The sequence below is a fragment of the Labeo rohita genome, chromosome 22 (assembly GCF_022985175.1).
Source record: "Labeo rohita strain BAU-BD-2019 chromosome 22, IGBB_LRoh.1.0, whole genome shotgun sequence".
Lineage (NCBI taxonomy): Eukaryota > Metazoa > Chordata > Actinopteri > Cypriniformes > Cyprinidae > Labeo > Labeo rohita.
The window spans coordinates 28,876,213-28,948,301 of NC_066890.1; the positions used below are offsets into that span (position 1 = coordinate 28,876,213).

A 72,089-nucleotide genomic window follows, 5' to 3' on the forward strand; every position below is an offset into this window, starting at 1 on the left:
CAATATCCTTTTTCATAAGCTGAAATTTAGGGGTTAGGGTTTGGGACAGCCACCTCCCAACTGAAAATACCCAATAAATGATGATTATATGTATATTCTTACTGATATTTTAAATATCATTGTGGGTTTCAATAAATAATAGAAGGATCTTAGTAAACATCTAAGGTTTTAATATTTAAATGCTTTTTAAATCTGTTTTTGGTTGTGGGACAGCACGTTGCACTACTTCTGTAAAATGGTCCATATATGCACAGCTTGTTAAATTTCAAGAAGCCTTCAAATAGATTGGTATAGTGTACACAATTATCTAAAGAAGTTATTTTTGTTAATTAATGGCGAGCATTAATGCATACCTGACCTGACTACTGTAATCAAATAGAAATATAACACACAGCTACTACAAAACCATTCTCTGCTCATTCAAGGCCACATACTTGCATTTACAATATGCAACCTGTGGTTTTGTCTTTTCATGCAATTAAAAATATCCACTTTGTTCTGATTGATTTGAGATCACGGCCATTGCTTGATCGCAAGGTCATGGCCATGGACAGACCCTTTACTGGGCCTCCATCAGCACCTGTGGAACCGCATGCGGTGAGGCTTTCAGAGCGAGATATGTGCGCTCGTTGCGGTTTGACAGGCTTGGGGCAACAGTTAAACTGTAATGGAGCATTGCCAATAGCAACCTGGTCAACCGGTCACAATGGCTCTGCAGGTCTGGCTCTCCTCTCATCTCGCAAACCACTCTGCATCTGAGAGAGGCCACGTGTAAAAATAGATGAGCTTGATAGGACTTGAGACGTGTTATCTCACGCACACACATGTAGATGCAGTCAAACCTCCTACACGGCTTCAGCGCTGCCCACCGAGTTTTGATAGCTTAAACGCAGGGGCCACAGCGAGGGGAATCCTTTGATTTGGGACCCTAAATGGGGGCATGATATGAAATGAGGAAGATTTGGCCACTTGGGGCCTTGATATGGTCTTGCATTAGGTGAATGGATGCTAATTAAGCTGCAGTGTCTTCGGCTGCCACTAGATGGAGCGCTAGTTGAAGGCCATTAAAACAAACAGCAGCATCCGTGTTAGCGATCTAATTTCTACTTTCTATCAGAAAGGAATTAAACATTAGATGTCACAGATGTCCTCACTATAGTCATCTGAGAAATATGTTTTCATTTACACCATGTACAGGCTGACGGGTCGGTCTTCTTCACACCTAATGCTGTTCTCAGACACTTTTAGCGCTAGTAGGCTTCCTGCCTTAAGTTAGATTGTTGTGGCATGTCGCTGATGTGTAAAGTTATATCTGTTTCCATGAAGCAAAAAGGAGAAGTGAAAACGATAGATGACAACAACGACAACAAGATTAATGCATAATAAAACAACATCCTCTCAACTTTTCAGTCGGCTGTGAAGAAAACTTTGCATTTGAAGATGCCTAAATGTCTGATAGGAAATACATGATAACAATAAATAGAATTTCATATATATATAAAACCCCTTTTTTTAGACATCTGACTTGAAGAGTAATAGAAGTTGATGGATATCGTTCTTCTTTTTCTTTTTTTATGACTGTATGACTGTCTGCAAAGCTAATAGTGCATTTCTGCCACCTACTGAGCTGTACTGGGGACCACAGATAATATACACCATTACATACTGTAATATTAATTACATACACAACTATTCATCTTATAAAAATATAGGCTACAGCACCAGTCCATACTTTAGAGATGCATTACACTGCATTTTTTTCGTCATGATTTATGCTTAAATGTTTTGTTGAAGACATAAATTGTAGATACTTCTGAATTTCACTTATGTGTTTATGGGTGTGAGTGGTAGGGTGTATATAGTTATTATATACAGATATATACGTTAAATGTACTATTTGATTTATGACACTCCCCATTGTCTCGTATCTGAGGGGAAAATCTGAGGGAATTCCCTTTGAAATTGTGTTTATGTTTGTTTCTGTTTAGGGAAAGCACCTTTTATAGGTTTTGTTTTCCTTTCTACTCGTACTATTTCAAGCAGGTTGATTGACAGGCGATCTGACCAATCATAACGCCGAATCTGCTGTTTTTGTTCGACAAACAAACCAAAAAGGACAATAGATTAACGTCGGTGGACTTGAACTTGAAAGATAGTGCGTATTGTAAGGTGACTAGATTTTTAAAATGAAAACGGGATATTTCCTGGTTCAGTGGTCGAAATATCAGTGAAATCTCACTTGTGATTATCTACGAATTAAATAACAAGGGCAATATGTATTTGTGTTTTTTTAATTGTTGTGGGTTTCATATAGGCCTATTAATATCATAACTGATAATTACAGTGATGTTTGGGGAACAGACTTACTGTAGTTTTTTATTACAATAGTAAATAGTAACTATTGCAAATAGCAAACATATCAAAACAGTAGTATTACAATATTTTGGCTTTACAATATTATTCTGCATTTAAGGCTCATTTTGACCACAAATGTGCTTTCTGCAAATGTAATTGAGCAAGTGTTTAAAAGTGTTTAATGTGAGTTTGAATATCATATTGCGTGACATTTATAGCCATACTGAAAGCAACAATAGATAATTTACCTCAGATCTTGAAAATAAATTCAAGATGGGAACTCACTCAGTAGGCTTTCCATGACAAAGATGGTATCAGTCACTCAGTATAGTTTTAATAATGCTAAAAATGTTTAAGATTTATTAATTATTATTTATGAAAACGTATAAACTTGACCATTTCGTTGGGAGTGCAGTGCACTTCTGCGCTGTGATATTTTAGTAATTTTGTCACGTCGCGTGTAGATCGGACACGGTGTAATTGATTAGTTTATTCATGGATCGCGGAAGCGGGGGGGGGCCGCCCGGGCTTGGGCCCGGGTAACTTTTGAGGTCTGGTACAAATTATGACATACATAGGCTATAGACGCATATGGATTATTCATTAAAAGTTCGCGACCTCGATTCAAACACACACAATCTTGTTGCTATGATGACTTCGCCATGTCTACAAAACATTTGAAATCGCAATCACATCGGAATATTTAAACCTGCTTTTCCGCAACCGCTGATCCAGAGAGAGCTCTGGTCATGTAAGTTAAGCTTTATGTATAAACAAGCTTCACGATCAGGATACACGGTATTGGCTACATTTCTTTGTTGCAAACATTAAATAATAACTTAAGTATTGGGATAAATGTTCATTATAGCCCAGCACGGGCCTCATATATATGCCCTATAGCCCGGCCCTTGTCAGACAGCTTATCAGAATTCTCGGACCGAGCCCGTCTTCACCCAAAATACCTTATACTACTGTTTCATCTATTGAAATAGATCAGTTTTAATGGCAAAGTGATTATATTTCGTTTCATTCTTTTAAGTTAATTTAGAAAAACATTTGGAGCATTTTTGTTCATTAAATATAGGCTAGGTTTTTGTTTTTTAAAGTAATGACCAAGTGGTCAGCAAAGACTGATCCGACACATTGATCAAACAGGCACAGTCTGTTTGATCAATTTTGCCTTCTCAAATCACGACTTGCCTAAAATAAGATCTATAGATATAGGCCTAAAAGAGTTCAAGTATAAAACAATGTTAGTTTCAACGTTAAACAGATAAATGTGCGCTATTAGACGCATACCCAATCCTTTGTGCGGAGAGTGGAAGCTAAAGCCGAATTGCAGGAAATGGAGGCGCCAGAGCGATTACTTGCATTTTGGGTTTTTTTTTTCAGTGGAAACAATTTAAAATGTTCCGTCATTTTTGCTCGTAAAGGTAAGAGTAATACATCATTCGAACCTGTTAAGGGTCTTTTGTTTGTGTGCACTCACAATATCAACAAAACGTTGCAAATGGTGCTTTTATTAAATAAAGAAAACAAACATGATGCGCTTTCTGTTGCCTCAACAGGAGCGCTTCACAAAAATTAACGGAAACTCAGCGAATACATACCTCACAGACATGATACATATATCTTTAGAAAGCTTGAAATTATTACTTAACGAAACAAAACTAATACTCTTTCACAAAACAAAAAACTCTTTTAATATGTAATCTGTAAAGATGCATTTCTCTAAAGGCGCGTCCAAAGAGGAGATGGTGAGTCAGTATCCGCAACTTAATCCTTGGGACACTGACTCAGAAAACACTGGTTTGTTGATAAATAATTAAAATATCTCATTTCTATTTCCCTGTAATTACGTTTGCCGGAGCTGTGTGTGAAGTTTCAGCCCATTGCGTGCGCTTGAACGCGGATCTTCCAGCTGCGCTGATTTGCTGCTGCTGGCGGAGACACTAAACGCTTCCGGAGTCGGTCTCCAAAGTGAAAGCGAAAGTGAAGTCTCGTGTTGTTTCCACCAGCGCAGAAATTTGTTTTCATCACCATAATTGGTGTATGTATAAAATATAAAAATAAGGATAAGCCTAGAACAGGCCCAAAGCCCAGCCGCGTCTGAACTATGACCTGAAAATTGTCCCGAAGCCCGGACTTATTTATAACATTTATAAAGTTAAATAAAACATTTTTAACTAATAAATATACTGTTAATATTGTTTTTAATATTAAAATGTAGACTAAAATGCAGACCCCCCCCCCCCCCACACACACACCCCCCCTCTTTTGATACGTTCCGCGATCAATAAGTTTATTATTTTGTATATTATTCATATCGGAGCTGTTTCATGAATGTTTGACAGGCCTATTGTGTGCAAAACAATCCCGCAGCTATTTCATACCTTGTTATACAGTGCACACAAACAGCATTACTTTGCTTTAACATGTATATTAGTATGTAACTAAAACCATTAAAGGAGAAGTCCACTTCCAAAACAAAGATTCACATATAATGTACTCACCCCCTTGTTATCCAAGATGTTCATGTATTTCTTTCTTCAGTCGTAAAGAAATTATGTTTTTTTGAGGAAAACATTTCTGCATTTTTCTCCATGTAATGGACTGGTAAGGTGATCCCGATTTTGAATTTTGCATTTGTGATCATTTGAAGCCCCAAAATTCAGTTTAAATGCGGCTTCAAATGATCACAAATGCGGTTGTAAACGATCCCGGCCGAGGAAGAAGGGTCTTATCTAGTGAAATGATTGGTTATTTTCATTAAAAAAAATATACACTATAAATACTTTTTAATCTCAAACGCTTGTCTTGCGTTTCTCTCCATGAACGTGTATTCTGACCACTGATCTATATATAATGACTGGATCGCTCATTGTGTTCTAAACTGCCGTGAAGAAGTGAAGCCACCGTAAGTGTTCGATCCGCCATCTTACTATTCCCTACCGACAGAGAGCACCATTGACTCACAGCTAACCCGCTGACCCAAAATCACCCGATTTTAAGCGTATCAGTCGCACAGGACTATTTTTTATGATATGTGTATGTAAATTAATTTTTAGTCATTGATTCAATTACCCATTCGTAAAGAGAGTCGCTTCATTCCCGAATAAATGATTCAGTGATAAAATCAGCGATTTAACGCCATCTGCTGACAGTTTTAGTTTCATTTTTAACGTTTCGTTTTCATTTCATCTTTTTAGTTATTTAAATCATTTGATATTCCTATATTTAAAATGTTATATTTAACATTTTTGCATTATTAACGTTTATTATTAACATTTATCTCAACATGAATGTTATGTAGGCTGATTTAAACTTTTAAATCATTACCTGCTTCAAAATGATGTTAACGAAATAATTGTTGAAACGTGCATTTAGCCTGTAACGTTACGAATAAAAACACTGTAACAAAACGGCATAAACAATTATTAACTGTACAGGGCAAATTATATGTATACAAAGCATAAATCTTTCAGTTTTCAGAATGAGCATTTTGTCATTTGTAAACCTGGTGAACGTCCGATGTTTATCATGTTCATATGATGTTCGCTGTAATGTATATGAAGTAACTTTTTAATAAGCAGAGGGTTAAACAATAATCGTTGACATGCTTAGGACGTTTGCGTTGTGAGAATGTACAGTGAGACTTAAGATATGAATACGCTTACTTGTTAGGTGATGTTTTCTCATTAAAGTCGTATTATTTCCTATTCATTCAATATAATGTTTGCGAATACTAGGGAATAGCAATATGGCGGCGCAGTGGCTTCACTTCTATGACGTCATGAGCTATCCAGTTCCCTATTATAGATCAGTGATTCTGACTCAAGACAGTTAGGGTATGTCAAAAAAACTCCAATCATATTTTCTCCCTCAACTTTTAAAATCATTTCAAAATCATATCCTACATCGCTGCAGAAGTACAGACCCAGTCTTTGTGAACATGCAAAGAAGATCAAACACCCTTAACAAAAAACAAAAACAGCGATATAGGATGATTTTGAAGTTGAGAGAGAACATGAGATAGGAGTTTTTCAACATACCCTAACTGTCATGAACCGGAACAAAAACAGTCCAAGCAGAGTAAGACAAGACGAGCGTTTTCCATTAAAAAGTATAAACTGTATTATTTTTAGATAAGACCCTTCTTTCCCGGCTGGGATCGTTTACAACCGCATTTGGGATCGTTTGAAGCCGCATTTAAACTGAATTTTAGAAGTTCAAATTCGGGGCACCATAGAAGTCCATTATATAGAGAAAAAAGCTTAAGTGTTTTCCTCAAAATAACATAATTTCTTCACGACTGAAGAAAGAAAGACATGAACATGGATGACAAGGGGGTGAGTAAATTATCTGTAAACTGTTGATCTGGAAGTGGACTTCTCCTTTAACGGCGTCTCTTTTGATAACTGATGATAATAGAGTTCTGCTGTCGTCCAAGCTCTTCATAGTAGCCATATGCTGCCAAGCTTGCAGTGCCCTCTGCTGTTGAAAATAATCACAATCATACGATTGCCAGCTGGCTAAATTGGTCGGGCTTTTACAGCGTATTTGCGGGTTGCTTTGAGCGTGCTGTAAAACGGGGACATTTCCGGGGACAGCTCCAGTTGGGGACAGGACACCAAAAACCGGGATTGTCCCCAGAAACGGGGACCTTGGTCACCCTAGCGTATTGACGTCTTTCCGCCGTTGAAACAAGATACTTTCTGATCTTCATTAATGCTTATTCGTGCTATAACTCGTAAAGAGGAAGAGATGGTCGGTTCAAGTGGTGCTTGAACTGAGGCGCGATCTGTCACGACACAAAACGGTATTGTTTGAACTCCTTACAAAGTTTGAAAGCGGAGACTTCGTTTCATACCATAAGTAACCTGTCAACTTCATTGTGTTGACCCTACATAATTTATTTAAAACTTTAGTTTACCTAAGCTAATTTGTGTTAAACTGCATGAATGGTTTTTGTTAAGGCAAACTGGAGTAGATATGTAGTTCGTAGCATTCTTTGAAAGGAACAGGATTTGGAAAGTAAATTCAGGGATTAGGTGTTCCTTTATGTGTTTTTCAGTAAAAGAAAAGAAATGTTACATGAAGTGACATGACCTGCAGCCAAATATAGTAACCCATACTTGGAATTTTTGCTCTGGATTTAACCCATCCAAGTGCACATACACCATGACCACAGTGGGTGTGTTTAATTAAACCTTTCATTAATTAAAATAAGGGTAACAAAATCGTTTTTAAAATGTGTAATCTACAAAAAACAAATGATGTGAGGTTGCATGAACAAATCACTAAACCTTTGATCTTAGGCCTTCAACCTTAAAGCGCTTAGGCAATGCGTCAATGAAATGAAGGAGGAGTAACAGTCAAAAATTTTTAGTGGGATTTTGGGGAGTTTTGATGGTTCGCTAAGCAAAAAACAGTCCCAATGGTTATAAAAAAGCAACCTGAGTCAGAACTGAAGGCTTCATGATGCAATGCACTTAATTTGACCTTTCATGTGCAATGGGATGAACAAACTATAAAAAAAAAATTATGTTAACCAAAAATACAGTAATTAAATGTGCAAAACAGCTTTTTAATTTGTGAGATCTTGACTTTATCTGAATATATTTTGCCTCTTCCTAATTTTCTACTGTCAAATTTCACAAAGGTTAATAAAAGAGACATGATGGTAACATACTGTATGTGAGAATTATGGATATTTTTAGGTGAGTCTGAGAGTCACTTAAAAAAACTGTTTTCATTCATTCTTAATCACTATTGTATGCTATATTTGTCTATGTTTAACTCTTTTCACAAACAGCATATGATATTCTTTATAAACTGTGGGTCCAAAATATGAATCATACAGTCAAGCATTATATGGAAAATGAAACTTATGAATGTCGTGAGAGTTTTAACCATGATTTGGAACCCTTCAGATATTTTCAGTTGGGAAGTCCAGGTTAAGGGCCGCTTTGAGTCGTTGCGCCACAAATCTTTCCGATGTTTCCATCAGAGCCGTTAATTATGCTGTCGCTTCGAAACTTTTGTAGACCATACTGAGGTGTGAAATTCACTGAATAATATTTATTAAAAAAACATACATATACTGTAAAAATTGTTCCTAATGGGTTGTTGCCATGGTGCAGAGCTTCAGAAATGCTGCCTGACCTTTCTTCCACCTAACCTGTTAACAGTTTCAGCACACAGCAGATGCTTTCTTGTTGTTGTGGTCACACAGGTTTGAGGGTTTAATTTCCTTTAAGGTGATAAAAGGCTTTGCACAGTTAATGTTATACATGTCTGAATGAGAATTATGACAGCTTATGTTTCCTAAAACATTGTTTGGATTCATGAATATTATAGTATAGCATGTCATACTGAAAGCATTTCATGCCAACCACTGTTCTAAAATGAATTTTGCAAACTGTGCCGTTTATTTGAAGACAAAAAAATGACAAAATTTTATTTCAGGATAGCATATAAGCAAATAAAATTATTATTATCTTTTATAAAATTAACGAAAAGTAAAAATGCCTTTTACCTAATTTTTCAGATATTCACAGGCTTACATTAGGCATTGATTAGAAATACAAAGGAAACTTTTAGTCAATAGATTACTTTCTATTCACTGAACCACCATGGCACGGCATGTCACCACACACTAATGGCAAATTAAAACCAAGTTTGTCCTTATGAATCATTTGCGTAGTGACTAGTGGTTAGAGTACGGTTAGTGGGGGTGGGAAAATAAGCTAGTTTGTGCATCATGTGTCTTTCATCCAGTCTGTTCCTTTATTTGCCTAGGTTTATCGAAATTGTGCCACTGCTGAATGTTCTGTTTGTACGTGGGTTTAGAAATCTGGCCTTTGATGTAGTGAGTGGAATTGGAGAGCTTTTATCAGTCACGATCTCAATCAACAGCATTTTCAGTTAAAACAAAAGACAGGCCTATGTCAGTGAACCAACAGTCTTTACTATGTAGTAACATTTGTGGGTAAGAGCATCTCCCTCTGGCCGAATACTATAGGTGATTGATTTAAACTGACTGATCATTCACACAAAATTGAATGTATGTACAAATAAATAATGCCACAGAAATGTATATTTTTCAAGTAAAATATCCAAACAATAACTTGAAATTGAAACATATCTTCTGGAAGTAGGCCTATGTAAGTTTGGTACGAAATTCCACGAAAATAGCAGATTGCTTTACAGCAGAAAATAAATGCATGCATACACTGTAAAGAATAAATAGCCTACTAAGCGATTGAGGTGTTCTGTTGTTGGATGTAATAATGAACATAGCAGTCATCATTTACTCCTGACATCTGAGCTGCTGAAGACGCAGAGGATTAATTTTAATTTTGTTTTTGAAGGAAACGTGCCCGGCGATCTACGTAAATGCGATTTATGTTCACACAAATCATTCGTGATCCAGCTTCACCTACAGCAGAAGTGAGTATGCGTCTTTGTAAATCGCCTTTTCTCATAATGTGCTAGTTAGCAAGTTTCGCAGTTAAATGCAGCTAAAGTAAACAAAACTGTTTGTCACCCACAGAAGAGAGGGGCGGGGTGAGCAGAGCTCATTAGCATTTAAAGGCAAATGCAAAAAAAACATCTTGCTCTGAAAAGGGCGGATTTTGACAAGGTAAAAAGGATGTTTTTTACACAACCACTGAGAAATTATAACTAAAGTATGTTATAGACTTCTCATTAAGACCCTAACGAATCATATCAACTTGTGAAAAATGGCCATCTGATGACCCCTTTAAAAAGATGAGCTCTTTACATCACAGTACAACAAATAACCAGCAATAACAAAACAACAACAAAAAAGTTTAAATAAGGTCAGCAAACAGCAAAACAATAATCCTGTAACAGTAACTGCATAATTTATTCATGCTGCAATGTATGCGGGGAACTCACAAAGCCTTAACATTTCAACAATATGATATTCTTTGTTCAGACAACTGTGTTTCACTAGTTGGGACAACATTTGGGGTAATTTTGTTGGTCTGACATCAGCTTTTATGTAAGAAAATAGCATCTTTTAGTATTTGAGACTCAAAAGGTTTCGTAAAACTGGAAAATATAAAGTTGCATTTTTTTTACAGCGTAAGGCCATAGATATGTATAGGTAGATGTCACATTCGGAAGGGCGTTTTTAAAATTTCAGTACTGACTGGAATCGTGGTTGGTACTTTTGACAGCTTTAATATGTATTAACTCAATATTACAGGTAACTTTTTGATGTTGTGTTAACTAATGTCTTTGTCTCATTGTATTGTTAGTTTAGCAAAATCATTGCTGAAGTCTGTTGCAAATATAGATATTCATACATGCATATAACTACAGTTACAGATGCATAGTCACATTGCTTTTGAGTGTTCATAGACTGTAAAAAAAGATGGACAATGTGTCTTCACTTCCTTCCACAAAAGGAAAGTGAAGCCAAAATGTGCTAGGCTGCTGTCATCTTGCGCCAATGAAGTCATTTGGAGCCCAAGTCTGTGCAGTAGTGATTCATTTGGAGAACGAATCTGTGCAGTAGAGGTCATGAGCTGTAATCGCGGTATTAAAGTCCCATCTAAACTCCCAGTGACACAACACCCAGTTTTTAAAAAGAAAAGGAAAAGACGTGACGTCGTTTTTTTACGCGCTTATTCGCCAAACTCAATATCGAATTTCCGACGAGCTCTCGCCAACAAGCTCCACCTGCAGAATCGACCGAAAAGCAGCTGATGGTGTTCAATTAGAGTCAGTGGTGCAGAACACTCCGAAAACACACCGGTTTATATTTGTCAGTTTACTTATATTTTCTCGTGCTAAGATGAGTAGAAATGCTGCTACATCTGAAAGCTTGTAAAAATACCACATTTAGTAACATGTTTTTACTTCAAACTCACTTTAGGACGTCAGTCGAGTGTTTGCACAAAAAATAAATAAATATGTGGAAAAATGATTGTTTTCAACCCTCTAAAATAACCTGTTTTATGGAGCGTGTCCTTTAAGGCTCGGTAGGAGTTGGACACTATTATCAAAATAAAATGTAATTTCCAGACAAAGCAATATGAAATCATTTACTTACCGTTTGTGTTGCAGCTGCAGTCAGATCTAGAACCGCTTCATCTTTCAACAAATGTTTCTTCCCTGGTGAAAAAACCAGCATATGCTGGTAGGTATGTTTTGATGCTGGGATGCTGGTTAGGTATGTTTTGATGCTGGTTTAAACTGGTCCTTAGCTGGTTTTTGCTGGTTTATGCGGGTCATGTTGCTGGTCAAGGACCAGCATAAACCAGCTAAGGACCAGCTTAAACCAGCACCAAAACATACCTAACCAGCATCCCAGCATCAAAACATACCTACCAGCATGTGCTGGTTTTTTCACCAGGGTTTGTAAACTCTCCATCACACTGTGCCTTGAATACAAACAACATGCTCCAAAATCCGAACAATTCTCAGACATGATCCAGCTTGCCATTTAAAATAAACCATCCACTTGTTCCTTTCGCTGAGATACTTCTGATATCTGTACTAAGACACGAACGGGCTGTTTAAACAAAAATGCACTAGAGCGAATGTTCTTGCACTCCATTTGTCCTATTAATGACAGTGTCTGAAAGCGAACACGCACCTGTATACTGTATCCAGTGAAGACAAGATAACGACAGTGATGGTAATTTCTATTTTCTTTTGTCGCAATGACATTCGCATTCAGCATATTCAAGTGATCAGCCGTTAAGCAACTGAACACCAGTGGGCGAGGCCTGCGGTTGATGAAGATGACTATTTGTCAATGTCTTGCACTGGAGACGGTTTTCATGCAAACGGCTTGTCTGGATGACTTTACCTTGCACCTTGGTTCCAAACGAGCTGTTTTCTGAGGGTTATTACATAAATGTTTTTTTTTTACTTATGATGAGGACATTTTAAGTTATGAAACTTGCAGGATGTATTAAGCAAACAAAACGGGAAATTTGGTTTCTCATTATTAATGTCATGACCTCTTTAATATAAATAAATAAAATAAATGTATCTTATTTTATGGATGTTTGGATATTTTACAGAAAAATACAATGTTATGCAGGTTCATGTTTACTATCTTAGAAAAATGTTTTTAGTATATACTTGAAATGATCATTTCTGTCATTAGAGAAATCTGTGAAGTGATTATTGTCTTATTGTCTCGTGATGACTGTCTAAATGTCTCAACATTATTATTCTTCTTCCAACTGCAGAGACACCAAGTTCTGTCAGGCTGATACTGAGCTGAACCTGAGATCAAACTGGGAAACGTAAGCAGAGACTAATCAAAAATTTTCAGAATTTTAATGTAAAAATTTCCACAGTGCAGATTTCTCTCTGGTACACTTCAGCTTCCTTCGCAGGCTGCTGCTGGTACGTGGGCAATGGTCATACTACCGCATCTGCATCCTTCTGTGCTATTTCCTCTACAAAACCACTGCTTTTGCTCTGGTGCGTGTCTGGTATGGTTTTTACAATGGCTTCAACACTCAGGTAGAGCAACTAGGTCACTTAATCCACTTTACACCCACCAACCCCAACCGCACTGCAAAAATATCTGCCATTACAGTCAAACTGAGATACGTTTGAGATGTACTGTAAGAAAGTCAGATCATTATCAGTAAGTACACCAAGAAATCCAAACGTGATGAGTGAGACCTGATAAGCCATACATAAATTTGTCTTGTAAGATTTTTGAACATAAAAAAATGATTTGGTAAGTTGTAGAGATTCAGTGACATGATGATCTATTCATTCATACATTAAAAAGTGGAGTTTATACACAGAATGATTTATATACACCTATTGTATAAAGAGCATGTTTTTAATTTCTGTTTTTTAGGGGGAATAAAGTCAGAAATGTCAGAGATACAATTGTCCTGATATCATAATAAAGAAAAAAGCCTTAAATAAAAGAACAAAATTATTTAAAATAAAACCTTATTGAGTAGTTTGGCACAATACTGTATTATTGGCATTACCTTTATTATTATTATATTTAAAAAATATTCATCAGTGTTCCCATGGGTCCTTGAAAGGTTTGTGAATCTGAAAAAAAAAAAAAAAAAACAATTTCAAGGCCCTGGAAAGTTTTTGAAAATAGACATACATGGATACAGGCCCTTGAAAGTACTTGAATTTATTTTGTACAAAGAAGATTTCTGGAAAAAAATATTATTCCATATTATTCCCTCCGGTCTGCTAATGTGTTATTTCGCCAACACTTTGTGGCCTGTGTATACTAGTTAGCTTGATTTACGTTATTTACGCACATTTATGCGTTACGTTGTGTGTTGCGTTACATTGCCTTAACGTTTACGCCCGCACAAAACTGCTACGATGGTACCTCAGCGTTTCACAGACACACAGTGAAACATTGCAAAAATAGGCTGTGAGGTTTGAATAAAAGGCTTTTTTGCATAGTTATGTTTGACACATGAAAACTGTAACAGTGTATCTTATAAGATGTAACTTTGCCTACAATGTAACTTTGCTCTCACTTGAAATGTCCCCCCACACTAAGTCCTTGAATTTGAGGGTACTGGATGTTAACCAAGGTGTGGGAACCCTGATTCATGAAAAATTGCCTTATTAAGAACAGTTAATGAAACTAAATCCATAAGTAGTTTAAAATTTACATAATGTTTTATTATTGTCTTTTCCTCTTCTTCTTCTTTTAAACTAAAACACTTTTGACCCTTTTTTAACCATATTTTTTTAAAAGCCTTATTAAAAGAACTAATTAAGTAGTGTAGCATAATGTTTTATTAATATTTCTGTCACTTTTTTTAACAAAACTGCTTCAAGTGATTATTAATATTTGAAAAACACATGCCAGTTTATTACAAGGCAAGCTTAGTTGAAGTTAAATGTTATATGGTGCAACTCACCAAAAATGTTACATTATTTACATTGTAATAATTCGAAATATGAAAGTATTTATAAAATATTCAACATAGATAAAGGTTAAGAAGTAACATGTATTAAAGGAAGTCTGTTTACTTTATGGTTACATATTATGCTTATTAAATTTGTAACTATTCTTGGTATAATTTTTCAAAAGCAAATAAAACCATTACATTTCTACCACAGAACTCAGCACACATGTTTTAAACCTGATATTTATGTCTATGTCATTGACCCTAATAATGGTCAGTAGGTGTTCTTATGTTTGCGTACAAAATCTTCTGACAAAATCTTGTCCTTTTAGTTTTTTTTTCCAGTCTAAATATGAGATATGGTTTACTAGCCTCTACACATTAACATTTAGATCTTCCTCTGTGTCTGTGAATTTCCACTGTCAAAGATACTTGATTCACAAACCCATTTGATTGCATGCATTAGTGAGCATGATCGACAGCCACAGCATTTACATTAGATGACATGCAGCATCTATGCAAAAACTGATTCAAGAAACTCATCCCAGTGTGGAAATTTGGTTTCTGATTTCTCCTGTCTGTTCCAGGTTATTCTGCAAGCTGGACAATACCACGTTTATTGTAGCAATGTAGCATCAATAATTTAGTGTAGTTCTGTCTATCCATACTCACTCATCTGTTTGTTTTCTCACCAAACCTCTTTTCCTTACAATTGTCATTAACTTGATTTCCCTACCTCTGTTCATTATTTTGTATAGTACAGTACCCCTGAGGTTTAGCTGACTGAAACTGTGATCATTTCTGTGAAGGTTGTCACCTCGATAGTTTTCTTACCACGAAGCTTTAGCATGTTGTAGTTTCATTAGCTATTCTCGCATTATTTCTACAAACCATGTGAGTTCATTCACAGTTGCGTTTTGTATAGGTGCTTTTCACCGTTGTTCATTCTATATGGTGAGCTGGTCACGGGAAAGGTTTTAGAAAGTTAATCACCAAGAGTTGGGATCTCCTGCAGCGCCCCCACAGGATGGGAGAGTTACAGCAGATGGTCTGAAGAAAGAAGAAGAGAAATGGTGGTGTATTAATTATATTACATTGATAATTAACAAGTTTGCAAACTCATGTACCATGGTTAAAGGACGTTGCGTTATGAAATATAGTATTCCTGCACACTTAGGCAAATCTGGTCCATGCACACATTTGCATACTGTGCACAATGTTCACACTGCAAATGGCAATGTTGTATGAATGCTCTCCTGAACACATGCAATCATGCTCTTTCCATGAATTACAGTACATCCCTCTGATTCAATAATAGCACACCCTTTATGCTGTTTTGAAAACAAATGATTCAACTCCTGTAGGATGTTTTGATGAAAAGTTGTTTTTAGTCATGCTTTATGATATCATTAGGCCTGTATATCATTTTGTAAAGTTTTGCTAATGTTCCCACTAAGCTATGAGAACACTGTTTTTGAATGTAGTCTGAAGGTCCAAACGTCCAGTTTTAAAAATAAAATGTTATGGTAGCATTATTTTGTTTATCACTGTTATCAGTTTACTTTTGAATGTTCTTAACTTTCTGTGATCAATGTATAGTTTTTTGAGAACATTATTAAAGATACGGACTGATGTTTGTTTAGAACTTTGACAGAATGTTAGCCAAAGTTCTAAAAAAAGTTTCCTGTTAGCCGGGTACAACATAAATATCTGCTGCTGTTGTAATTGTACTTTCATTCTACATTTAGGCCACGTTTACACGACAACAACGTAGTCAAAAATGGAAATGTTTTTCTCTTTGCATTTTTAAAAAGTTTCACAGATACACAGTGTTTTCAAAGCGATTAGCTTTATCTGCAAAAACTGCCAAAAACGCTGCATTACATATGCGCGGCCAGTAGTTGGCATGCTGTTTGTTTGTGCTTGCCTTTAAAATCAACATGTAATGCGCATGTCTACATAACTAACACATAGTATGCACGCACAAAATGATAACAGTGGCGTTTTCAAAAACGTTCAAAGTTTTAAAAGCTTTAAAACCCATTTTCAAAATTATGCATTTTCAGTCCCCAAAAAGTTTGTCGACACAGTTTCTTATTTTTGGCTGAAAACGTTGTTGTGTTAATGGCCCTAAGGCTACGTTTACACTAGTGCATTTTCATTTTAAAAAAATAACTTTTGCTACAGTTACACTTGTCGTTTACACTACTCCGGTGTAAACAGGGCTTTAATCTTTTAATTTACTAGTAATGACCTCACTAATCGGGTTTACTTTCCAATTGTAACAAGGCTCTCCGAAACACTTGATTCTGATTAGTCACTCATGACATTCCAAGGTGTATTTTTCCCCTGATAACAACTGGTAAAACACAAACAATTTTTCAACCACGGTTACTATGAGTCATCTTGTCTGTTAGTAATTATATGCTTAATGTATCACTCTGCTTTTACTATGATCAATGTTTCATGTCTAATTATTTACCCTTCCGTCTTATACAACTGCTGATAGGTCTGTGGGGCTTTATTCTTTAATAACAACCAGCTGGATGTACTCGCGCTGTCCAGTAGTCTAATATTTGTCGACCATCCACTCATCTGGTTACCTGAAACTAGCGCTAATTTACTACAAAGATAACGATATAGAGTGTTTTCGTGACACGTCATCAGTTGGTCATATTGGCAGCACTGAACATAAACAAAGCCACTGAACTGAACAAAACTCACATATTTTGCTGATTACTGCTACTGAAAATGGTCAGTTAATATCATGTTTTGGGCTGTGCTAATCAGTCGCTCTGGGAAACACATTTGGAGTACTATACACTGCCAAAAGTTCTAACAAATCAAGAAGAAGAGTGCAAAAAACTGAGGAACAAAAGGCATTTGTGGTTGGCCAAACTGAGCCAGGATTTCCAGGGCAAGAATCTTGACAACATTCGTCTTCGTTCTTATCATTTCCAATCAGGTAGGTGAAATATTTGGCTAATATCTTAATTAATACTGCTCGTACATATCTTTACCACCTATTAACTTTGTCAAAAGATTGCAACTTTTCCTACTAAGTCCTTCCCTATTTGATTTTGCACAGCATGTGGTTTAGACAGCATAAATTAGCAGTTCACAACGTATCCAGTAGTACATTAACTGTGCAATCCATGCTGTTGTTTACATCCGAGTATCGCCAGTATGGCCGCGCTTCCGGTAACTGAACAAACCGTGACGTAAGTGCAAACCCTAATCGCTGCAGTTTTGTCCTCTGCTGCTTTAAATGCTGGAACTCTTAAAATCAGCTGGATTCTGATTGGCTGTCGATGTTTTTGTCGTTCAACAGATAAAGATAGTTCTGAAAGTGTTTCCAGCGATATCGTTCCTCTGTTAGTTGTGGTGGCATTCTCTTGAATGTATCGTAGTTACATTAAATACATGCAATAATGTAATACTTAATGGGTCTTTACACCACATACTTTCGTTTCTAAGGCATCTATGGGGCCTAAATATTATTGTTTTTCATAGACGCATTAAAACACAAACTGCTTTCCCTTTCCTCTCCTTTTCTCTAGCATTACTCCCGTCGTTTTTTCTCTCTCCTCCTCTTATTTTCCCACCTGTGCTGCTGCAATATCCAGTTCCAACCCCCTCCTTTACCTGGAGCGAATTTGCACAAATTCCCCAGCCGTGCAGTTTGAGGGAGGAGATCGGGAAAGGGAGGAGATATAGCAGGAGAGAATGGAGTTTGAGAGGAGTTTATCCTTAAACGCAACATCCAGAGATAAAGAGAAACGCGCGACAGGAACATGATTCACCAAATGCGCTAATATATCCATGAGACTAACCAAGACAGAGACAACCAGGAACTGTGATTTACCTGGATGAGACGCTGGGGAGAACAGCGTTGGAAAGTGAGCCCTTTGGGATCTGCTATCAAGCAACAAAACACAGCAAGCAGGTAAAGTGGTTTAGAGGTGAAACTCCCAAGTGTTCACAGTTTAGCACTTTGTTTTATTAATCAGACATGGAACTGAGTGTTACTGTGCTTCTTTTTCGGGATGGAATGTGTCGTTTCCAAGAACAGGAATAGGACAGGTGATGCTAATTTAGATGTTCCTCAGCGTTCACATGTTTTTGTTGATATTTCATTCTGTGATTTTTATGACGTCATCCAGAAAAAAACGCTGTGGTTTTATTTTGTTAATACACCAGGTACTGTTAAATATATATATATATATATATATATATATATATATTAACATATTCTTAATTTGTATTTATAAACAGCTATATATTTAATTAATATTATTAGTGTATTTTTTCTTTTTAAAATACAGTTAAATTATGTATTATAACACTTATATACTGTACGTTATAATATATAGACTAATCTGCTAGTTGTGAAAACTGTCACTGTGTATTTGTCCCAGGTGATCATGGTAACAGTAATGAATGACAGATTTTACGCAGGTGCAGTCTGGTCACTATCAACTGACCTCTGTTAATATGAGTTTCATCCTTCATTTCCAGAACATTTCCAGACTGTCTCTGTGAATTACTCCGTCATGGCTGATAACAAGACAGAAAGAGGTTTGTATGACTAACTAACTTTTATCTTTCAAGCAGCTTCAACATCATTTCATATGCAGTGATCCTGCTAGTCCAAACCAGATTGGATGAGGACAAGATATATGTGACCCAGGACCACAAAACCAGTCATAAAAGTCATTTTTTTTTTAAATTTAGATTTATACATCTTCTTAAATCTGAATAAATAAGCTTTCCATTGTATGGTTTGTTAGGATAGGACAATATTTGACTTATCTGAGGGTGCTAAAAAAAAAAGTAAAAAATTGAGAAAAATTGCCAGATGAAGTTCTTAGCAATGTGTTTTACTAATCAAAAATCAAGTTTGGATATATTTACAAATTTACAAAATATCTTCATGGAACATGATCTTTAGTTAATGTCCTTATGATTTTTGGCGTTAATTATAAATTAAAAATTAATTATAATCTGTTAATTTAATTTAAATAATATTTGTATGTTAATATATAATATAGTTCATATATATATATACATGCATATATACACACTTGAGATTTTTTTTTGTTTTATTAATTTAATATAAATTTGTATTTTTTTTATTTTAATTTGTATATAAATTCCTTGACATTTATTTTGTAAATTAATTATAATTTAATATTTAATTTTTATTTTAATATACATTTATATATATATATATATATATATATATATATATTTTGCAAACTAAGATTTAAAAATGTATATATGTATATTGTATGTATATAGAATTTTTCCTGAAATATCTTTTTCCTTGACATTTTTTAAATTAATTAAAATGTATTAATTGAATTAATTTAATTTAAATTGTACAGTTAATTTATATTTTGTGTGTATATATATATATATATATATATATATATTAGTATAGATTTTTTTAAATTTTTATATAATTTTTACTATTATGAAATGTAAAAAAAAAAAAAAAAGCCACAATTTATTCCACTTTTGAGTATTTGGACTAAGTGTCATTAAAATATGATGATATAGTGTCTATAATCTATAATGCTAAAGTAATTACAGTAGGAATATCAGTATGAAAACCGCTTTTCAGAAAATTACAAAGCCAGAAAATTATTTATTGAATGTTTTTCAAAATACTCACTTTTTACAGTAAAGCATATGTAATTAGGGCATTAAACGTGCATTATTAATTATCATTTATTTAATCTAATAAACTTATTTCTTCATGAAGAAATTTTTCATTTTATTTTTTTATTTTGTAATACATTCATTTGTGAAGTTTTCCATCTCAAGGCTGAAGATGAACTAGGTCTGGGTGTCTGTTAGTGCTGACAGACTAAGAAAATAAAAGTAATTTTTCAGCCACACTTATGTTGGTTGGGTTTGTCTTTTATGTTAAAACGTGGGCTCAGAATTTCCATTAGTGATTCATGATTAATTTCTAACTCTGAAAGTTAGATATGATGTTCTATCATCTTTTCTCAGGAGTCAAATGGGAGGTTCGGGCCAACGACCGTCATTTTCATCAGTCCTGTCGCCGCAAATCTTTCCTGTGTTTCCGCTGGGGGCGTTATGCTGTACGTGAGATACGTTTTTAATTCCTATCGGCTGGGGAGAAGTAGTTATGGAAGCATTAAACAACATTCGATACCTTTGGGCTGCCAAGCATATGTTGATGTTTCCAGTACCCAGTTTTATTCATTGTTTGACGCTTTCCTAATGGGTTTTGTTTCCAGGACAACATGGTGCGGAGTTACAAATACACTCCTCTGACCTTTCTGCCCCTTAACCTGTATGAACAGTTCCATCGAGCAGCAAATCTTTTCTTCCTACTTATTGTGGTCTTGCAGGTTTGTGGGTTTTATTTCCAATTTCTGTGACAGGAAGATTCACGCTGCTAATTCGCATTTAAATGCCAAACCCAGTTATTTGACTAGAACATTTTTCCTATGAATACTGAGCTCAAGTGGCCACCTTGAACTCGTGATGACTGAAACATGCACTTTTGCAAATAGTGAGTCAAAAACACCTGCTGTTTGAAAAAGACTTTTCCTTAGGCATGGCTAAAAAATGGCAAACACCCTTTGTTAGAATAAATTAGATAAATGGGAAATCATAAAAACATCACTTAAATTGTATAGGGTAAATATTTGAGTTTCGATTCATAAATCTTGAAGTACCTCTTTTAATATTGGCAAGGATATGCTTTATCCTTGACCTCATTTGAGTCTGTTTTGAAATTGACATGGTGAATTCACTCCATAGTACTCCCCCTGTATAATCTGCTCATATTGTGTTATGTCCTCATATTTTTGTTTACAAGTATGCAAATGCTTGTAGGCTACAACGTATGTTTTCTAAAGATTTTTGGTAACACTTTACAGTAAGGTTCACTAGTTAGTTCACGTTAGTTAACATGCAATGAGAATTAACATTTTTATTTATTATTCTTAGTTAATGTTTCTTTCAGCATTTACTAATGCATTATTAAAATCACAAGTTGTGTTTGTTAACATTAGTTAATGCACTGTACGACTGTATTTTTATTAATTAACATTAACGAAGAATAATAAATGTATTGTTCATTGTTCGTTCATGTTAGTTAATACATAAACTAATGTCAACAAATGACACATTATTGTAAAGTGTTACCAGATTTTTGTAAGCCATGTGATCGTCTATAAAAAAAAATGACCCACACTTCTTTCATGGGAAATGGTGCATAATGTTAAATATTCTATATTTATTTTACATTATTGTTTTACTTTGTTTTAAAGTTGTCAAACAATTTACCCCATATTTTTTGGGTGATTTCTAACGTAATATAAATAATAATTACAATTTATTATTTATAAATAATTTATTTAATAATAAATAATTTATTAAATAATTTGTTTAATTAATGAATATATTTTAATATAGATATAATAAATGACATAAATATAATAATTGTAAATAATAAAACAATAGTAATCAATATAAAATAAAATGAATGTGTGCATGTGTTCATTTTAGATTTAATATAAAAATAAAAGGTATATGTAAATGTTTATATTAAGTTAATAATATATACAAATTACAAATTGCTAATATACAAATTTTAACTATGTACATATATTGTATGTATTATTAATAAATAATATCATATATATAATTTTATAAATAAAAATATTTAATAAAGAATTAATGTGTATATATAAATTTATTGATTAAATGATTAATAATATATGCAAATTAAAAATTTGAATATATATATATATATATATATATATATATATATATATAAATTTGTTATTAGATAATATGAAGTAAATATGTATATTTATCTAATAATTATATATTATAACATATTATAAAACTATATATATAATATAAAATATATTATATACTTATTTTAGAAATCTATATAGTAAATAACATAAATAATTATATACTTTTAAAAGTAATTAATAATAATAATAATAATAATAATAATAAAGTATAGTTTTTAGCATGTGTAGATTTTGTATGTTTTTGTGTGTATATGGTAAGTGTAAGTTTGTGTGGTGTGTGTGTGTGTGTAATTTGTTATTATATACATAATTAAATACATTTATTAAAAGTGTAGGTTTCATAATATAGGTCACTATTTTTTTGTATGTTTGTGTGTATTTTGTAAGTGTATGTATATTTGTGTGTGTGTGTATATATTTATATTTATATTTTTATATATATATATATATATATATATATATATATATATATATATATATATATATATATATATATATATATATGTATGTATATGTATACATGCATACGCACACACAATATATATACAATATTCAGTACTTAAATTTTTTTTTTTTTTTTTTTTTTTTTTTTTTTTTGATGTAGCTGTAAATTTATGCTGTTTTGTGCATTTTTGTACTTTTGGTTTCATTTACAGTGTGTTCCTATGATTGCTACCATCCCTTGGTACAGCACGATGCTTCCTTTGCTGTTTGTTCTGCTTGTGCGTGGGTGTAAAGATCTGGCCACAGACTTGGTGAGTCTATCATATTTGTCATGCTATCAACCGATACTTTTAAACTACTTTCACTTACAGTTGCTGTTTGAAGATCAGCCACATCTCAGTTTTTGGCCATTTTTCCCTCACTCCCACATCTATCCGTCACGCTCCCTCCGCTCCCACGCCTCTTAGGGCCGACGACGCAGTGACGCGCAAATTAACCGGCGCCCATGTGACATTCTCACTCCTGAGGGGTAAGTAATGCTGTCAGGGGCCTGGAGATGGTTGAAACCCAAGCTCAGGAACAAAACAAACACTAATCATCATCAAAACCCAAATTTAGATTTACAGAGAATCTCTCACTTAAAAAGTCTTCCTCTCTTAAATATCTCCCTTACAGCTTTAAAACCGTTAAGTGGAAAGACGTACGTGTTGGTGACATTCTCCAGATTCACAAGGACCAGGTCATTCCTGTAAGTGTGTATCTGTGTTTCTAACCAAGCTATAATAACAAAAAATGTGTTTGAACACACTTAAATATGAATTTCATTGCATTAGATACAAATATTAAACTTTTTGGTCTAATCTTTGGTGACTTTCAGTGGATCTATGATGTTATTTCCCCTCTTCAGATAAACTATAAACAAGTTTAACTAATGCTGACAGCACTAAAGTTTCTTTTTTTGTTTATCCCAGGCAGATCTGCTCCTCCTTTGCAGCACTGAGCCACACAGCCTTTGCTACGTAGAAACGGCAGATATCGATGGGTAAGAGCATCTCCCTCTGGACACACACCAGAACAGAGCTAAAAGTTAACTGCTAAACCACAGAATAATAGCCTCTACTAGGGTTTTACATTAAAAAACAGCTTGTTGTTTCACTTAGATTGGTTAGTTATTTTTTTAACAGTTAGCTGAATATATGTATTAAAAGGACAGTTCACCCAAAAATGAAAATTACCCTATGATTTACTCACCCTCAAGCTATCCTAGGTGTATATGATTATCTTCTTTCAGATGCATACAATCGGCATTATATTAAAAAATGTCCTGGCTCTTCCAAGCTTTATAATGGCAGTGAATGGGTGTTGAGATTTTGAAGTCCAATAAAGTGCATCCATCCATCATGAAAAGTACTCCACACAGCTCCAGGGGGTTAATAAAGGCCTTCTGAAGCGAATCGATGTGTTTGTGCAAGAAAAATATTATATTATATATTATATTATCCATATTTTATAAACCGCAAGGTGTAGCATAAGCTTCGGTGAAAATATGCTATAATATGCTATCTAGCAAACCTTTGAGAAACCTTGCAAGTAAACAAAACTTTGTTTTTCCTCTTGGCTTATATCAAAATCCTCCAACATTTTTCTTTACAAATCCTCGTTTTGTACTTCTAATTCATGGTCGCTGTTTTGTTTTGCTCTCTCCACTGCGCTTTCACGTTTGTCACTGTGTTCGCCTGTGTCCCACTTGAGCTCCTAAATTAAAAAAATTAGGAGCACAGTCAAAATTTTAGGAGCACCTTCTAATCAGTAATCTAAAAATCTGATCAAAAATTAGCCTTCCCATTACGAGGTGATGTTTAACTCCTTAAAGTGATATACAGGGGAATTTTGTACCTCAAAATTCCTCTGAATAAAAGCTTACAATAAGAATAAGTTACCAATTAAATGAAATCAGTATTAACAAAATTAATTTGTACTACACAAGTGGCACAGGAGAGCACAAAAAGTGGCTTGTAGGCATATTTTCATGTTTAATGAGGCTCAGAAGTGGCATGAGTGCAATCAAATTCATAAATTCATGTTGAGATTCGTGTTTTAAATATAAACTTTTGAATATAGAAATATTAAATGATTTAAATAACTGAAAAGATACTTAAAAAATGAAACCAAAACTGCCAGTAGGTGGCGGCAAGTCACTGATTTAATTACTGAATCATTCATTCATTTGATTCGTTCAAACGGCTGATTCATTCAGGAATAAAGCAAGTGCATGTCTTTATGAATGGGAAATTGAATCGATTTGTAGATTTGTTTAAAAATGCACTTTCATTCATAAACGACTTGCTTCAAACTATTTTTGACAAAGAAACAGACCAAAATCAAACAATAGTGTTATAATCAGACAATGTAAGTCACTTAATATTAACTTGTTTATTTAACTGTTGGATTAAATCAATATCTCATTCACAAAATCCCTTAAAAATCATTAAAAGCTGTCACTCATCTTAGTTCATTGTGATCTTACAAAGTTCCATTTTAATCAACAAAGCTCCTACACTGCACAGTTAATCTCTTATTTACATTTTCTCTACACTTTGTTTATGAATGGATCTGTGAGATATGTCTGTGATACATTACTCAACATTGCAAAAACGCATAGAAACTTTTGAAGCTCCCCTCAGCGCAAACACAAATATGCTGATCGGGTCAGTCACACTGGTGCTCCTAAATATTTTTTCATAGTCGCACACAGTAGTTTTCGCAAAATAGTCACAGTGTAGAGCCCTGAATATTACACAAATAAATTGATTTATTTTTATTAACCCCGGGAGCCGTGTGGAGCATTTTTTTTTTTTTATAATGGATGGATGCACTTTAATGGACTTCAAAATCTCAACACCCATTCACTGTCATTACAAAGCTTGGAAGAGCCAGGGCTTTTTTTTTTTTTTTTTTTTTTTTTTTTTTTTAAAACATAACATAACCCTGTATTCTTCTGAAAGAAGAAAGTCATATACACCTGATGGCTTGAGGGTGAGTAAATCATGGGGTAATTTTAATTTTGGGGTAAACTTTCCCTTTAAGTAATGATAACGGACTAGTAAGTTTTACAAAATCAATATGGACCTAAATTAAATATATCTGTTACTTACTTAGTGAAGAAGAGCAGAGAAATATCCTTAACCAAACAGAGCTGGTCAAACGTACAGGTTCTTTTAAATTAAAAAATTGGAAAAGGCCTAATTGGTAGGAAACCAGTTAAAATTTAACTTTACTTTTAAAGATATTTATAAGAAAGAAATTTACCTGTTGAAAGTGTGTTGACAGTCTATGTAGTCAGATAGCTGAGCCCCAGAGAATCAATAATGATAGTTAGAATTCAAAAACAAAAAAGCGGGAAAAAAGAACTCTAACCTAGGTTCTAACATAAAGAACAGTTTAAGCATAAAAGGGTTCTTCAGACTAATATGGTTCTGAATAGAACTGTTAATATGTTAATAGAACTGTTAATAGTGTGATGAAACATACACACCATGTTGTGGAAAATTAGCTTCAGTGCTGAAGTAGCACGTTTACATTGTACTTACACTGTATTATTCTGCTGTTTGCAGAGAAACCAACTTGAAGTTTCGTCAGGCTCTTAGTGTAACTCATGCTGAGCTGAATGGAGACTCAGTTAAGCAAAACCTGGCAGCTTTTGACGGTTTGTATAGCCTTGCAAACATTGGAGTCATTCATTTGTAGTGACTAAAAGATAAGCTTTCTATTCATTTCTCGGAGTCTTTCTCTCTCTCGCTCTCTTTTTACCTCAGGTATTGTGTGGTGTGAAGAACCAAATGGTAATTTGCATTCCTTCAAAGGTGAGTTACATTGGAAAGAAGAGCGCCACCTTCTGGACACAGACCACCTGCTCCTCAGGGGGACTGTGCTGCAAAATACAGACAAAGCATATGGACTAGTCATATACACAGGTAAATAACATCTGTGCTGTTTGTAGCCTAAATGCTAACAGTTCTGTGTAGACGCATTGTTTCAAATGGCCTTGGAAAGGCTGATGAAAAATAAAATGTTTTTCTTTGACCATGACAGGAGCGGATAGTAAAATCCTGCAAAATTGTGGAAAACTGAAATTGAAGAAGACTCGAGTGGAAATACTACTAAACAAAACTGTGTTGGTGGTAAGTGAGAGGAAGAAACCCTATAACTTTGCAACAACTATTATCTATTATAACAAAAAATGGACATGAATAGCATAAATAAGTGTATTGAGTATGTGCAATCACTCCTTGACCTTCTTGACTTTTTATTGTTTAATAATTAAAAACTCATTTTAATTACCAAAAATATTCCTTTTTCTAGTTTAGGCTAATTTTGTGATTTATTTATTATTTTTTATATATATATATATATATATATATATATATACACATACATACATACATACATACATATATATATATATATATATATATATATATATATATATATATATATATATATATATATATATATATATATATATATATATATATATATATATGTATGTATGTATGTATGTATATGTTTGTGTGTATTATTTTATTGTATATGTATATTATTTATTGTATATGTTTGTATTATTACTTTATTTAATTCTTTATTTAGAAGTGATTTTATTTAAAAAAGATGTATTTATACGTAATACTTTTTGCTTATATATTTTTATTTTTAAATGTATATGTTTTTGTTTTTATGGATTTTTATTTGATCAATTTTGCTTAAATGTTACTTAATGTTTATTGGTAAGGAAAAAAAAATGAAAAAATCATAAGCAAATATATAATTAGTTAGTGACATTTGATTAATTGTAGTAAAAAAAAAACAAAACATTTTTATATTTTCTCAAGGGATAATACTATAAAAATGGATATATTTTAGAGTAGTCAATGTGCAGCTCGTATAGCAGTGTATATTTACTGCCCCCTAAAAATAACTGAACATACAGCCATTACTGTCAAAACAGCTGGCAACAAAAGTGAGTACACCCTTAGTGAACTTGTCAAAACTGTGTCCAAAGTGTCAATATTTTGTGTTAGCACCATTGTTATCTAGCACTGCCTTAATCATTCTGGGCATGGAATTCACCAGAGCTGCACAGGTTGTTGCTGGGATCATCTTCAGATCCTCTATAATGACATCATGGAGCTGTTGGATGTTAGACACGTGGTGCTTCTCCACCTTCTGCTCGAGGATGCCCCATAAGTGCTCAGTAGGGTTCGGGTCAGGTTACCTTTACCTGCACCTTCCAGAGCAAGGCAATTGTCACCTTGGTGGTGTGTTTGGGGTCATTATCATGTTGGAAAACTGCCATTCGGCCCAGTTTCTGAAGGGAAGGCATCATGTTCTGTACAGTACATAATGGAATCCATGTTTCCCTCAATAACCCGCAGCTCCCCAGTACTAGGAGCACTCATGCAGCCCCAGACCATGATGCTACCACCACCATGCTTGACTGCAGGAGAGACACAGTTTTCTTGGTACTCCTCACCAGGGCATCACCACACATGCTGGACACCATCTGAGCCAAACAAGTTTATCTTAGTCTTATCGGACCATAGGACATGGTTCCAGTAATTCATGCTGTTGGACCGGTTGTCTTCAGCAAACTGTTTGCAGGCTTTCTTGTAAGCCAGCTTCAGAAGAGGCTTCCTTCCTGGATGACGCCAATGCAAACCGACTTGTTGCAGTGTGCAGCATCTGAGCACTAACAAGCTGACTATCTTCTGCAACCTCTAAAGCAATGCTGGCAGCACTCACGCATCTGTTTTTTAAAAGCAATGCTCTGCACCTGCACCTGATGAATGGAACCCGTCTTGGAAAACCTCTGTATGACCCTGGCCACAGTACTGTAACTCAGTTTTAGGTTGTTACTGAACCTCTTACAATTCTAATTCTCAAATCTTCATAGAGTTTTTTGCCATGAGGTGCCTTGTTGAACATCCAGTGGTCAGTATGAGAGAATTGTACTCAAAGCACTAAATTTTAACTGCTCTAATACAAGATACACAACTTTGTATGGTCCTGTCAAGCAGACAAAAACATGAACATGATGAATAGAACATGTGGCTTTGCATGGTTGAATGGTAGTGTGTACTCACTTTTGTTGCCAGCTATTTTGACAGTAATGGTTGTATGAGTTATTTTCAGGGGACAGTAAATGTACACTGCTATACAAGCTGCACACTGACTACTCTAAAATATATCCGAGTTTCATTTCTGTAGTATTGTCCCTTGAGAAGATACTAAAATGATTGCTGAAATGTAAAGGGGTTTACTCACTTTTGTGAGATACTATATATGTATTATTTAAATTATATTATTAATATTATTTAATAAAAATGATTATTATATTATTATTATACTTTATATTTTTAATTTTTGTTTATAGATTTTTATTTTTAAATGTATACGTTTTTATTTTATAGATTTTTATTTGATCAATTTATGTTTATTGGCAGGGGAAAATGAAATAGATATATCCCAGATTTTAGTAAAAAAAAAAAAAAAAAAAAAGAAAAAAAAACGACATATTTTATACATCATCTTAGTATATGGCAGTATTTAATATTTTGTTTGACCTCCTGAGGTTTACGCACCAAAATATATATTTTTTTATTTTTTTTTAATACCTCATTTTACTGACTATTTGTTGAAAAAGACAGTGGGAAATAATAATAATAATAATTATTATTATTATTATTATTTAACAATTGTTTCTTTTTTTAATAACTGCAATAATAATAATTATTATCAGTAGTAGCAAACAAACTTTATTATTTTATTTATTTAATATTTTCTGTATGTAACTTTTTATGTGTTAACCCGCTTGTCTTTATGAATATTCCTATGAATCTGCCTGAAAATGCTCATTATCTATCTCACTATTTATCATGTTTCAGATTCTGCTGTCCATGCTGACAGCGGCTCTCCTATTGGCTGTGGGCGCTGGGCTTTTCGAACACAGGGTTTCCCCTCAGTACGAGGTTGTCTCTGTCTTGCAGCGTGATTCGTCTCCTGCCTACCTGGGCTTCATCACCTTCTGGGGCTACATCATTTTGCTTAGTCCCTCTATGCCCATGTCTCTCTATATAACGTAACACCAGCTCTCCATTATGCCTTTTTAACAGTTACGTTATGTTATCTTTTAATATTTCACTCACTGCTTCATTGTCTCATTGCAGATTTGAAGTAATCCACATGGTGCACTGTCTCCTGATTGGCTGGGATATTGAAATGTACTGGGAGGACAATAACAGCCCCGCTCAGGCTCGTACAACCACCCTAAATGAGGAATTGGGTCAGGTGGGCCACCTGCTTAGTGACAAGACTGGCACTCTCACGCAAAACCGGCTTCTTTTTTCGTCAGTGCTTCATCGCTGGACACATTTACGGTCTGTTAATTTCTTTGAGGCTCTTTTAAGCCTTCTTTGTTTTATAATGTGACTAATGACAGGTGTCTGTTTGTTCAGGTGACATGTCAAAGGAAATCAAGGTAAGAATTAATTATTTTATTTAATCCCGTTTTGCTGTACTGACCTTGTCAAGGTGGATATTTCACATTTTGATTTTTTTGATTTTTTTTTTAAAAGCCATTAGACTTAAGTTGGAACCGGTTTTCCTGTGGCGGATTGAAGTTTTCTGACCAGCGGTTGGTGAACAAGCTGCGTGAACGAAGCAGCCCTGAGTGTCAAGAGTTCTTCACGGCTCTGGCCCTTTGCCACACTGTCATGAGCGAGTGGAGGGATGGTTAGTAGAAATGCTATTTATTCAACCATTATCATCATTTATTACATTATTGTAATTGCTAGGAGGTTAGGAAGGGGAATGATAAAAATATAGCTGCCAAATGTAATTACAGGGCTGTAAATGATAGACTTTACAGCTTGACCACCAGGGGGCCCCAGAGATTTTTGGACCCTCAGGACACTGGTCCCAATGTAAAAGCATCACACATTTAGTGTCATTTTGAAAATAATTGGTTTTTGACAGTGCAGTTTTACAAGTTGTCAGCAAAAAAACACACTATCATTCAAAGGTTATGGGTCAGGAGAGTAATTAAAGTGACAGTTCACCACTAAATAAACTGTCATTAATTTACTCAGCCTTATTGTACCCTAACCCATAAGACCTTCGTTAATCTTCAGAACACAAATTAAGATATTTTTGATGAAATCTGAGAGCTTTCTGACCCTGCATACACAGCAACGCAACGGACACATTCAAGACCCAGAAAGGTAGAAAAGAAGTCTCTTGTGTTCACCAAGGCTGCATTTATTTGAGGACAAAATACAGTAAAAGCAGTAGTAAAACATGTTAAAATATAATTTATTCCTCTGATAATTAAGCTGAATATTTAGTGCCACATGATCCTTCGGAAATCATTCTAATATGTTGTTTTGCTGCTCAAGAAACCTCAAGCTTTTGAACAGTAGTGTAAGTGCAACTTTCAAAGCTTCTCACACTACCAAGAGCTTAAAAGACTGTAAGAACTTCCTTTTTGACCCAAGCTAGGAAAAAAAATTAGAAGGAAAATATAGCTGCAAGCAGCGATTACTAGGGTTCAAGCTCTTTAAAGCATTTAAGCACATATGAAAAAAGACATTACAGAACCAGAATTAGCTTTATTCGCCAGGTGTGTGCAAACAAACAAGGAATTTGTTGTGGTTTTTTTAAGGTGCTCCTGGTACGTACATGCATACATGCATACATATCTGACATGAGAACAGAAAAACATTTAAATAAAGACTTACAATAAATACAGGTAATTTGCCATAGAAATAAGATGTTTTTTAACATTTATGACTGCTATAGCGGCAGCTGTGGTCTGATCTCCCTAAAACGGTGCATGCTTGTTTAGAATCACCTGTCGCATATGCTTCACCAAGTTTTGTGACGTTTTGAGTTTTCGTTTAGGCTGTATAAGCTTTTGGGTATATTTGGACAGACCCCGTTTCTAAATGACATTTGAAAAAGTTATTGACCTAGAGAGTAAAGAGGGTTTTTGCAGTGGTTTTATCGAGATTCAGCTAAAAACCTAGGACTAGTTCGCAAAAGTTTTTCACATGTTCTCAATCAATCGGTTTGATGGACAGCAGTGGTTCTGGAGGCAGAGTTGTTCAGAACGAGAAGATCTATTGTATGATAAGAATATTGTGCATATGTATGCAATATACAATCATTAACGTCCTTGAAAAAAAGCATTATTGTCCCCCAGTGGTCGATTTCTTTCAAATTTCTCACAGATTTTAGGGCCGAATGTCAAACAGGCCCACCAAGTTTAGTTCCGATCAACCTCCGTTAAAGTTGTCTAATAGGTGCTGAATGTTTTTTGAGATATGCAAATGTCCTTATAGATGCATGTGGCATTTTGGAACAAGACTGTGCATACTGATTTTCACATTGATGGGACAAACGGTTGTGTAGTTATGGCCGTTTTTACTTTTTACATTTTTTTTATTTTCCCCTCTTGTAACGCCACCAAGTGGCCAGGCTCCACAACCTTTTTTCATGTGACCTCAGATTCAGTTCTTATATATACGTAGTGAGTTTGGTAAAGATATATCATTTCGTTAAAAAGTTATAGTCATTTTAGTAAAGGCAGCCATTATTATTTTATATTTGCCAAAATACCTGAAAATTTTGACAGCCGAATCTGATGTGTTTTGTCTGGCGTGAGTCAAGGATTCCAAAGACACAACACACTTAAGGCTGCGACAAACGGTTAAAGAGGTTACGGGCAATTTTTTTTACGTTTGATCACTGTAGCACCCCCATGAGGCCAATTGGGGCGAGCCTTGGTGACATTGTAGACTGTGGAGATTGCTGATCCTTGGTCACATTTATTACAATAGGGCTTCAGCGCTACGTGCTTGATCCCCTAAATAAGGAGGACAAAAACAATAGTTAGCTACACATTTGATGCTTTACCTCGAATGGATGGCAGGTGGAATATTTCACCTTAAAATGGAGACCAGGCAAAACCAAATATTTTATATTGTGTTTTTTTTTTTTTTTTAAAATATAGGTTTACCCCATTACCAGGCTGCCTCTCCGGATGAGGAAGCTCTGGTGTGTGCAGCGCGAGAGCTCGGCTGGGTGTTTCTCTCCCGCACACGAGAAACACTCACCATCAGTGAGATGGGCCTCACACGAAACTATCAGCTCCTGGCCATCCTAGACTTCTCCAGCAAGAGGAGACGCATGTCAGTGCTGGGTGAGTTTCATTAGCTGTTCCTAAAGGGAGAGTTCACTCAAACATGAAAATTCTGTCATTAATTACTCTCATGTTGCTCCAAACCCATAAGACCGTTGTTCATCCTCAGAACACAAATTAAGATATTTTTGATGAAATACGAGAGCTTTCTGACACTGCATAGACAATAATGCAACTGATACATTCAAGGCCCAGAAAGGTAGTAAGAACATCATTAAAATAGTCCATGTGACATCAGTGGTTCAACCGTAATGTTATGAAGTTTGAGAATACTTTTTGTGCGCAATGAAAACAAAAATAATGACTTTATTCATCAATTTCTTCTTTTACGTGTCAGTCTTCGATACGCGTTCAAGAGAGCACCACAGTGCGCTCTCACAAAAAGTATTCTCGTAGCTTCATAACATTATGGTTAAACCACTGATGTCATATGGGCTATTTTAATGATGTCCTTACTACCTTTCCGGGCCTTGAACGTGTCAGTTGTGTTGCTGTCTATGCAGGGTCAGAAAGCTCTTGGATTTCATCAAAAATATCATAATTTGTGTTCTGAAGATGAACAAAGGCCTTGCGGGTTTGGAACGACAAGAGAGTGAGTAATTAATGACAGAAATTTCATTTTTGGGTGAACTATCCCTTTAACATTTGGGTTAATGTATGCAGTGCGGGACCCTGGAGGACAGTTAAAGCTGTACTGCAAAGGTGCAGATATTGTCATTTTAGAGAGGCTTCAGAAGGACTGGCCACTTCAGGAGAGCACTGAGAGAGCTCTAGAGGTAAGGTGACTTAAAAGGCCTGTTGTTTGTTATAATCATCCTAAAATGTCAAAGTCTGTCATTTAGAACGTTCTCACACAATTGCGTTCCAAAACATCATTTGCCTTAAAATGCAAGATAACATGACACAGTTTGCTATTGTGTTTCATCTGTGCACTATAAGGCGCAAGTCATTTATTGTGTAGGAAAAAGAGCAACAAGCATCCTTGTTGCAGCAACATAAATTTTTAATTGTTAAAGGCATAGTTCACCCAAAAAATTAAAATGACCCCATAATTTACTTGCCCTCAAGCCATCCTGTGTATGCCTTAATTCTTTCAGACGAATACAATCGGAGTTCTAATAAACAATGTCCTGGCTTTATAATGGCAGTGAAAAGGTGTTGAGATTTTGAAGTCCAATAAAGTGCATCCATTCATCATAAAAAGTACTCCACATGACGCATTTGTGTAAGAAAAATATCTATATTTACAACTTTATAAACCGTAATCTCTAGCTCACGAGAGAGTGGCGTTCCAGCGGATCATGAGAACCAAGTGTTTTTTTTTTACAGCAAAGGAAAACCAGTCTCCTCTTGGCTTTTATCGAAATCTTCCAACTTTATAAATCCTTGTTTTGTATTTCTAATTTGTGACCTTTGTTTTGCTGTCTTTTTTTTCATATTACGGTGTATGAAGTTTTAAATATTGATATTTTTCTTACACAAACGCATCATTTTGCTTCAGAAGACCTTTATTAACTGCCTGGAGCCATGTGGAGTACTTTTTATGATGGGTGGATGCACTTTTTGGACTTTAAAATCTCAACAGCCATTCACTACCATTATAAAGCTTAAGAGCCAGGACATTTTTTTCATACAACTCTGATTGTAATCGTCTGAAAGAAGAAAGTCATATAAACCTAGAATGGCTTAAGAGTGAGTAAATCCTGAGGTAATTTTCATATTTTGGTCAACTGTCCCTTTAAGCTACAATTTTTAGCAAACTATGCTTTTTCGCAAATGTTTTAAACAATATTCTAATTCTACGCAGTTAAATTCTCAGCCTTGGATGGAAACATGGTTAGTGATAGCCAATCAAAATCTATTTGACTACAAAGAGTTTGAGCATTTAAAGTGGCAGACGTTGTGTGGACGCTAATATAGTTATCTTTGTAATAATGGTTCTTGTTGTGGAGTGGACAACATGGTTGACTATGAGCTTATGTATGAGGTATTTGTTGATTTCTTTAATGTGCGTGCATTTGGCAGCTGTTTGCTCAGAGCTGTCTGAGGACTCTGTGTGTGGCAGTGCGCTTGGTTCCTGAAGCCCTGTGGACAGAGTGGAGCCGTGCTCTCAGTCAGGCAGGCACATCAACGGGTAACCAGGAGACAGCGCTTGAAGAGATATATAATCAAATGGAAAAAGACTTAACGGTACTCAAAGGGAGTTGTTATGAAACACTAATTGTCTCTGGAGACAACTTTAGGCATATTACCAAATGCATATAGCATTCTGTTATGAAACAATCCTGTTTGTGTAGCTGTTGGGCGTGACTGCCATCGAGGATCGTCTCCAGGAGGGTGTCCCTGAGACCATCTCCACCCTGCGGAGGGCAGGAGTGAAAGTGTGGGTGCTGACGGGAGACAAAACAGGTGCTGTTTCGGCATACGTATAAGTTGGTTTCAAGAACCTAAAGCAGTAAATTTAAAAAAAATTGTTGCTTTCTACTTATTTCCAACAGAAACGGCTGTGAATGTGGGATATGCGTGCAAACTGATGGATCCAGACACGACTCTGATTCAAGGGGAGGAGCTTAGGTCAGAAAACAATCTAAGCTTATTCTAATCAGCTGTTACTGTGACAAACTACCACACATTTTCTAGATACTCATACTGTGTCTGAAATCACATATTCTCTGAGCAGGTATTTCTTTTGAATAAGTAATTACTTTGCAGCCATTTTATGTTTTATGAATACTGTGGATTCAGACATGCTACTCTTTTCACACACCATTTTTTTGCCCACTATATAGTAAGGAAGTATGGGATTTTGGATGCAGCCTTAAAGGATTAGTTCACTTCCAGAACAAAAATCTGCAGATAATGTACTCACCCCCTTGTCATCCAAAATGTTCATGTCTTTCCTTCTTCAGTCGTAAAGAAATTGTTTTTTGAGGAAAACATTTCAGGATTTCTCTCCATGTAATGGACTTCTATGGTGCCCTCAATTTGAATTTCCAAAGTGCAGTTTAAATGCAGCTTTAAAGGGCTCTAAACAATCCCAGTCGAGGAAGAAAGGGCTTGTATAGCGAAATGATTGTTTTTTGTTGTTGTTTTTTACTTTTTAACCTCAAACGCTTGTCTTGTCTTGCTCTGTGTGAAATGAACTCTGTTCTTTTCTGGTCATGACAGTTAGGGTATGTCTAAAAACTCCCATCTCATTTTGTGCACCAACTTCAAAATCATCCTACATCGCTGCAGAAGTACCAACCCAGAGTTTACAAAGTGAACATGCAAAGAAGATCAAACACCATTAACAAAAAAATAAAAAAGATAAAACAGTGATGTAGGACGATTTTGAAGTTGGCTGAGAAAATGGCAACGGGAGTTTTTAGATGTACCCTAACTGCCATGTCTGGGGTAAAAAAAACAGTACACACAAAGCTAGACAAGATGAGCTTTTGAGGTTAAAAAGTATAGAAACTGTAATAACCGATTGTTTCGCTTGATAAGACCCTTCTTCCTCGGCTGGGATCGTTTAGAGCCCTTTGAAGCTGCATTTAAACTGCATTTTGGAAGTTCAAATTTGGGGGCACAAGGACATGATTCTCCTGCTTGTTTCTCCTGTTTCTATTATTGTCGTATCACGCTGGATAGCCACACCCACAGTGACATTTCATTGGTCGATGATCCTGTCCATATACTGTAGCTGTCTGTTTTAAATGTTTGTGATTTTGTGAGAACAGAAAAACTGCTTGATGCTGGAAATTTTTTGCATCGCACCTGTTATACAGATACACATTCACATGTAATAAAACGCAAAATGACTGTTGTCAACATCTCCAGGCAGCTTCTAGAGTCTCCTTCTCCAGATGTTCATGTCATGTCTAAAGAGCTGGAGGTTTGGATCACAGACAGGACAGCAGTGAAGAGCAAAGCAGCACTAGTCATTTCGGGTCCTGAACTGGTGAGCATCTAAAGACAAATGTTTATGTTTTTAGATCTGATAATTTACTCACCTCCATGACATCTAAGATGTTCATCTCTTCCTTTCTTCAGTCGCAAAGAAATTCATTTTTTTTTAGGAAAAAATTACACGATTTTTTTCTCCTTACCATGGACCTCAATGGTGGCCAAAAGGTTGAAGGTCCAAATTGCAGTTTCAATGCAGCTTCAAAAGGCTCTACATGATCCCAGCCAATGAATAAGGGTCTTATCTAGTGAAACAATAAGTCATTTTCATTAAGTAATAAAAATGTATATACTTTTTAACCACAAATGCTTGTCTTGGACTAGCTCGACTTCACGCGTTACATAATCAAGCTGGAAAGGTCACACATGACGAAGGCGGAAGTACTGACACAGTATTTACAAAGCGAACACGCAAAGAAAGTCAAACACCTTTTACAAAAAAGGTAAAACAACAATTTTGGTTTTGAAGTTGGAGGAGAAAATAAGATGGAGTTTTTTTTCCCTACCGTACATTTTTGGTCTAGAGTACATGGATGAAGAACTAACTGTCCATGATCTTTCCAACATGATTATGTAATGCATGAAGTCGAGCTAGTGCAAGACAAGCATTTGTGGTTAAAAACTATATAAATTTTTTTTTTTTTTTTTTTTTTTTTTTTTTTTTTTTTTTTTTTTTTAGAAAATGGGCAATCGTTTTGCTAGATAAGATCCTTATTCCTTGGCTGGGATCACGTAGAGCCCTTTGAACCTGAATTAAAACTGTAATTTGGACTTTCAGCTCGTTGGCCACCATTGCAGTCCACTAAATGGAGAAAAATCCTTGAATGTTTTCCTCAAAAACCTTAATTTTTTTTCGAATAAAGAAAGAAACATCAGAAACACATCAACATCTTAGAAGACATGGGGCTGAGTAAATTAGAATGATATCTGAAGGATCATGTGACACTGAAGATTAAAGCAATTATGCTGAAAATTCAGCTTTGCATCACTTGAATAAATTACATTTTGAAATATATTAAAATACAAAACAGTTATTTTAACTTGTAATAATATTTCATGATATACACTACCAGTCAAAGGTTTTTGAACAGTAAGATTTTTAAAGAAGTTATTTGTGCTCACCAAGCCTGCATTTATTTGATCCAAAATACAGCAAAAACAGTACAATTTTAAAATATTTTTACTATTTAAAATAATGTAATTTATTCCTGTGATTTTTAGCATCATTACCCCAGTCACATGATCCTTCAGAAATTATAATATTCTGATTTGCTGCTCAAAAAATGTATTATTATTATTATTATTATTATTATTATTATTGTTATTATTATTATGTTAAGAACAGCTGAGTTTCTTTGATGAATAGAAAATTCAGAAGAAAAGAATTTATCTGAAATATAAATATTTTGTAATATTAGAAATGTCTTTAACATCACTTTAGATCAATTTAAAGTATCTTTGCTAAGTAAAACTGTTCATTTCTATCATTTCTTTTCCAAAAAAAAGATACTGACTGCAAGCTTTTGAATGGTATAGTGTATAATGTTACAAAAGCTTTTTATTTCAGATAAATGCTGATCTTTGGGATCTTTCTATTCATCAAAGAATCCTGAAACAAATTTACTCAACTGTTTTAAATATTGATCGCCATATCAGCATATTAGAATGATTTCTGAAGGATCATGTGACACTGAAGACTGGAGTAATGATGCTGAAAATTCAGCTTTGATCACAGGAATAGATTACATTTTAAAATATTCAAATAAAAAACAGTTATTTTAAATGGCAAAAATATCAAAAATTTTTGCTCTCTTGCTGTATTTCAAATCAAATAAATGCAGGCTTGGTGAGCAGAAGAGACTTAAAAACAGTTAAAATCTTACTGTTCAAAAACTTTTGACTGGTAGTGTACCTAATGTGTTACTATTTATTTTTTGTACATTACAGGCAGAACTGACCAAAACGCCAGAATGGGGAGCGAGGTTTGTTGCTCTGTCCGATCAGTGCCAGTCTGTATTGTGTTGTCGTGTGACACCGGCGCAAAAGGCAGAAGTGGTCGAGATGGTCAGGAAGCATTCGACTTCGATTACAATGGCGATAGGCGATGGCGCCAATGATGTCAACATGATCAAGAGTAAGAAACTCAACTACTTAAATGCATTATCTGTTAGTTCACACATTGCTAATCAACTAAACTCTTGTTTTTTCACCAGCGGCACATATCGGCGTTGGTCTCTGTGGCGTGGAGGGTGGTCAGGCGGTGCAGAATGCAGATTTCGCTCTGGCACAGTTCAGCTTCCTTCGCAGGCTGCTGCTAGTACACGGCCACTGGTCATACTACCGCATCTGCATCCTCCTGCGCTATTTCCTCTATAAAACCACCGCGTTTGCTCTGGTGCACATTTGGTATAGTTTCTACAATGGCTTCAGTGCCCAGGTTAGAGCAACTAGGTCACTTCATCCACTTTACACCCCAACCACACCGCAGAGATACGTTTGAGATTAAAACAACACTCAGTATAGTTTCTTTAATAATAAATGACATGAGCAGCTTATTTTGGTGTGTTTTTCTATCTTTTCCAGCCTATGTATGAGAGCTGGTTTATTAGCCTCTACACAACACTGTACACATCAATACCTATACAGTGTATGGGTATGTTTGAACAGGTAAGATAAATACAGCCCAGATCTAACAGCTTATTGGTTCATCTGGAAGTCTAACTGTTTACATTAATAGGATGTGAGCGCCAAGAGTTGTCTTTCCTGGCCAGAGATCTACTCAGTTGGACAGAAGAAGCAGCTTTTCAATCCTTTAGTTTTGGCCATGACACTTCTCTACTCGTTCTACACCTCCATCATCTTGTTCTTCATCCCTATGGGAATATTGCAGTACTCCGCGCTCGATTATCAGACTTTAGCTATAACGATTGAAACATCTGTAGTGCTCACCACCACTGTTGAGGTAAGCAGATGGCATCAACAAGGGCCACAATCAAATTTAATAAAAGTGTAATGAAGTTAATGTATTTGTTTCTGTCTGTTGGTTTTAGGTTATTCTTCATACAAAATTCTGGACCAAGTTCAGCGTTGCAGCAGTGATTTTTAGTTTGGTGGCATTCTTTCTGTCCACGCTGGCTCTACATGGCGCTCGCCTCTTCACTGCCTCACCTAAAGACTACTTTTTCCTGGGTATTCATGTTTGCAGATTAATCAGTGTTCATGTAAATCACATTTCCCTAAAAGAAGAGAAAAACGCATTTCCATTTTTATAGAAAATGCACTTGCAAAGAGCAATTTTAGGTGATCGTTTTATTTATCTTTGTTATTTTTAAATAATATTTTTATGATTGCATTTATTTCCATGACTAATCCAATTATTTAATATCCACAAGTTTCCGGGGGCGCTACTGTAAAAAAAGAACGTGGGTACAACTTCCGATGAGGCGGCGGATGTAGTATACCAATGGAATTTTATGTGCTAATTGGCGAAGAGGCTAAGTGTTTTTTTAGACCATTGTTTACTTTACATTGTTTACTTTAGACCATTGTTTACTCTTACATGTTCTTATGGACAACATGCTTTTCGAATTTGGTTCCCACATCATTAGCAAGTTTGGATCGCTAAATCTTGAATGACTGTCAACTAGTGAAATGACATTTGAACGGAGACATCAGAGCTTGTGTTAAAGGGAATGCCAGATAAAGCCTCGAATCCAGGTTGTTAACGTAGAAATCCCTTTCGTAGAAGCCTCACTTTCTGTCCAGTCATGTGCGCGATTCACTTTGTGTGTACATTTTCGACCCCCAGATCTTACTTTGCCAGTACATTTTCATATGGGACATATTTAATAATTACATTTTTAAATACCCAGTCATACAAGTAATATGAAGAATACAAATTATTTCAGGAAAATGAATGTGTACATTATTCTTCTATTACGTCATATTGATATTCGTACTGGCATTTAATGGCACTATTCAATGAGTAAATTAATTTGGATCGGATGGAAATTGTGGTGAATGCTGCTTCCGACGGAGCTTTGTAGGTTTTTGGCTGCGTTATTTTTTTTTTTACTAACCACCAGATCGCGCTTTTTTCGACACTCTGGAACTTTAAATCTTTTCCCGAAACAGTCAGAGGAAAGTCTCGGTGCTTCACGAGGCTTCATTTGCCCGTCACTCCTGTCAACTGTTGAATGAATGAGTGTCAGTCCCGATTGTTTACTTTGAACCGGAAGATGCTCCCACTTTTGACGCAAGGCCTCATGGGGCGTAGGAAACTTGTGGATAACTTTTTTTTTTTTTGGGTACATAAAGGCCACGTTCAAACAGCAGCAGAATACGGTTGTCAATACCGTATTTGAGTCCTTAATACAGTTACGTTCACACAGAGTACGGTTAATTACGGGTTTGACAACCGTATTCTATAACCGAACTCACACCCGTAAATTTTCAGGACTCACAACCGCATTCTTGAAACGCGTTGTGTGAACGGAACAGGACTGAACAACTAGTTGTCTGTCACGTCAATCAGTGCGAGAGAGTCACTCTGCCGCACAAACGCACATCAGCTGTGTGCTGCGTGCTTTAATTTGTGGTTTCGGTAACTTACAGTGACGAAAAAATAAGATGTGTGTCATCTGAAAGTTTTATATCCAGTCTCCACCGGAGCCGCTCCCTCACGTCAGTTTTGCCGCCTTCGCGCGGCTCAAATGCTCCGCTCTCCACTCAAATTTAAAAGCTGCTGTCGGTTAATGATGACTTGATGGATGAACTCGCGGCTTGATTGGATTTATGTCGTGTCAGAAACCGGTAATACTTTCAGTTTTACGGACGTCGCCATCTTTGATATTGCTTTGGTCTGTGTTGCTATAGATACTTGTAAGGAATACAAGCCTGACTCCTGTTGCACGTTCATACACAGATTTAGGGACTTTAAGCAGCAGCCACGGATGGAACGGCAACGGCATTCCGACGTCATATTGCGCGTTCACGACTTTAACTGCCACTTCTTGACGTTCTACTCAACCGTCTACTACGGGAGAACAGCTGGTTTGCCGTAGTCTTTACAGTGTCACAGATTAGTAGATAAATGTTGCATTTTATAGTATATACCACTGTAATTCCATCAGTATACGATTCTACCATTAGTCTATCATTTAATCTGTGTTTATATGTTTTAAACTTAGGCCAATTTTAACAATATATTCATTTGTACAAAGATATGTCTGTTGTTGGCAACAGCACCTAGTTGCTCAATGATTTTTACGTTCTTGGCTACGGCGGGGTTACAGCCTACTTCCGGTCATCGTAGCCGTTCCTTTGGAAGCTGTTGCTTAAAGTCCATACTATTCGAAAAGCGACTGTAAGCTGCTGTGTGAGATTTCGAGACTCACACCTGTAAGTAAATGCCGTTGTCAATCCCAAAACGTGTGAACGTTGCCAATATTATAGATTTTAAAAATAATTAAGTGAATTTTTATTTTTATTAACAGAGAATGGATATAACACATTTGAACCTTTTTACAATTATATGAGTTTGTCAAAGTAGTGTTATAGATTAAAAAAAAAAATGCTGAATGTCATAGATTTTTTTTTTTTTTCCCCAGAATGGAGAACACTGGATATATATATAAAAAAATGCATTTTAATCTTATTTATAATTATATTAGTTTTTCAAAGTAAAATTTGTAATTATATTTGTTTTTTTTTTATCATTTAAACTTGTAAATATTTTTATAATTTAGAATGAATGTGTATTAGAAAAAAATTAAAATTAACCTTATTTATCATTCATCATGTATTTGTTTTCGAAACCGTATTTGAAAATGTATTTGATTTTGAAAATTATTTATTTCAAAATAATTGTATAGATTTAGATGTATATATTTATTTCGCTCTCTCTTTCTCTCTCTCTGACTCTTTCTCTATATATAATAGAACGGATAATATATGAATATAATAAAATGCATTTTAATCTTATAATTATATTAGTTGTTTTTTTTTTTAAGTAATGTATAGATTTAAAAAATTATTTGAACCAATTAAATATTTTACAACTGAGAGTAAATATTTATAATTATATTATATTTGATTTTAAATGTCATAGACTTTCAAAAATAATTGCATTTTTACTGACTAAAATAATTTTAACTGATTTAATATTTTACAACTGAAAATTAATGAATAGAAGAAAAATGAATGTTTCTTTATTTATATTATTATTTTTTTAAGTAATTTAAATAGGTAAATATTTGTATAATTCAGAGTTTTAGAAAAATGTAAAATAAACCTTATTTATCATTCATCATAATTGTTTTTCAAAATGTTTCAAAACTATAGATTTATATATTTATAGTTTTGTTTTTTGTTTTTTTATATATATATATATATATATATATATATATATATATATATATATATATATATATATATAAAATATATAATTTTATAATGTACATTATATAATATAAAATTCACCTGGGACTTTTAAAATCCTTTATTTTTCTGTTTTGCATGAGCATGTGAACCTTTCATGTTTTCAGGATCTGAGTTTTTGAGATGGCTGTATTTATACAGACCACCAGGAGGCAGTGTTAACAGACTGTTTAATAAGCTGTAAAATATAAGAATGCAGAAAGTCTTTGTATGGGATTGCAAGCAGATTTCCTTAATGTTAAAACACTATTAATTATCTGCAAATTATCTTACATTTTCAGGAGCATCACCAAATGCTTACAGCACCCCTGAGGTTTGGCTGACCATATGTGTGACCACCTGTATTGCTGTCCTTCCCTCAATAACCATACGAGCCCTGGGTGTTGTGCTAACTAACCCCAACAAACATAAGGTTGCTTCTTACTTTCTTCAAATCCTTTCGTCCCACTTACCATATAAAGCATGTTATTGTGTTATTGTTTGTGCTCACCTTATTTTTTGTTCCACACATGCAGATCCACAGCTCGAATGAACCCGTTGAGCTTAGGTCATGGTTTCAGAGAGGTACCCTTCAGCGCCGATCATCATATGCGGTGTCCCAAGGGAAAGGTTTTGGAAAATTAATCACCACAGGAGTCGGGCTTCCCTCTTCAGCGCCCCCACAGGATGGGAGAGTTAAGGCAGATAGTCTGAAGAAAGAATCTCCACAAGGTTCACGTATAGAAATGAATACTGGTGATGTGGCATGCTAACATCTTCAGTGTGATTTTATCACACACTGAAAATGTAAGAAGCAAATATTGAAACCAAAAGTCTGTGGTCCAAAATCGCAGAGTTTTTGGTGCTTTTCCAAAATGAAGACCCAGAATTAGAATAATCTAATTTATAGTGACCATTTTGCCAATAATAAACCTTAAAATGGAAAAAAATTGTAAAACCATACTTGTCTTTGTGAGCAGTTGACTGGATAAATCCCATCTTCTTTAGTTTTGTAATATTAGGTCTTTTAAATATAACTATGTTTTTGTACAAAAACATTTTACAAATAAATTTATTTAATAGAAAAATTTTTTTTTTTTTCTCTTTATTGCTGCAGTAAAATCCAGTCTAGATAAATAAACCGACGATAGCGTGAAAATGTTCAACAATGGTTTTATTTTATTTCAAAACACGCAATTTACCCATATTACCTTTTTTAGTTTTTTTTTTTTTCTGTAACAGTTATTACTCCAATTTGTCTCCTTCTTGCACTGAATGAAAAGTGCTCCACAGGCTCTCTGGCTCCCCCTGTAGGACAGGAGGAGGAACGAGGCTCTTCATAATAACATGCCCTTTCACTTTTAACAGCTGCCTGAGAACAAGTTTGTGTGTGAATGTGAAGCTTCGATGGGATATTAAAACCTAGAAATCTTGTGCAGAAGATTTTAAATGCGGACAGGTGTGTTTTCGTACTAGGTCTTCACATTGAAATTGAGAATCCTTGCACCTGTCAAGCATAGTCAGCCAGGGTTTAGCCATCTAAACAGCTTCAGAAACACACACTGATTGGTTTTTTTTGGATTGTCTTTACCCTAGGATCAATCTTTGGCTTGGATAGATGTGCTCTTAGGAGAGTTTATGTGCATGTCCTTGTTTTCATTTCGAGCTTTTTACTTTGCGCACACTCTTCTCTACATAGTGTTTCAGTATAAAATAATCTGGGCTAATTTGCGACACTGCTAGATTCCCTGCTTAAAAAACACTTACACCAGCTAAAGGTGGCTTGCTGGTCTTAGCTAGGTTAGCTTATCATCTAGTTGGTCTCTTACATGTCTACACCAGATACGAGTGGCACAGTAGCAGTAAGGCCCTTTTTACACTAGTGCATTTTCGTATTAAAATGACGTTTTAAAATGAAAACTATCCTTCGTTTTCAATGGATTTCAGAAACGATCTCCGTCTACACTACACAACTGAAAATGCATGTCACATGACCAATCAGGCTGCATACGTAATCAAGGATGTCTTATTTGAGAGAAGTAACCATAATAAAATTGACTGTTATTCGTTGGGGTGTAAAAATACTTTTAAAAATTTTTTTTTTGGCAATTTAACAGTTACTTTTCTTAAATGAGCCTCCGAAATAGGATGCAACAAATGAGCATGATGTTATTGTTTACACAGTTGTCAAGGACACACAGAGCATATGTGGGCAGCCACGCCATCGTTTTCGAAAGTGTCCGTTTTGGTCCGTTTACACTGAAACGCAACCTGTAGTTTTCAATCTAAAATGGAAATGCAACCCCTGAGTTTTCAAACTAAATCGGGGTCTGCAGCATTTTTGAAAGTCTCCGTTTTTGTTCCGTTTACACTGAAACACGACTCTGGAGTTTTCAAACTAAAACGGGGTCTGCTCCATTTTCGAAAGTCTAAGTTTGTCTGTTTACACTGAAACGCAACCCTGAAGTTTTCTAGCTAAAACGGGGTCAGCAGCGTTTTTGAAGGTCTCCAATTCAGTCCATTTACACTGAAATGCAACCCCGATTGTTTCAAACTAAAACGGGGTTTGCACCATTTTCTAAAGTCTCCATTTTGGTCTGTTTACACTATAATGCAACCCTGGAGTTTTCGAACTAAAACGGGGTCTGCAGCGTTTTTGAAAGTCTCTATTTTTGATCCGTTTACGCTGAAACGTGACCCTGGAGTTTTCAAACTAAAAGGGGGTCTGCAGCATTTTCAGAAGTCTCCATTTTTGAGGGTCGAAAATGCTGGAGTAGTGTAAACAACAGATGTAACCATAGCAAAAGTTATGCGATTTTAAAATGAAAACACACTAGTGTTAACGTAGCCTAAACTGATGCCACATTCTATTAATAACGTACTGACTCAAAGTTTAAATGATTTTTAACAGTCACTTTGTTGTGTGCAGTGTAGACAGACTTAGCCTGCTAAGTGCCCAAAAGACCTATAAAATTGAACAAACCAGATTTGCTAATCCCAGTGAAGTAGTGAAGATGGTTCGTTTAGGAGATAACATTTTTATGTTTTCTAATCTGTAATAGTTGCAGGTATTCTTAAACATCATCTTGGTGACTGAAGTTGATTTTGAGGAATTAGAAAAGAGACTGAACCAACCACATCGATTAAGATTGAGGTAAAGGCTTTTCTTTTCTTTTGCATAGTTCTCTGCAAAGACACCCAGCCTCGGCAGCTCTTTATTGACTGGTTTGTGATTATTAAAGAGCATTAGCGCAAACGTTAGCAGTTGTCTGCGCTAGCTCTTTTCAATTGGTCCAGCAGTGTGGGAGTAGTTAGGTGAGAATATTTGGTGGCCAAAATTTCTTAGTCTTGAATGTATTCTATGCATTACTATGCATTACTATGCAATGCTACGTTTCGATTAGCAGGGAAGAGCGTTTGCAAAGTTAGCCAACGTTGCACACCATAAGCACCACAGCAAGCTAAATAGGGCATCGGTCACCTGCTTGCGACCAAAGAGAGCCTCTTTCCTCCCTCCTTTCTCCTCTTCTCCTCCTCCTCTCAGCCTGTCTTCTCTCTACCATTTTTTTTCTCCATGTTTTGAAACTGATTGTCTTCTACCATCACAAAGACACTTGGTTCTGATTGATTGACAGGTAACAGAAGAGGAAGAGCACAGTGTGACTGGGGGGTTGGATCTGCAGACAGACCCGGAGAGAAACATGATGTACGTGATGCTGTTTTACAGTCGATGAGAGACCATTTCTGGTTGGAGGGGTCTGTTGCAAAAAAACTGTCCAGTAGCATTCCAGTTTCGCATGAAATGGTGTGCAACCCAAATCGAGAAACACGCCACATGTAAACAAATGCACACAAGATTACATTTCAGAAGAGGAGACATGTGTACATAGGGGTCCGTGACCAAGTTCAGTCGCCCAGGATACACGGTCATGCCCCGTTATATAAAGAGTTATATACATAAAAGAAATACAAGGAGGGCAGAGAGGGCTGCAACAATACATGCACACAACCAGTGAAAAACAACAGTGACAGAAAACTCTACAAAACAAAGACCCCTCCAACACTTACCACCCTTCCCACCCATGTCCGACTTCCCCCGGGGTCTATTCGTCCTAGTCGCTCCCACCAAAGTCCAGGTCGATCCAGCTTTACTCTATACAGTATACAATAGTCATGCAGAAAAAAGTGTCCCCACCACTTCAAATGGGAGGAGTTTGTTTTTTCATTATTTTTTTAAAGTAATGCTAGGAGCACTTAACACAGTCGAGCTTTAAATAACATAAAAAGAAATTAGTTTGAATAATGCTAAAAAAATGATTCGAAACTTGATGCATATATTGGACATTCAGCGTACTGTGATTTCGCTTCTTTCACTTTTTTTGTTTGTCTTCCACTCTCAAATCCTTTTCCTTCATTATCATGTTTAAACATTCAGATGTCTTTCTTTTATAAAGAATTATGTACCGCCATCGATCAAAATAATATAATAATATTAATAATAATAATAATAAACAAGAAATTGGCAAATGAGTCAACCAAACAACACCAACAAAAACACAATTTAACAGTATAAAGCTTCAAGTCACAAGTTCAAAAACTAACTATTATTAGTCTTAGTAGTGTTAGTGTACTCATTGTAATTAGCATTAGTTTAATCTAAATTACATAAACTTTACACAAAACATTTGAGGTATTTCAGAATCAATTGTCAACACCTTCCTGCCAAGTCCGTGTGGTTTCCAGCAGGAAAAATATATGAGGGAACTGGTCCAATGTGTCTCTTAAAATGGCCTCTTCTGAATCACTTGCTGCTATTTAAATCTTTGATAACCAAATTGTAAAAAACAGGGTTTTAATTTAAAAATCTTAGCTGTAGAGAAACAGATTGCTCAGATTGATATTATGATATATCTTGATTTAAATTAGACAGTTCTCCTGAAAACAGGCCATGTGTGGGTACAGTACTGCAGCATATTGAGTGAAATCAGGGTGCAAGTACACCATTGAAAGATATTTTGTGAATATCTGCCAGTGCCAATACAATAAACTGGCCTCACTCTCAAGACAAGCCTAATGTGAAATAAAGCTGGCCGTTTTTAAAGGACTCTTAGCCCAAATAATTACAGGTAAGTGATACTGGAGAAACAATAAATAAAGTTGGCATTATAAAGTGCTTAAACACCAGTTTATATCAAACTAACATTAAAATCACCCCCTGCTTCAATGTATGCCTGCGTACTGTACAATTGTATGTTGGCGTGATTGTGCAAGGTGCCGTTCACACAGAACGCCTTCTTACGGTTAAAAATGCGGCACACCGCGCTTAGGAATGGAAAATAGAGTAAGATCTCCTGCCGCGTTTTTAAAACTAGACACGGCGCCTTTAAATCGCGGCGGAGACTGAAAATGCCGCGAAATGCGGCTCAACGGTTAAAGCACTAGAGTGGCGCATCTTTACGAAGAAAAACCAGCGCGGTGGAAGTCAAAAATGCGTTCTGTGTGTAAACCAACCAAGTGTGTGTGCGCTTCTGTGTGTGTAGTGTGTGTATTTCAGAGCAGTCCCACCCGTTGTTGAAGGAAAAAGGCACTCAACTCAATCTACATAGCAGCCGCATCCCTCAGTGTGGTGCTATGCAGTCTGACTGCACTGTGAGAGTATGTATGTCACCTTAATACGTGAAAATTCACTTGTAGGTTTGTTTACATCTGTAACAGCTTTGGTTATGCTATTGGGCTTTTGGTATTTGGTGTGTATTCCTCCCTTTGGCAGCACAGGACTGGCAGGTCAAAGAATCTTTGGTATCAGTGGCTGTTTCACAAACCACCCAGCTCAGTGAGGTAGCCACACTGGTTCTCACTACAAACAAAAGGTCCGTTTTATCAGCTAATGTACATATAGATGCCCGTTGATTTGTGTAGCACAAATCTGCTCTCCTAATGCTCATAATCAGGCCCACACGGAATCTATGTACAAAATTCTGCTGAATGTTGAATATTCGTTTATTAAATATTTTGGTTAATTTGATTATGCTTTCAGCTAGACATTGCACCATGTTTGAATTAATCCCACTGATTTCTCTCCTGAATTTTTTGCAGATTCCGTCCAGGCCTGGTTATAAATCAATGCTCAGAGCATCGTTGCATTAACAGTGCCCACTTTTATCTGTTCAGCAAGTCCTGCAACATTTCCAGAAATGCTACTGTTGCATTCAAAGACACTAAAAAAAGACTCCTCTTCGATTTTGAACATCTCCCCACGGAGGTAAGGTTGTGCCCTTGTTTCACACCCATTTGGCAGGGTTTTTCGAGGATTTTTGGGAGAAATTTCGGGTGGAATTCATGTTGTTGTTGTTGTTGTTGTTGTTGTTGTTTTTTTTTTTTTTTTGGTTTGTTTACTCTTCAACAGAGCCAAGAAAGAGCGATATCTCTTTCACGGTCAGTGAAAGTTCCTTCCGTTATGACCTGTGGTAGTTCACATGCAATGCAGAGATGTCCAGCTGCAGTCCTCCCAAGTTTGGTTATTCTTTTATAAAGTCTTTATGAATTTTCCAAATGATCAACAAGGTGCCTTACATATGCACGGATCACAAGTTTAATAAGAAATAGAAATATTTTGTACCAATTACCCGCTTTAATATTATGAAGAGAAAGCAAGTGGGAGAGAGATCAAAAGAAGAAAATAGGGGTTTAGGAGTTAAAGAGGAGGAGAAACAGATTTTTTTTTTTTTAGTGTTTTTCTGTTTCTGTTGTGTTGCTGTAGAGATACTTCTACCTTTTCAGTCGGTTTTATCGTAGACTAGCTGTACTGAATGATTTAAAGCATTGATTATTTTCATTTTTTTGTTTTAAAAAAAGATTCTGATTCTTTTTAAAAGATGATTGTTGATTGCTATGGCACATAATGCCGGTTTGGGAGTGGACTCTGGCTGAGAGTATGTGAAATTTTATATTATATTAAGGCAAACATTATTGGCACTAGATTAAATGTAACATTTTGGACTGTGTTTACCCCTTGTCCACTTTGCAGGATAAACAAAATATTTGATTTGTCAGTAAGATATTTCAGTTGCGTGTGGATGTAGCATTTTGTAACAAATATTTCCATACGTGTTAAAAATGTGCCTTGTTGTGTTTGGCTGTGTACCTGTCTTGACATTTGGCCTACATGGAATGAAAAATATTCTATTCATAGCTGAAATATCATAGGTCGCAGTCTGTCGAGATCAGAAAGGGTGCACCGTTTGCTAAAAATGGTCCAGTATTTTGTCTCCAGACTGGATTGCTTGTTGCATTACGGACAGTTTGGATTATAAGAAGTGCCATGAAACATCGCAGTCCAGCCCTCCATTTCCATCTGTGCAAAATAAACCATATGGAGAGCCGTGCTGGGTGAACGTGTGAGTCCTTGTTGGGAGCTCGTTCCGTTTCACCTTCAGTAGAGGTCGACGTCCTTCGCTTTTCTGTCCGTATCGATTAGTCTCTCAATTCATTAGCTTAGCATATGATCTGAGAGCCTCAGTGAAACAACTGGCCATTAGGGAATTGTGCCGCCATGGGCCCGAGAGAGTGATGATGCAGGTGGTGGCTTTTTTTGACAACCTTGCTTGAGTAACAAGCCTTCTGTGCTGTGAGCTGTGAGCTGTGAAAGTGCTCGTTTATCCTCAACTGCACAATTTCAGCTCACTTTATGGTGGTTTATGTGAATACAACGTGGTGCTTTTCCATGTGGAGATGTTTGGCTTGATTTCATAACAGTCCCAAAGTAAAAGGTTGCATTTAACATGAAACGTCGCCATTTTTTGGCAGCAGTGGGATTGATTGGCACGCAACGGGTGACTGTGAGGTTGGACTGATCCAGTCTCAGCCGCCCAGGGGAAAAGGGATTTAGATTTAGGCCTTGGAGAAGGTGGTGGCCGAGGTGCCTGGCTGGCCAGGACTGGCTACATGGCCGTGATGATGTTCCTCGTGCCAGCGGTCGACGCAGCGGCGCCGTGCGTTCATGAAGAAGTTGCTGACAGTGCTGAGTTCTAAGCCCAGCTGCTGTGAGATGGTCAGCTGCATTTCCTTCGAGGGCCGCTTGTTCTCCTTGAAAATGGCGATGAGTGTGCGGCGCTGCAGGTCGGTGAAGACCAAGCGCTGCTTCTTGGGTGCCATGTTGCGTTCCTTGTGCTGCTCCTGTTCTTTACGTTTGCAAGCTGAATGAGAAAGATCAGGGAAAGGGAAGTAGACAAAGAAAACGGAGAAGAAAAAAATTCATTAGCCTCGTGTTTGCTCTACATACCGAAATGCCCCATTTCAGAGCAAATTCCACAGATGAACGGCTTTGCAGGGAGTCGAAATGTTCAGACTCTCCTGTTTGGCTGTGGATTAATAGTGATTTAAGACAAATCCATTCTATCTCCCCGGAGGTCAAAAATCATCCCTTTAAAGAGAGCAGACAGAGCAGGCCAGCGGTGAGCACCTCAGCCTGGTCGTTGGAGACACTGCTGTTTGATTCAATATTAATGCAGTTTGGGCTCACAGTAGGAGAGCGAGTGACTGGTATACAAAAGTAGGGGTCTTTGTGTGAGAGAGAAAGAAAGAAAAAAGAGAGAGAGCGAGAGAAAGAAAAGAAAGAAAGAGAAATAAAAAAACGCAAAGACGCAAGGGGGGTATTGACTCATCCTATTTTAGTGTGTATGTGTCTGTTTTTGGAGGTGGGGTCGTCCGCAGAGACTTCGGTCTGAACGCCCCTCCAGCAGGTCTGTAGTCTGCGACTTCAAACGGAGGCCACTGGAGGGCACGGACCTAAGAGAGGCAGAGTATTTTCGAACTGCCTTTAACTCACACCACCACCTCCCTGTATGTTTCTGTCCTGGCAATGCAGAGAGAGAGATTCTGGCTGCCTACTTGAGGGCAGTAAACACTGAGTGTTAGGAAACATGAGTATGCCAAGAAATGTTTTAGTTCGTTTGCAGCTTGAAAGTACAAAAGACATACTTTATTTTTACACTATTTCAGTGTTTTATTATTGGTTTGTTTTCCAACGCACTCAGACCTTTTGCTTCCCTCAGCATTTTGTGAATGAATCATTCATTTCTTTCTGTAAAGGCAGCAGCTCTGCGTCTTACTCGGGTTTTATCTGTCTGTGAGCGTTTGTGGAGTGACTGGAGCCAAACTGTGGTGCCATGTATCTAATTACACTGAGCTGAGGCCCATTGATCACGTCACCTCTCACAGTCAAATCTGTTTACTACAGGCGTCTAACTGCCTGGACCGCATCCATCATATTCAGATTCCATATCAGCCACTCTACGTTTACACACACACACAAGCACACGCCGTTAAATGCATAGTACACTTGAAGTGTACTGCTTAAATGTTGACGGTACTTTAACGTGCCTATAATATTTGTTTTCGCATAACATTACTCCTATCGCATAAAGGTGTCTCGGAGCGCTGAGGCTAAAGTGAATGATGAAGCTTTAAAGCCTTTTAAATTGTAATGAGTCGTCTGTGTTGCTCGACTGAAATAACTATGCCTGAAAAAGCAGACCTCAGCGTATCTGACGTGGACGACCTTTCAGCAAGATTTACTGGAGCCTTTTGTTTTTGAACGCCATTTGCCTTTTGACAGTGGTTTTCTAGCACCGCACGTTTTTAATATTTATAACCGTCAGACCCAAGCTGTGTTTGGTGTTAAAATCTGCGTCTACCAGCAGGTGTCGCTGGCGCTATTCCCTGGTGTAAACGGTTTACAGGCGTAAGATTTTGTAATCAATATTGATCGATCGGTTGGGAAGGGGGCCCTGATTACTGAACCAAGCTCGGCGTAGAAAAGGAAAAAATCGATAGCTGCAGACTTTAGAGCTACAGTGAGCAGAGAATGGGACAGAAGCAGAAATATATTGTACAGAAAAAAATAAACCGATGAGTGACGAAGAGTGAATTGAAACATGCGGATGGGATTTTTGACACTTTCTACTCGCTTATTAGCACCTCTGAGGAATTTCACAAATTCTAAATAAAACCAGACTGACTGTAGGCTCTCTTTCTTTCTTTCTTTCTTTCTTTCTTTCTTTCTTTCTTTCTTTCTTTCTTTCTCTTTCTTTCTCTCCTTTCTTTCTCTCAGTAGCCTGTGCGATCTATAAACATTCCATATGGTCAGAATGGATGAGCTGGTGGACTCTTGTTCAGATGTTTATGATTATAGTAGGCCTACGTTATACAAACGTAAGTTTTTATTTGAATTAATTACGCAAAACAAAATATTGAAGGGTTTTCACCTGGCACATCTTCTATTGCAGGTACAGCGGTTGAGCGCAACGGTCGTTTCACAAACTGGGTGCATTTTCGTTTTGAAAAGTCGATTTTCTTTATGTAGATTTCTTTAAGATTTTTAGCATCTGTCATATAAAGGAATGCTTTTAAATTGTGCTTTGCCTTCTCAAGTTAAATGTAACAAAATACAAAAAAATTACAAAAATGACATTTGACGGTAACAGAGTTGACAGTTTTACGTCCACACGGTTATACAGCCATTGCTAGACTTGTACTCAAGGTCATGACACTACGTGTTTATTAGAAAAATAATTTACATTTTTTATTTGTAAATATTCATTTAGTAGTTAACTGTACAATATCATGATAACAGAGTTGACTGTTGACCGATACATCACAGCGATAAAACGAAAAGACACTTGTTCATATTGTGACGCGGATATGATGAAATTGTACATTATTTAACAAAGATAATAATAAAAAAGAATGTGATTTTTTTTTTTTTTTAATTAATATATTTATTTTGTATGATAACACATAGCACTTTAGCTTTTCATTAGATACATATGAAAGGGACACGCTTTTCATGAAATGACTCTTATACGCAAATATCTAAGATGGTTAAGTAAAAGCCTACTCCTAACTTTTCTACGGCTGTTTCCTATGTTCTCTAGCAGAGCAGTTTCTGACTTGCCTTGCAACACACCAGTGATAGCAGGGTAGGCCTGGGGTGTTCAATACCGGTCGATAAATCCGTAAATAATTCGTTTTTGAAATTCATTTCATCTAATTAATTATAGTTCCATGAAAATTGTTCTGGTAATGAGCCAGAAACTATGGTAGGCCTGCCTTGTACCAATGGGGCGCTGAGTCTAAATTCGAAATAATACCAATTTAATAGCACTGCGTGCTGTGCAGTGTGGGGAATGACAAATGAGGACACACTGCAGTATGATTCTGAATAATGACTAAAAAACACAGCTACAAGCGTCCAGAAAACCTCATTTATGTATGACCTATAATAGTGTTAATTAGTCTCGATGTGGGACATTGGCCAACCGCAGGTACGTCTTTAAATTACTCCATATTTACCGCTGATGTACGCCTAACGCTTATTTATTTGTAATAAATGAGGCTTAATCTATTCGACTACGTACAAGTGTGTTTTGTAATGAGAGCACTTAGATTTAAGCATGTTTTAATGCTTTTTTATTGTACGGTCCAGTGGATTAGCTATAATGTTCATCGTGTTCATCAACTATGATTCGAACAAGTTTATATAAATTGTAATATATACAAAAGCTGTCTAAAATAATCTTATTTGAATAGCTGGAAAAAAGGTCAAATAATGAGACGACTGTTTGAAATATGAAAACTTAAAACAGACTTGGCCTTTATGCATTCTTTTCTTCTTTCCGGTTTTTTTTTTATTTTTTATTTATTTATTTATTTTTTTTTTTTGCCTTTTTTTCTCTGCTAGAATAGTTGTTAATTGGTAAGCTCTTCTTGTAAACAAGATTGTGCTCAAGGCTCTCTCTAAATACTCGACTAAATTTAGTGTAATTCGATAAGGAAAGATCAGTATGCTAATATTCAGGTAATTTGAAATAACAGCTCAACCGGTTAGTTATTGAAGCCAAGACAAAATCGCAAATCATTAGCCATGAACGTACGTCAGAATCTTTGCGTTGACTATATTCAAGACATTATTAAAACAACTGAATTCAAAAACAACTGAATCACATTTATAAAATCTTATAAACTACGACACATACGTAGTTTAGCACAGTAGTAAAGCGTATTGTCCAAGTATTGTCGGTGTGAATTATAGCCAATTATTTTTAGGCGGGAACAGTTTTTCCCCCAGTAAGCTAAATATAAAACGTTAATGACGTAGGCCTGCTTATGTTAGGCGACATAACGTCTGATACAGATTCGAATGGAAAGCGTTCGATTAGCGTTCTGTTGCTATGGTAACTTTTGTGGTGACTGAAAATTGAAAGGTATACGTTCGTAAAAAGAACAACACACTTTGATCTTTGTTGACTGAATGACCTTAATTGTTGCACCCTGAAGTGGCTAAACCAGCAAACTATGTTCTACGTGTCAAATGGATATCAGTCTTATACGTTCAAAGCTTATGATATGAATCGTTGCCATATGATAAATTATTGATATTGCAGAATACAGTGTGTGTCTTTGAAGGTACAGTGAAATGTAAGGGGCAAACGATAAATGCACTACCCATCAAAGGCAGTCATACATGTTTGAAGTATAGGACTACATTTGGCTTTATAGGCCCATGGCAGGTTCTTGTCTTTGAGGGTTAAACGTGGGTTCATCATCACAGCTAATTGGAACTAAAATAACCAAACTCCAAGGGTTCATTCCAAGGGTTCTGGACTTCACAAAGTCTAAATAAATAAATAAATGGTGTCTCCTGTGAAAGCTGGAGGTGTATGTGCACTCTCTTGGATTTCAAGTGGGAGGACTGAGGGAGTGCAAGGATCGATGGCTAGCCGCGCCGCTCAGCCGACCAGTCTGCCTAGGATCGATGCATAGAGTGCGGCTGAGCTGAAATTGGGAGCGGAGTGGCTCCCATAGAGGCCTATCCAGCGGTGGTTAAAAAGTCAGTGTGTCATGAAATTGCCCTTGTATGAATATGAATTGCTTTCATCCGCAGCTATTCCACAGAGGGGCGTGTTTTGCATGAGCGTGGTTGCGTACATGTCTAAATATATTTCACATCAGTGCAATTAGAGATATGAGTGGAAATCTGAATTCATAATAGATAATCTGTTGGGAAACATTAATGTAAACAGCTGATATGTGGGGTTGGTATGATGCGGGTGAGGCTAGAACATTATTAATGAGGTTACGCCTTTTTCCGCTTTTTTCCAGCTGCTTTCTCTATCAAGTGGCCTGACTAAACAAGCAAATGACTTTTAAAAGTCTCTCACCTTTAAAACAATCCACTGGTAGGCTACCATTTCTTTAGGACTTATCATGGATTGATTTTATCTTTCCCTCTGATTTGATTTATTGGATGTCTGCTGGTTTTATCAGCATGACTTGGTGCTAATCGTCTCAAAGGTCGATGTTTTGACAGGGGCCGTTTCTGCTGACTTAGCCATGGTGGGCGAGGTAAAGGTGGGCCAAACCTGTGGGTTAACTACTGTACAAGTTAGTACTCAAAACATTTGTTTTAAGAACTAAGCTTTTCTTACTCATCTCATTAATGTTGACTGGATCATAACACAGGAGATCAATAATCGAATGGTCTAATAAAACTGTTGTTTAAGTTAAACCTCTGCTCTATAGGCATATCGACACATTGGCTTGTGTTTGGTTGTAAAGACTGCTTGACCTGCAATTACAGTGGAGTGAGTTTAAGAGGTCTGAAGGGTTGAGAGACCAAACACCCTCCACAAAGTGTTGAAAGAACATTTAAAACCTCGGAAAATACCACAGGATTGATCAATAGGTTTCATTTCTTGTGTGGACTCAAGCTGTCATTGAACATGCACAGCTACACTCTACAAAAAAAAAAAAAAAAAAAAAAGATTCAGTCAAAACCAAAGAGTTTTTTTACAGCCTGATGCCAGAATAACATTTTTTAGCTTTTGCTTTTTACTGGTGATCTGATCTAACATCAAAAACAATTTTTTCATCTCCAAAGGAGAACCATATACAGCAAAAATGGTTCTTGTAGGGGTTTCTATAAGAAGGTGGTCCTTTTGCGGAAACTAAAGGACCGTTATTACAATCTTTATTTATAAGACTGTAACTTCAAGGAATATTTTAGAATGTTTACGAACTAAAACTCTGAACGATGCTGTGCAGCTGACATTGTGGGCTTTGGGCTTCACAGCTGTTACAAGTTGCTTTGATTGGCTAATTTAGCATGTTGTGGGCTCAGTGCATCTGTAAATGGTGTAATGGCACACCAATAGAGTCACTACATTGTTAAATGGCCCTTGATGCCTCAAGATGTGTCAGTAACCAGCCAGCCTCTCATCCTCTGGAGGGAACATGTGGTTTTGAATCTGACCACACTGGTTAGTTTGAATGGTTTTTATGCGTTAGGGTTATGTTTATGTTGTTGTTTTTGCCAGTAAAAGGCTGTGCATCCATGTATATAAAAATAAACATTTATATTTCTAAAAATAATTAGGATAGACAATTGACGTGTCAAATTGTAAGTGCAAAATAATTTAATAATTTAAAATATATTGCGCTGGAAAGCGTTCTCAGACAGGAGTTCTTTAAAATGATGCGACCCAATAAATTAGTCCAAGAGGGAACGTAAGAAAAAGCACCTTTGTGCTTATAGCGGACTAGCTTTCAAGTCACACTAGGATGCATCAGATAAGGCAGAAAGTGTAGTATATTTACTACATGTCCAAGTGCTTTGTGCCGTGACTCAATCGAGTTGGAGGCGTTGTTCTGTAATATCAGCTATGATGAAATTATTAAATCCCCCCCTTGGTAAAATTTAGTGGTGACGCAATGCAATTTAACCCTTTGATGCTCTCCTCCTAGGCGGCACGGTCTCTTAGCAATTTGATTTAAAGGTCACTCTCTCCTATCGATCCATTTTGGCGGGCGAGCACAGAGATTGATCATGAAAATCTAAGCTCGCGGAGACAGTACTGCACGCATTATAGAGCAACAATGTTAGATCTTATGGAGGCGCGTACATATGTTACTCTGTCCTCAATTATTTAAAGAACAGGAGTAAGGAGCTGGTTTAAGATATTACGTAAGATACGGTATGTTGTCTGTCATAATGGCATTTACTCTTGCAAATAAGGCTGAAACATCAGCAAAATAAACATCTGTCAATCTACATATAGATGCAATAAAACCTGCATCTCTAGCTAAAGGTATGCGCATATCCACGTTGTTTGCAAATAATGAATTGATATATTCGTAGCCTGCGTATGTATTGCTTTATACAAGTACGCACAGATTTTTGAGCAGCGTTTAAGTAACAACAAAAGTTGTGATTTTAAAAAATCGGAATTCGCTAAATTGACGCCTACGTAGAGAGGTAGCTTACTGAGGTTACCATAGCAACGGTGCGCTATTCCAGCGCGTTCCCTTTGAAGTGCATCGTCGTACTGTCATCATTTATTACTATATTTTTTAGATTTAGTATTCACGCTGTTTTTTAGAATACCGCCAAACATATCACGTAAAACGTGTTTTATATTTTCCATTTATGTTTTTTAAATACTTGACCTTTCGCTAGCAGTAGACAAACAAATTGTGTCCATGCAAGACGAACCTCAAAAGAAACAGTAAATATGAAAAATACTTTTAAAAGTCGACTAAAAGTCGCATAATGGAGAAACCCTATCTTTAAAATAAGAATAAGGCAGTAGGCCAAGGGGGGAGGGGACGAAAGTGAAGTTTCTCCCATTTGGTTTAACTGAAGCTATTGAAATAGCAAACCTAGCAATGGAAATCAATACAAATTCACTGCTTGTTATATAGACCCAAACTATAATGCAAGACCGTTTTAGTCACATGGGGCATATACAAACGGTGGGTCTAAAGATGCAGGCGTGGTCATGGAATTTGCTGAAATAATACTATGAAATAATCATATATATAAAACGGCTTCCATGCATTTGTTTACCAAACAGGTGACCCCGTCTTCATTTTTCACTTCTGGCTCTATCAATTATTAAGGTCAACATCGATCATTTTCTTGGCCTGCCAAAGCCCGTCTCCCCAGAAAATGCCTCGATTCGCTAATCCTAAATCAATTGCGTCCATCCTCGTGGGCTGGGAACTGGAGGCGAGACTGGAAGTCATTTTGATGAGGAGGAGGATGATGATGATGTTGAGTGAAAAGCAAACCCTACACTTCAAAGTGTTAAAGTGTGTATATATGACATGGATTGATTGCGCTCAAAGACTAATTCTTATCTGTAGAGTTTAACAGAAATTATCAAGTGGCTTAAAAAACACAGAAGGGCAAGGCGGTGGTATAACTCCCATATGAATGCTACGCAAGCAATTTAGAGGCCTTAAATTATATGTAGTTTAAATTTATATAAGGGAAAAGGCAAATTTACGATCTCGTCGTGGTGCATTGCGTATATAAACACGTATTATTTTATCATCTCCTTCTCTCTCGTTCAGGACTACAGGAGAGCCTCCATGTGATGCACAGTAAAATCTACATCCTTCCTCCTAAACGAAACAGTAGGTAAATCCAGAGTCCAATGGGAGAGAGTGCTGAGCCGGTATAATTGATAGATGTACTGGCTATCTTTATTGATCGCCGTATTGATTGGGCCAAATACATTGAGATGGAGTGTGGAATACAGCACAGATGCTGAGACGAATTGTTTTTCATCGTTAATGCAATCTTTAAACATTGCGCATTGCGCAGCAATTGAGGATTGCAATTTTTCTGTCAGATTTACGCGTCATGTGTCTCATATACCATGTGTACATGCTGCTTATTTAGTCGTTTTTTAAATATTCTAAAATATTCTCATTGTTTGTTTTTTTTTAACTGGCATTACTGTCCAAAAGAAAAACACGCTTCAGCGCCCCAGAAGAACAATGCCAAATGATCCCACAGACACGGGCATTTTCACATTAGCCAAGCAGTGCCACGGCATTGATTTTTGTGACTGTGATGAATTTGGAATAGTAATTTGAATTTATTGATTGATGTAGTGAACGAGTATTCCCAGACTCTCTATGAAACACAACCCCCAACTTCTACATGCGCGCAGTGCATAATGGCTCATTTAAATGCACTTGCTTTTGCTATTTGCATACCATAGTAATTCCTCACTGAGCTAAATTTACTATAGATCCAGGACGTGCAAGGTATTATTTTATTCAAAGAATGCCGGTGTTTGTCAAAGTAGGCTACAATTTTAGAGTTTTAACAAAAGGGAATACAAACAATAGTACCTCTACTAAAAGCTACAATGTAAGGTGTATTAAAATATATAATTTACACATATAATATTTTAAATTATATTTTTTTATATATATAAATATCATTAATTGCTTTTTTATATGGACGCATTGTAAAGTGTAAAAGCGAAGTTTACCCGAAAGACATGGAGTTACTATACCTATAAGTCACTACCTGTAGCAATATAGAGTTCATCTTCTGTTTAGGGTAACTTCCTTTTAATAGGGTGTGGAAGAAAAAAAAATCTCGATGCCTAATTAGCTTTAACAGCAACGGCACTTAAGAGGACAATTGAATAGCGTTTAAATCTTTATTTACCAGAACAACTTTAAATGCGCAAAGGAACAATTTACATTCCATTAAGTGCTTTTCAACGGGGCATTGACTGGAACTAAAATATGCCACTATATCCTGGTTAATTGAACCCACAACTGAAATACGACGTGAGGTGATAGGTTTGGACGGGTCAGCGGCCTCTTTGCCAACCGTTATCAAAGGTAATGTTCAGTACACACACCTTTTCTTATCAGTTTATACACATTTTCTTTTCAGCGAACACATTTTAAGGTTAAGACTGCACATTCGTCTGCACTGTTTTTATTTGAAGAAGGAAAAGAAGTGAAGCTGAGTAGGAGACAGGTTGGTGTAAAACATTTTTTTTCTTAATGTCTCGAAGTCAATGGAATCAAATTATTTAGAAAGAACTATTTAGAAAAATAAATATCAGTTTTTACTTTTATAGTACACTTTACAAGTCACTTACATTAGGCCTTTCAACAAACCTAAACACTTGCAATAGGCCACAGATGATGGTATATGTGGTGTATGTTAAGTAAATAAAAATACACAGGCTAACTGTTTTCACCTGCCTCCAGTCTTTAACACATGCTAATAATTTGACAGTGGCCATAATAATTATGTACATATGTTTGCTCAGCAAATATAGTCAGTGGAATCATTTTAGATGTCCCTAAAAATACTTGTTTTAACTTTGGGTTCATTACACGGATACACGGCTTGTTCGTCTGCTTACTAAATGTTTTGATCATTATCGTCTGTAATTTTATTGTCTTCCTGAATAGGAACAGATGCCTTCAGATGAACTGTGAGAAATCAAACACAACTATTAAGAACCAAGAATGTTTGTGGATCCATGCACAGTGTATTGATTACATGATTGAAGAGCATGGAAGTAGATAGGAGTAAAATATATAGATTTTGTGATATTGTTTTGATTTCCTCTTTCGCTCGAGGAAACTTAAGTGACCTTCACTCACCTGCAAGCCTAAGGGCCGACATGCGCTGGAACTCGGGTTCCTGCAGCCACTTCCACATCCGTCTGAACGTCTCCCGACCTGACTTGAGTTTACTCCAGGGTTTGGGATTCCGCAGGAGGTCAGAGAGAGTTCCTTGAGAGCGACACAAGATCCTCTGGGCAAAGATGGCCTGTGGGATGCTATACCTCTTTAACTCCGCCGTTATTCGCTGAGCCACCTCTTTGGTGTTGATCTCCTCCACCTGCCCTGACCCACCACCCTGCCCGCCGCCTCCTGCTGCCTGCCTATCCCGCTCCGACAGCACCGAACCGTTCGCCTGAGAGTGTGAGTGACTGTGGTGGTGGTTGATGCCGTTGAGAGAAGACATGATGCCCGCCCCATGTCCCCCTAATCCCCGCGCCAGGTGCTCCTCGCCCCGGCCAAGCATCGCAGCGTGGGACTCGAAGCCTCCCGTGGAAATCATCTTGTCGTTCCCCAGGTGAGCAGTCGGACCGTAGGCGCTCAGAGTCTGTTGAGAGTTGTGCAAAGACCCAAGGCCGTTGGAGAGAGGCGATAAAGGTGGTCCCATTCCGGACAAGTCTTTGGAGTAGTGACCGTATAGGTTGCCCATGGACGCGAGGCCCCGGTCATCCCGCATCAGCGTGAAGCTGCCGCTGACGTTCCCAGCGGCGAGACGCTGGTGCGCGGGATGGTGATGAGCGTGAGGGTGCGGGTGGTGGTGAAATTTCTCTGAGACGTTGGATATGGGAGGCAGATGGTGCTGCAGCGGCGTCAGGGTGGTATAAGTGCTGCTCAGACTCATGCTCGAATCGCACGACATGGTCATCGCTGGATGGAGAGGACCGGACAGCGAATGGTCCGTGCGATACTCCCCGGCCCCGTCCAATATCGAGGCCATGCTGGACACCATCGCTGACCTCCCGTGCGATGACACCAAGTTCCTATGTGTCGCCGACTGTCGCGAGTGAGGCGAGTTCATCAAGTCCCCCGTTTGATGGGAGTGTGACACGCCGTGCAGATTCCCAATGTTTTCCATTGTAAGTTCCATTGTTGAAAGACACTGTTTTCCCCTCTCTCTCTTTCCTTTCTCTCTCACACTCTCCCTTCCAATAAATTTTAAACGATCTCAAAGCCGCTCGCCACTGATCCCCGAGATCTTCAGTGTTAGTCAATCCAGCATTTCACCACGCACATGTACGTACGCCTGGTGTCTAAACGCTTGTATCTATCGCCGTGGCGCGCTTCTTACTACTGACAGTCGAAGCTGACCGAGTGAGAGTGTCTGCCTCGTGACCGCGCAATATATTAAGATATGCTGTGCCTGTGTGCACGGGCGCGCGCACCGCACAATATAAAGGTTCTTCGGTGATTCTTGGGTTCAGCAAAGAGCCTTTTTTTCCTACCAAGAAACAACTGAGATCTTGATGTTGAAAATGAGTAGCCTATACAAGTCCTTCAGCCTATTGGTTTCTGGTTTGTTTAAAGCGCCAGTACGCTATAAATGTTTAAATGCTATAAATACTTACGCTATAAACGACTTAAAGAATAAAAATATCCGTGTGAAACTTAAAGACGTAAAAGCCTTTTTAAAGGGTGTACACTTCTGACTACATCAGACGTCACCAATACTGTCACCAATACTGTCTGTTGTACAGGCGGTAGACAATATAGGTGATTCACTTACTCTCACAGTTCGTCCCTCTGCTGTCGTTAAATTAGAGACCGAAATCGAGTTCTTTTACTTATATGGGGTGACATCCTCACACTTTGACACTAGCAATGTTATTGGGGATTCCTTTATGGACATGATTCATCGGTTTCTCCTGATAAAGTTGCTTAACTTGGCGCCAGCGAGCGACATCTTAATGGTTAAATATTAATGGATTTCCCAAACCCAAAGTAGATAAGATAGTCAAATTCCTTTTGAACGACATGAGATCACATGATTAATCATATCATATTTGTGTTTAACGTTTGGAAGTTTAACGAAATTTCATTATCAACCAAATGGGCTATTTGCAGTTTTATGTTGTGGCAGAAACTCATGTGATGTAATTATCGGCACCTTGAATAGCCAAAAAATAAACTTATTAAAACAGAGAAAGAAAGTGAGGGGGGGGGAAGGAAAAAGTCAAACTTCATATTTACTCAAGTTTTAGGCTGCACAGCCTATACTTTTATTAGAGAAGTTTCTTTCTGTTTTGTATTTCCATGATGCTGCATGGATAAGGATAACGTGCAAAAATATCACATTGATTTCTTTACTTAGCCTAGTCGTTACATTTACATACAGGCCTAGCTTTGTGACTCACTAGTCTTGATCATCTCTTTTCAGCCACTGAATTATTAGTAGGCCTATTCTGTTTATATAAACAGCTGCGTATGGTTACCGCAAAAGTAGTGGGATTTTGAAAATACACAGCTTATGTATTTAAACGTTTCTTCTTTTTGAGATAATAGTCAACATTGTTAAAATTCATTTGATTAGCTTAAATGAATACACCATTGCTTAGTTGTTATTGTTTTTCCCCACTCGATGATCACTTCCGGTTCACGCCTATTATTAATACACTCAGTCGTAGATCAATAAATTAATCATTCAGAATGGGACGGGTAATAAATGTAATATATTTGTTTTCCCTAAGAATGGCCTCGCAAAGGGTGAATCCCCATTGTCATTGACTATCATAGGCCCACTCATTTATTTGACTATATTTATTGCCGTCAATAAATAAAACGGAAGAAAAACATCCATATATTTAATACCGAGAAAGGCCACTTTATTTTCGGTCGAATTTCAGTGGATCTTAATCGCTGGACGAGAAACAGCAAAATAGTTATCTTTGTGTGTATAATAGACCTAAATCAACACCACAACTAAAAAAATGACCTTAACTTCACTATTTAGCTTCACTGCAAATATCCAGATAGGAAATTATAATTTTATTATAACGATGAACAGGACCATGACATTAGAAAAAACAGCCTTGTGCTTTGGGATTGCTGTTTTCTTATTGATCCTTGCAATCAGTGTTATTGAAAATAAATTAGGCCGCTCGCAAATCTGTTTGCTGCAGCCTTGCAGATTTGTACTCACGGTGCCATCACTACTTATATTCTCATACACTTAAAATGTGCTTTTATGTAGGTTTTTAGTTGTTGTGAAGTAAGTAGTTGGTATTTGACCATATGCAACATAATCCTTAATTCCAGTGTATTTTTGAAGGCTATATTAATTCCAGACATCTAAATGAACTCAAGGGTCAGTGATACGATAATGTTATGTGGCGGCCGTGTGTGCTATACCCGACAAAGAGGTTTCAGATATTTCTGGCTCATATATCTGGACACAACCACAATTGATTATTGCATTGATTTGTTCCTTGCTATTTACAAAATCATGCTCTGCTATGACAGGATAATTGAATGCGGTTTAATGTAGAGATGAACGGTAACAGCTGATGCGTTTGCTGCTGAGAACATCGTACAGTCAGTTTTATGATAAGTTTTCTGCATATCGTTACATTTATGATATTGACACACAGTATATTGCAGCCTATACAGTGTCTTTACCTACCTGTCGATATATTTACTGTTATTACTAAGTTATTATATTTGCTAAAGGTAAACATTAGATAAAAAAGCGACAAATAATAAAGTTAGAAAAGAGTATCAATGGTTTATCAGATTAAATGATAGAAACGTACCATACACATGCTGAGTGAGATTGTACACACTTTTGATACTTCGATTCAAACTTTTTTTCGATATAAATGTAAGAAAAAAAAAATATATATATATTTTCAGTGAGATTTCAGAAAGTGGCCTATTTAAATTGCAACATTGCTTTGACATTGTAGAAAGACGTTTGGCTTTGTTTTAAAATGACGCTTTTTATGCTGTTTTTCTAATTGTAATTATTTGTGTGGGCCTGAGTAGGTTGAGAGGTTGCTCATACTGCATATTTAAAATCTACCCAACAGAAATTGAATTCTTTAGGGGGGTAAAGTTTTGTGCTATTCTATAATAACAATGTTTTGATTCTCTGAACAATGTCTAGGAGCCTATAATGTAACATTGTACTTGCTGCATAAATTATTAGAGAGCAGACGCTGATTTAATTTTCGCTCGAATATTCAAATGTGCTAGACGTACCCTGTGGCTCACATAGTATGAAATATTAAAGCTGTCGATATCTAAATAGAGACTAGAAAAGCCATAGAGACTCAATATTTTATTTTGCATTTCTAAGAGTGAGAGTCTACAAACACAATTGCTTAATAAGTGCGTCCACCGGTTGCATTATGATGTATCTGTTTATTTTATATAGAAATAGCTATTTACACTTTAGTTTTATTATATAATTTTTTTGTCAGAAATAATCTGTTGAAAATTAGTTATCACGGCCATAATGGCAGATGACTGTGATTTTTGTTTTAAAATGCATTAGGCCTTCCAATAATCGATAATCAATTTTTTTTAGAAACGAATTGTCCTGAAATATTCAACAAGCAAAATCTACAAATAAAGTACAACAAAAATGTTCACTTCCCGAACTTCAAAACTAAGTTTATTCCCTCCCTAATTTCCTTTTAAGCTAACGGTTTCTTTAAATGCATTATTATATATTTAATTATATAATCCATTTAGTTCCGTATGTATTGCATTTCAAACCTGTTATTCGGATGTGGGAAGCTGGTCATTTAAAAGTGTGTGCTGCTGATAAAATGGCTTCTGTGTAGCGTGCTTTAAAAGTCCAGGTATTCTTTTTACGGGTTTGATTAGTTTCTATCACAAAGTGTGACAAAGATAGACTCAAATTTGCTTGACTGCATTAGTAGTATCACTTGGCTGATCGATCACACCCTAAAGTAAATTTACTTAAATCGGTTTATTGGCAGAAGTCAAGCAGTCCTGTTGAAACTGACCATTGCAGCGTGGAGTTAGGTGAGACTTGAAATTTATTTTCTTATCATACAATAAAGTCCTTCTCTCTGTAAGAAAATAAAGAGTTGTCTCTGTAATACTTCAAATCCCACCTTAAAACTTTGTTTTAAAAAAATCATCGACGTTTTGATGTTACAGAATCATTGTTAAGCTTGTATTACCTTAATACTTAAATTAAAATTAAAAGTTGAAGTTGAACTCTCCGACAAAATGTTTTGTTGCAATGTCTTTTTAACTTAAATTATAAACAAGCTCTTTGGAACGCCATAGTTTCTTGTAGTAACTCAAAAAGCTTTATTTAGTCCTAAAACGATAATTGTTTCTGAAATTACTGAACAACGTGCAGACTATTTTATACGATATAGATAGAGCTCTTGACACGATATATTAAGAAGTTAAATATATCGAATAATATATTTAAAAAATATATTTTTTAGAACTAAGTTCTACACAGAAAAAAAGGTTGAAAAAATATATTAATAATTATTTATTAGATTTTTGTGCTTTTGTGGTTGTTTGGATATATATATATATATCCAAACAACCACAAAAGTATACTTTATAACCATAAAGTTCTTGGGTTCAAAGTTTTCCGCGGTTTTTTAAAGCACCAAAACATGCATTTGTTTTTGTTAATAATTATAAATGAACCTTCTTAAATTAATGTTAAATGCATTATCCTTAAATATCAGTCTGTGAACCTTTTTCAGTTATTGGTTATTAAACTCTATGGTTAAAATCTCTCTTGCGATGATAAAAATGTCATCTTGTAAGACTGAGCCCTGCTCTGCATGTGGAACCGGGTTTTCAGTGTGTTCCGTGTATTTAGAGACCTGTGTATTTGAAAATGCTCTGCGAAAGAGAGCATGTGATCTATGGCTCTGGTCTCTGATCGATATATCCGCATTCTGATCGATTGGTATGGCAGAAATCTCAGGGACCCGTACAAAGCTTTCCATCAGAAAATGCCCCGTTTTAGCTAAACGCGGCATTTAGAACTATTTGTTTGTGTATATATGTATAAAAAAAAAAATCAATATTTATATTTCAATCCGCATTTTGTATGATAGAAATGTGCATTCTTTAATTGTGTTTGCAATAATTTAAATAAGTAATATGAAATATATCAAATAGTTTTTAGCTGTTTTAAATCCGTTCATATCATACGTTTTGTCTGTTACTGACTTTCATAAATATCAGTGTGAAAATACTGTTGTAGGCCTAATGTTCATTATAACTATTAATGCAATTGTTATTCAACTTTTACTATAGATTTTTTTTTCTTGTATGAATTCAAAATAAATCATGTTACTTTACCCTCACTTTGATTTTATTTGATATTTTCCATATTGAAAGACATATCCAACATACATTATTAATTTGTTATTCTTTTTATAACGCATATTCTTTTCCCACTATGGATACTATTTTCACATCTGTTATCTCCTTTTTTTAATGTACAGCTGCAAACCGAATGATACACACTTTAAAACACCCTGAAATGTCTCTGCCTTCTCAGTCTTACGGATAGCCAGCATCATCATTTAAATATGATCGATTATATCGATTATTGTAGGCTGTTTCACAGATGTCATATACTTTCCTTTTTTATCTGACCTCTAGTTTTTTCGAATGAAAATGTCTACATTGCTGTTAGCCTGGAAGCATGTGAAATGCAGCAACAAAAATAGTAGATCATCGCTTATTTATTTGTTTCATGTTGTCAACATGTATTTTTGTTTCTGCTGTGTATTAATAGCCTAATGTTTTATTTCCAGTAACTTTTTGAAATTACCTATTAAGTAATTTCTTTCAGTTCTGCCTCAGTCAGGTGTGCTGACATGTAATGTTTTGTGTTAGACTGTTGCAACTGCTTAAACTATGAAAGGAAAAATCTTTTCTTCATGCGCAATTTATCTAATTTCTTTGGACGGTCATCTCATACTAAGTAAATGTCGACATTCACAACACCACACGATTGTATCCGACACCTCAGCTTACTGATTTTTCCGATAGTACTTTAGTATAATTTACACTGTGGTAATAGTAATGATAACGCATATCAACATAGGGCTAATTAATAATGATAACATTAATATTATCAGTGATCGATCATAAAAGCTGGATTTACTGAAACCGCACTGCTAAGTAATTGGTAATATTTTATGCATTGTTGGTCTCTATTATTAATTCAGACATTAAAAGAATTCAAGAATTAAAAATGTGTATCATATTTTTGAACACTTAAAATGGGCTATTTTGCAATTCTCACACACCTGTCAGTGTTAGAAATGTAGATAACTTTGGAACAAGCTTGTCTGAACTGTTTCATAATTTAAAAATGCAAAATAAACAGCCAAACTGAATTCTGGATCGTCAAAAGCCGCATATGTGAACAAAAAGAACACGAATACTGTAAAATAATCATATGCTGCATTATACTGTTATGCAAAGTCAACATACTGTATATGTTGCAAATTGTTTTCATTTATAGCATGTAATAACTCCTGGTAGAGCAGTGAATTTAGAGTCATCAATATCTGTGTACGTGTGTGTATGCGCGCACCTTCAGCTTTCAATGCGAGGCTTTGGACTGGGAGAGAAATAGCGAGGAAAAAAACATTCCCAGCCTCCACAGCCGAGAAAGCACCGGTTGCTAGGCGACAGGCGAAGGAGAGATGGATTGAAAAGGCATACTCGATCAATTCCGGTGAGAGTGAGGGGGGAAAGGAGAGAGTGACCCAGAGAAAGAAAGAGGGAGAAAGCGATTGTGGCCAAAATCACACTGCAATCTTTAAGCGCGGTTAAAAACCGTCGCTACATTCGGTCTCCGTTACTCCGTTACTTACCGCCGCTAAAACAGTTTTCCCGCCGGCCGCCATTTTCTGAGAGACCTCAAAACTGGCCGTCCACCTGCTTCGAGTTCGTCCCGAACTGACGGGGATTTTGAAAAACGTGCAGTTCACAATTCACAGCCCGATTCGACAGATCCGAACAGATGCCCCTCCACCCCCCACTGCAAGCCACACACACGCACACACGCTCACACCCCGCAGTGTGTGTCTGCACAGAGCAGTGTTGAGTGTATCGACTGTGTATTGATCCTTCCACTCACCTCCCTGCAGTCAGCTCTTGTCCTACATAGCAAGGCCTGTCTGATTCCTCCATTAATGGCCCTTATCCAGCGCCAATCTTTATTTAAACTGAAAAGTAGGAATCAGCACCCCCCTCCAACCCCCACCCGCAGTTAGTCCGTTCTTTCTTTCTTCCTTCCTTCCTTCCTTTTTTATTATTTTCAGCTGTTTTTGATAACTCTACATGTTGCTCTTGCGGTAGCATCGAAATAGCTACCTGTTTCAATCAGATCGAAGCGGTTTGAGTTGAGTTTGAGTTGGAAAGCGATGGGGGATCCTTATCTCCGCCATGCAGAAACAAGCCATAAGCAATAAGACACTGGTTTCTATCTGTGCTGGCACACACAATGGGGATTAATTGATCTCCTAATACCACAGATAAATCAATGTCCTCACCCCCTCCATTTATTTGTCCAATCAGAGCAGGTGTCATTGGATCAACGGACCTCTTCAGCCAATAGGAGGCAGGCTGAGCGCTGACTGACAGCGCTCTATGTTGGATGGAGTCAATCAAATTGGCATTGGCTAGGGAGTTGTATGGACTTAGCTCCTAGAATACTATTCCTCACCGCAAGCTATATCTGAAAATCAAAAGATGTAGTACAACATACAGCGTGAAGACATGTAATGGTAGTACAAACGTAAATTTGAAAAACTAAAAAAAAAAGTAGAGATTTTTACCTGGTGCAGTTTTGAAGTGTTATGTGAATGAACAAGGCTGTCAGAAATTGTGTTTTTCTTGTTTCTTATTTTCCCTATAAATGGACAGTCACACAGAATAAAAATTCTGTCATCTCACACCCTCGTGTACTTCCATCCATGGTTTTCAATGTTCTTCAGAACACAATAGAAGATATTTGAAGAATGTTTCAGCTGTACATCAGTGGGGCCCAAAAGTTTCATGCTTCAAAAAGAACAGAGGTTGCAATGGAATAGGTTTTTTATAACTGTATATACATTTACTGTGTTATCCTTAAAGGGATAGTTCACCCCAAAATGAAAATTCTGTCATTAATTACTCACCCTCAAATCATTCCTAACCTGTAAGACCTTGGTTCATCTTTGCAACACAAATTAAGATATTTTTGATGAAATCCAAAAGCTTTCAGACCTTGCATAGACAGCAATGCAACTAACACATTCAAGGCCCAGAAAGGTAGTAAGGACATTGTTAAAATAGTCCAAGTGACATCAGTGGTTCAACTGTAAAGTTATGCACAAAGAAAACAAAAATAACGACGTCATTCAACAATTTCTTCTCTTCCGTGTCAGTCTTCGGCACACGTTCACAAGAGTATCACAACGCATGCATGTGGTGCTGCTGACACAAAAGCAGGCATTCTGACATAGAACGTCCATCTCTTTTAGTTCATTGGGCCTCCTTCGTCAATCTAACGTAGAAAAGAGCGCACAAATCAACTTGTGACAGAGTTCACATGTGATTCATGAAATACTCATAAGCTGCCAATCTCATCGTACAAATAAATGTAAATTGATAAATGTGGCAGCTGAAAACAATCATAATTTGAAAGCCTTGCCCCTAGAGTTTACGGCACGGAGAAACGAAACCCCGTTAAAAAGAGGAAGTAATCTCATGAAAGAGAAATTCTGACATCAGAGTTCTGACATAAACTCCAGATGGTGCAGTCCGATAGGTCTAGCTCAATCTGACCTGGTGACATCATTGTCACATGGCAGCTGATTGGTTCTCTCCTGTATCAGTAGCCAATGAGCTTACTGTTCAATATTGAAATACCTGTCTTTTGTTTGCTGTAGCAGTTTGCAGCACACTTCAGAAACCCTTCACCCTCCCCAGCTCCACCTGTATAGATCTGCTATGGGGTGATTGCTATATGGGGGTTATTCATATGTGTTATATGTGCAGCTGCAGTATTTCTTACATGTTTACAGCAGCATGTTGTGGATGTATTGGCAGTAGCAAGTCTCGGTAGAAGCAGCAGCGTAGCAGATCTATTCTGCCAAGACCAGATACATTAACATAGTCACGTACATTACCATGCCAATCCCTCTGAGAGTTGTCATGACAGAACTACATTAATTTATATGTATACCAGTAAATATAAGGAAACATTTACAAACATAAACACTATTTAGCCTAATGCTTAGCCTAATGCAGATTTTACATGAACAATGTAACTTTTAAGTTTGATTGACTGCATTTTAGTTTGATGATGAATGGCTGAAATGTACAGTGTGCGTCATATTCTGCTTGTAAACAAGAGGCAGCGCATCCAGGTTCTACATTGAAACGCTGGCTCGCGTGTTAGTAGCACCACACGCATGTGTCACAGTACTCTCGTGGACGCACGTCAAAAACTGACACAGAAGAGAAGAAATTGTCGAATTAAGTTTTTATTTTTGTTTTCTTTGCACA

General features: G+C 36.5%; 2 protein-coding genes across 2 annotated transcripts; one reads left to right on the forward strand and one right to left on the reverse strand.

Moving 5' to 3' along the window:
• Nucleotides 1–17,867: 17,867 nt before the first annotated feature.
• atp8b3 (ATPase phospholipid transporting 8B3) lies at nucleotides 17,868–44,203 on the forward strand. Its single transcript, XM_051094443.1, is given in 29 exon segments — nucleotides 17,868–18,201; nucleotides 18,774–18,833; nucleotides 20,277–20,368; nucleotides 20,528–20,641; nucleotides 22,720–22,818; nucleotides 22,975–23,036; nucleotides 23,183–23,255; nucleotides 23,479–23,549; nucleotides 26,122–26,213; nucleotides 26,323–26,481; nucleotides 26,600–26,688; nucleotides 29,449–29,642; nucleotides 29,731–29,905; nucleotides 29,907–29,940; nucleotides 30,019–30,041; nucleotides 30,139–30,295; nucleotides 32,574–32,762; nucleotides 33,426–33,538; nucleotides 34,788–34,952; nucleotides 35,060–35,171; nucleotides 35,261–35,336; nucleotides 36,585–36,705; nucleotides 38,658–38,844; nucleotides 38,924–39,147; nucleotides 39,294–39,377; nucleotides 39,448–39,672; nucleotides 39,761–39,899; nucleotides 43,430–43,560; nucleotides 43,664–44,203. Coding segments are annotated over 28 exon segments (3,462 nt in total). The 5' UTR covers nucleotides 17,868–18,201; nucleotides 18,774–18,808; the 3' UTR covers nucleotides 43,901–44,203.
• Nucleotides 44,204–51,017: 6,814 nt separating this feature from the next.
• onecut3a (one cut homeobox 3a) lies at nucleotides 51,018–62,806 on the reverse strand. The gene is made up of 2 exons (XM_051095103.1): nucleotides 61,614–62,806; nucleotides 51,018–51,322 (listed from the first exon to the last, which is right to left on the reverse strand). Exons 1-2 carry the CDS (start codon nucleotides 62,659–62,661, stop codon nucleotides 51,018–51,020), a joined length of 1,353 nt encoding a protein of 450 aa, XP_050951060.1. The 5' UTR covers nucleotides 62,662–62,806.
• Between the last annotated feature and the right edge of the window lie 9,283 nt (nucleotides 62,807–72,089).

Bases quoted from the DNA above. Each gene is read 5' to 3' on its own strand.
- onecut3a (XM_051095103.1), bottom strand. From the start codon at position 62,661: ATGGAACTTACAATGGAAAACATTGGGAATCTGCACGGCGTGTCACAC. The intron at 51,323-61,613 runs GTGAGTGAAGGT...TTTCTCATTCAG, and splicing joins GTCGGCCCTTAGGCTTGCAG to CTTGCAAACGTAAAGAACAG.